This window comes from Hibiscus syriacus, unplaced genomic scaffold, assembly GCF_006381635.1.
Source record: "Hibiscus syriacus cultivar Baekdansim isolate YM2019G1 unplaced genomic scaffold, ASM638163v2 tig00110384_pilon, whole genome shotgun sequence".
Lineage (NCBI taxonomy): Eukaryota > Viridiplantae > Streptophyta > Magnoliopsida > Malvales > Malvaceae > Hibiscus > Hibiscus syriacus.
This window is the reverse complement of record NW_024062715.1, coordinates 2,557,984-2,630,072: the sequence shown is the minus strand read 5'-3', so window position 1 is coordinate 2,630,072 and position 72,089 is coordinate 2,557,984. Positions and strand designations below refer to the sequence as shown.

The 72,089-nt window shown below is 33.3% G+C and overlaps 1 protein-coding gene, 1 non-coding gene and 2 pseudogenes across 2 annotated transcripts; all 4 read left to right on the top strand.

Annotated features, from left to right (window-relative positions):
- Window positions 1-10,990: 10,990 nt before the first annotated feature.
- On the top strand, window positions 10,991-12,621 carry LOC120122089 (annotated as a pseudogene).
- Window positions 12,622-36,466: 23,845 nt separating this feature from the next.
- LOC120121943 lies at window positions 36,467-43,357 on the top strand (annotated as a pseudogene).
- On the top strand, window positions 36,946-37,080 carry LOC120122289. The gene has a single exon (XR_005516066.1). It is a non-coding gene; the product is annotated as a small nucleolar RNA snoR74 (small nucleolar RNA).
- Window positions 43,358-44,459: 1,102 nt separating the features above from the next.
- On the top strand, window positions 44,460-45,861 carry LOC120121942. The gene is made up of 2 exons (XM_039141203.1): window positions 44,460-44,543; window positions 45,265-45,861. The coding sequence occupies exon 2, from the start codon at window positions 45,265-45,267 to the stop codon at window positions 45,823-45,825; it is 561 nt and encodes a 186-aa protein (XP_038997134.1). The 5' UTR covers window positions 44,460-44,543; the 3' UTR covers window positions 45,826-45,861.
- The last annotated feature ends 26,228 nt before the right edge of the window (window positions 45,862-72,089 follow it).

Here is a 72,089-nt window from a genome sequence, read left to right as displayed (position 1 = left end):
ACATTCTTGTCTCTCCTTCACTCCACAACCTTGGATGAGTGAGAGGTTTGATGTATCTTTCTTCTACAGCATTCCATGCTCCCATGTCACTTGCTTGAATGAAGTACATCATTCTATTCTTCCAATAGACATAGTTAGCTCCATTGAAGAAAGGAGGCTTGTTGACAGGCCTCGAGTCGAGACCGGAGTCGAAGTTTGAAGCGGAGGCCATTGATGACTTTGATTATCGATATAACTCTTCCCGAATCGACTCAAGAGGCGATTAAACCTTCAAATGAGTTAGGCTCTGATGCCAATTGTTGAGTTAATCGATTGACTGAATCGACCAAGAGAGAGGTGAATTGGCAATAAAAATTTTTGTGGAAGCTTTTGCAGAAAATTGAAAGAAATTGCACGACGATTTAGAGTGGTTCGACTTTATCAACCAAAGTCTACGTCCACTACATCCACACTAAGGATTTTCTAACAAATTCACTAATTTGTTCTTTCTTTTGAGACCAAAGAGATAACCTTACAACTCCCTCAAGAATATACCCCAATTCTTGAGAACACTCTTTTCTCAAAGAGAAATACAAATTTGCAAACTTACAAGAAAAACCTCACAAGGAAAATATGTTTGCACAATTCTAGAACAAAGAAAGAACACTCAAGAATAAATAAAATTGAGCACAATAAGTGTTCTTGAAAGAAAAATGAATAATGAATGAAAAATAGGCTTGAAATGCTCAAACTTGAGGTTTGATGCTTTCTCTTTGATTCTCTCTTGATTCTAATTGCTTGATTTTTTGTTATTGATCAATGGCTTCTAAGCTTGCTTAAATACACCTTGAATCACTTCTGAACGTTGGGGATAATTAGAGAAAATAATATAGCTGTTTTAGTGTGAAAACAATTAATAAAACAGTTTGGAGCGTGGGGGGAATCAATACCCCCTATGGGGAATCGTTCCCTAAGTGTAAAATTCAAATATTTCGACCGTTATACAAGGGGGAATCGGTACCCCCTGGGGGGGAATCGATTCCCTCCGAGCATACTGGAATTCTCGGAGCCAAACCATTCAGGGGGAATCGGTACCCCCTTGGGGGGGAATCGGTTCCCTCTGAGCAATCTGGAATTTTTGGCTTTGAAATGGTTCGAAATACTTTGTAAAATTGTTTTGAAATTGTTTTAAGATTAAAACTTAATTTTACACTTTGAGTAAGGATTAAAAATGATCTTTGAAAGATTTGGAATAATGTTTTGATATTTGAATAATTCTATCGAATATACTTAGAAAAACATTTGGAAAATCTTAAAATTCATTTAACTTAATTTGTTATATCGATATATCAAAATGTTTTCAACAGGGAGCTCTCATTTTTCTTGGGACTCCAAATCAAGCAAAGAAAAGATGGCATCTTCATCAATCAAGCTAAGTACGTCAAAGATATGCTCAAGAAATTTGGACTGGAAAATGGCAAGCCTCATGACACTCCAATGAGCTCTTCAACAAAGCTTGACTTAGATGAAGAGGTAAATGTGTAGATGTTAAATTATATAGGTCAATGATTGGATCATTACTTTATCTAACTGCAAGTATATTGGAAATTATGTTTAGTGTCTACTTATGTGCTAGATTTCAATCATGCCCTAAGGAATCACATTTACTAGCTGTTAAGAGAATCTTTAGATACCTTAAGGACACTCCTAGTTTAGGACTTTGGTATCCTAGACTCTAGCTTTAGCTTGCATGCCTTTTCTGATGCGGATTATGGATGATGCAAATTAGATAGGAAAAGCACCTCCGGTACTTGCCAATTCCTTGGAAATATGCTGATTTCTTGGTTTTCAAAGAAACAAAATTGTGTTTCATTATCTACCACTGAAGCAGAATACATTTCAGTTGGTAGTTGTTGTGCACAAGTTTTATGAATGAAACAACAACTTTTTGATTATGGAATTGAAGTATGTACTATTCCTATTAAGTGTGACAATACTAGTGTTATTTGTCTCACTAAAAATCCCATCAACACTCTAGAACTAAGCACATTGAAATTAGACATCACTTCATTAGAGACCATGTCGCTAAGGAAGATGTAGTTCTAGAATTTGTTGATACTTTGCACCAATTAGCGGATATTTTTACAAAACCCTTAGATAAGGAAATATTTTGGACACTTAGGAGAGAATTAGGTTTAACTGACCTATCTTCACTTAGTGTTTAAAAATAATTTTTAGCACTTTTAAGAATAAATGAAAACTGCTTAAAATAATATTTTTGATTGCATTCTTTTTATTAGTTAGGGGGAGTTTATGATTATTAGTGAAAATTAATTGTTTGTTCAAATGATGTTTAATGACAAATTTGATTGTTTGAACATAGTTAATTTTCGAAATATGAGTTGCCAATACCACTAGGATTAATTAATTTAGCACTATTGGGTGTTTAAAATATAAATTTTTTAAATATTTGGCAGAGGGAATCGATACCCCCATAAGGGAACCGATTCCCCCTTTGAATGGGAACTGATTCCCCCTGTAGGGGAATCGATACCCCCCTGGGGTTATGGTTTTTACGGGCAGAACACCCTATTTTTCTCAAACCCTCTTTATCTTCGTCCATTGCCGCTGTGCTCTTCTCTTCTCTCTCTCTATCTCCTCTTTGCTTCATAACATCTATTTCTAGTCAGAATTTCATCATTTTTCAAATCCTAAACCTGCTAGCATCATTAAAATCGTGCAAACAACATCAAAATCCACTCAATCTCATCTTTCAAGGTAAATTTTTCTAAACTCTCTATTTTATTGATTTTGAACATAGGACTAGTTTCAATTAGTTCTAGATAGAAATAGTGATCGGGCATTGATTATTAGTGTTTAGAAACTAATTTTTTACAACTAATTTCATCAAAATCTCACAAATTTTCTATTAATTTTTAATTTTCGAAAAAAAAACAAAAATCTTTAATTAATTTTAAAATTGATGATTTTTGATTTAGTTATGTTATTTACATGTAAACTATACATACTATGGTTTTTCAAACATTATTTTCAATGGTTTTTCAAAACTTTGCCCATTAGTATTTTTTTAGAACCTTGAAATATTGAGAACTCAATTGAGTTTTGGGATTGATTGAATTGCATACATGTGTTTTCTAAATTGCAGGTTATTCATTCTATTCCGATTTTCTAAACCATGTCCAATCCTAAACGTGCTATTCATCATCTAATCGCTCAAACCGTCAATCAAACCCACTCCAAATCCTCCACCTATCCCTCCAATTCCTAATCCTAATCCCATTGATCCAAATTTGACTATCCAAAACTCGTGCTTCAATCATCTTGGTCCTAGAAATAATCGTTTTTGGTATTATCAATATTTTGACTCTTACAAAATTAGAGAAGAACGTATCCCTTCTCTTCAAGCTATGACAGATATCAATTTTAGATATTTTCCTCTTTTACAAGAGTGGAAATTTGATAAACTTTGTGACCTTGAACCTATAGTTTACCATCAACTTGTTCGCATATTCTATTCTAATGCCATTTGTATTAAAAACTGAGCTCAAACCAAAACCATAGGAGTTCGTTCCTATCTCCTAGGACAATTCTTCCATATTGACTCGGCTTACATAGCCAATGAATTAGGATTAGATAATGATGGTATATCAAATGAAAAACAGTTTTTAAGTTCTCGTTATAAAAGAAGGGATAGTGCGAGTGTCTTAGATCTTCATGATCGCTTTCTTCATCTAATGATTTCTTGGTGGTTTCGACCATCCGGAGGTCATTACTCAACTCTTAGAGCCTTGGATCTTTGGTGGTTACATTGTTTCCAAAACAATATTAAAATAAACCTACCTCAGATTATTTTTGCTAAAATTGTTGAAACCATAAATCTTGTTTAATAAGAAACTCTGTTTATCTCTAGTTTACGGTTGCATTCTGAGTAATCTATTTTCTAAAGCCAGGCTTAGAGTTGGTCTAGATGCCATTTTTCCTCTCAAAAAACAAATTAATCTTCTTTCCTTAACGAGAGCGGGATGGATAAAGAATAAGGAAACCGTGAATGAGTTTGATCTTCTGAGAATACACCGGGAGCTAGTTCTTCACAAGCTCCACCAGAAGGTGACGACGATCCCGAGCTTGAACAATTAATGCAAGATATTGACGAAGCCGACGATGAGCCGGAGCATCACGAGGAACAAGCTCAGCAAGAAGATCAAGTGCCTCCATATTTTCAATCATTTATGGAGACATTTGATTTCCGTTATGCATCCTTGGATTCTCGCTTCACTTCCATAGAATCTCACTTCTCGACTATGGAAGCTCAACAATTAGAAATTCTCCGGGAGATGCGTGCAAACAATGAAGCAACCAACGCTCGTATTAATGCACTCACTCATGAAATGGCAGCTATGCGAGCTCATTTCCCTCCTCTCGATCCTCCAACGAATGCTTGAACTTTGATCTTTGCTTTGCTTGTTTGGATTGAACTTTGATATTTGCATTATTGTTAAAACATTTTGAATGCTTTTGAATTGTTTATTTTTGGTTGTTCGAACTTATGTTTAATACATTTGATTTGGATTTCGTGTTTATTTTGCATCTTTAGACATATATGACCAATTATCCATTACATGTTTATGAATATTGATTATGAAACTAATGGCTAACCTCTCTTTTGATTATGATCTTAGCAGCTTAAGCTTTATATTACTAAATCAATTGGCTTACGTTTTTCAAAATTCTTGTTTAAAACATTTTTATAGGGTCTTTTTGATTTAACAAAAAGGGGGAAAAGTGTTAAAGTAAGGGGGAGTAGTATTTTTCAAAATCAAAATTCATTTTGAAATTAGAAAATCTTAAAATGTTTTGTTATATCAAAAAGGGGGAGATTGTTGAAAACATTTTGATGTTTCGTATAACAAATTAAATTAAAAGAATTTTAATTTTGAAAATGATTTTTCTAAGCATATTCGATATATTAAATCGAATATCAAAATATTACTCAAAGTATTTCAAAGTTCATTTTAAATCCATACTAAAGTGTAAAATTAAGTTTTAATCTTAAAATAATTTCAAAACAATTTTACAAAGTATTTCGAACCGTTTCAAAGCCAAAAATTACAGTTTGTCCAGAGGGAACCGATTCCCCCCCAAGGGGGTACCGATTCCCCCTGAATGGTTTTGCTCCGAGAAATTCCAGTATGCTCGGAGGGAACCGATCCCCCCAGGGGGTATCGATTCCCCCCACTGTTCAACGGTCAAATATTTGAATTTTACACTTAGGGAACCGATTCCCCATGAGGGGGTACCGATTCCCCCCACGCTCCAAGCAGAAATATTAGTTGTTTTCACACTTAAACGGCTCCAATAACTTCATTAATGATCCCCAACGTTCAGAAGTGATTCAAGGTGTATTTAAACAAGCTTAGAAGTCATTGATCAATAACAAGAAACAACAAGCAACTAGAATCAAGAGAGAATCAAAGAGAAAACATCAAACCTCAAGTTTGTGCATTTCAAGCCTATTTTTCATTCAATATTCATTTTGCTTTCAAGAACACTACTTGTACTCAATTGTATTCATTCTTGAGTGTTCTTTTCTTTGTTCTATAATTGTGCAAACAATCTACCTTGTGAGGATTTCCTTGTAAGTTTGCAAATTTGTAATCTTCTCTTTGGAAAAGAGTGTTCTCAAGAATTGGGGTATATTCTTGAGAATGTTGTAAGGTTATCTCTTTGGCCTCAAAAGAAAGAACAAATTAGTGAATTTGTTGGAAAATCCTTAGTGTGGATAGCTAAGGTAGTGGACGTAGACTTTGATTGAGAAAGTCGAACCACTCTAAATCGATGTGCAATTACTTTTAATTTTCTGCAAAAGCTTCCACAAAATTTTAATTGCCAATTCACCCCCCTCTTGGCCGATTCCGTCAATCGATTAACTCAACAATTTTTTTTTCCTTTTTATTTTTGTTTATTTTATCTTGATTTTATTTATTTATTTTTGTTTTTTTTTCTTAGTGTTTTGCTTTATTTTTATTTATGTTGACAATTTATTTATTTTGTTTTTTATTTATGTTTTACTTATTTTATTATTTTTCTTCTTGTTTTGTTATTATTTCCATGTTTGCATATGCTCTATCTTAATTCGATTCTGCATTTCACTACGTTTCTATCTTTTTGAGGGTACACTTTTTAAAACCGATCGGGAGTAAGTAATTTGGCTCATTATTTTACCTATTTATTTAAAGTTACCATTTTCTTAAATTAAGACAACTGGAAATTACGTAGTACTGAAAGGGCAGTTCAAGGGTGCTAACCCTTCCTTGACTGTAACTGACTCCCGAATCAGACACATCTTTGGTAAGACGTAGATCAGATAAGAAATAAGGTGTCTGATCAACCCATTTTTTAAATAAATGATCGGTGGAGACTTCTAACCCATTTTCCTAAGTCGAAACCCAATTATGGGGCCCAACCGAAAGACGGTCGCGACAATAAATATTATGTAACGATGGTTCGAGTTTAAACTTGACTCTACAATAACTAATGGTATGTTTGTTTGGCTGTAATTGGTTTTCTGAAAATTGAATTCTGTAAAATGAATTACTAGAAATTGAATTCTGGAAAATGAATTACATTTATGGACGTTTTTCGGAAAATATTTTCAGTAAAATGAATTATATTTTTTTGAAAAACATCTCGAAAACGTTTTATGATGTTCGGAAGATGTTGTTTAAACCTTTTTTCCACTAATTGATGAGTTTTTTAAAAATTATTTATTACAAATATTAAATACAATAAATAATATTATTTATCATAAAAATTAATATTATTATTTTTAAAATATTAAAATACTTTAGTATTATTAAATATTATTTTTATAATTTTATTAATAAAAAATTAATATTGGTATATTTTATTGAAATAAAAAATATTATTAATTATATTAATTATTTATTAAAGTAATAGTGTTATATTATATTTTAAAATATTAATTAGTATATTTTTAATATCTTTATTAAAATATTATTATATTATTATTAAATATATAAATAATATTATTCATTATTAATAATTTAATAATATTATTTCTATGAGATTAATAAATAATATAAATTGTATTAATAATTTATTATATATTATTAAAATAAAAATATAATATCTTATATTATTATAATATAATTGATTATTTTATTATAATATTAAAAATATTATATTATTAGAAATATTAATAAATATATTTTAAATATTTTAATAATTAATGTTTTGATTAAAATGATATTAAAATATTTTATTAATATTAAATTCATAAAATAAAATTATTTTGAGTACTTATTCTTTGAAGTGAAAATTTCGGAAAATGACTTACTGAAAATCAGACCGTAAGTCATTTCCAAAAAAACTCAAAGGAATATTTGTTGACCAGGAAAATGTTTTACGTTGACCAACCAGTTTTTCTCCAACCAAACACTGGAAAATATTTTCTGAAAAACTATTTACGTGAAACAAATACGAGAAAACATTTTCCGAAAAACGAATTACGTGAAATAAACACGGGATTTCGGGAAAAACCAATTCCGTAATTGGTTTTCCCCTAAACAAACATACCCTAATTAGATTTTTTAAAGCATATATTAGTGATTTGCAAAAACGAGTGTCTTATGGTTACGCGGTCCTTGTTGTTTCAAAGAAATTGGGTCCGATTTTAATTATGGTCGGTTTAAATGGACCGTGGTTGATTTTATTTTTCCTATATCCTAGTAAATGGGCAGAAATTAAACAAGAGAAATTGGCTTGAAACATACTCAACCACACATGGGTAAAAGCCCCATCACGTGGTCGCGCATGCATGCATGCAAAGCAAAGACTCACCCCTTTTAGGGTTTTTTTTTATTCACAGATCACAGCAGATACGAGGGATGATCCTAATGCGTCAAGTAACATCGTCTGCATTGTCTCCTTCAAATTCTCTGTCTTCGTCTCTGATTGTTTCAATATTAAGATAAACTGCACGTTTTCAAATGTTCCATTAAAGTTAAAAAGATTGATTATTAATTGGGATGGACCGAGAGATGTACACGTGCGATTACGTCTTTTGAAAATTCTAAATCTCTATATAATTTAGGTATTTTCTTTAACTTTATAGGGTAAAGTACATAAATGATCATCTAATTATGCGGTGCTATTTTATTAAATCTCCAAACTATTAAAAGTTTCAAAATAGTCATCCGACTATTCATATGATCCAAACTCATCATTTCTTATTAAAAAATTGACATTGGCCTGAACTAAACGTTAACATTACAATACATATTATTAAAAATATAATAGATTGTTGAACAAACAATATTTCACGAAAATTCCTTCAATGAGATTATGGGGGGGTGAGTGGCATTGATATATTTCTACGTTAACCGTCCCCAAGGACTTTAATCTTCAGTCCTAAAAAAATCTTATAGGTTTCATTTATATTTTAAACTGATATCTTTATTTGAGTAATACTGGTAGTTTTTGCATAAATTAAAAAAAAACTTTCGTTTTCATGGTTGCACATGGCGATATGATTACTGCCATGAATTTCCACCAAATGTTACTGATGGAGGTTCAGAAATGAAGATCTAGTAACAAATTTGTTTGTTAGTTACACATCTGAACTTATCAACTTCTTCAATGGATAAAGCCCCCACATTTCTCAACCACATCTCTTGGATTTTCATTTTCCACATGAAAAAAATATATAATAATACAAAATATGAAATCTACTTAATGCTAGCAGGGATGTGCATGTCACCCGAACCAAACGGATTTCGATCCGATCCGATTGGATCGGGTTTTTCTAAAACATTTAGGGACAGGTAGGGTTTTTTAGAGGTTGTGTTCAGGTTAGGTTTAGGGTGAAAAATATCAGATTCGTCCCTACCTAGAAAAAAATATTTTTACTTTATATATTTAGATATAATTACAATAATACCCTTTATATATTTTTTCCAATTAAATTCTTATTTTTATAGAATAAAAGTAATATTTTTTTAATAAACACGTTATTTAGGATCGGATGGAGGATGTAAAACTTTTAGGACAAATTGGATCGGATAGAGGATATAAAATTTTCGAATCGGATCGGCTTGATCAAAACCCGACCCCTGCCTAACGCGTCTACTTTCACAACAACAATTCATTGCAAGCTCTAGATTTCAATCCAGTTTATGTGGGTTTGCTTGATTGTTTTATACGGATATTACTCAAAAGTAATGATTTGCTTCATTGGCATTTATGGTAATGCGTTTCCAATTATTCAATTATTACTATTTTTTATTCAACATATTCCTCTTATAATTAGAAACTTCATTAAATTTTCTGTAAACATCTTTTCGTGTAATATATTTGATTTTAATTAATTTATTTACTAATTTGCATCATCTTGAAATTCCAATTGTAATCCATAAAACGGAATTCTATAAGGAAATTTGGTTTATAATGTTTCATTTGATAAAATATATTAATACAATTATCTTGTTGTGACAAAATACAATTTTTTAATAGTCCAGGGTTATTACAAGAAAGTATTTATTCAGAAGTTTTCTTAACTATTCGTAACAAGCTCACATAAGATACATATGCTTTAACCAATGACATCTAGTGATAACAATATTCATTATAACCAGTGGGGCCATTTAACTAGTCCACGACAATATATAAATAACGTAACAAGTTATTTTTAGAAGTATATAAAATTTTAAAAATTTAAAGATCGATTCTAATAATAAAAATGATGTGTTCTAGTTAAGTGATCAAAATTTTTAACATTATTATCTATATTATATGTGTAAGTTTTATCTAGCATAAAAAATGTGACAAATATTATTGTAAAATCATATTAAGACTGATAAAATTAATAGAAAACTTTATTTTTAATAAAAAAAAATGCGTGAGCATGAAAAAAATTGGAACTGAGAGGGTTGATAATGGCTCACAAGTATTCAAATTTTATAAAATCTTAAAATATCCACTTATGGTTAAGCAAAATCTCGTCATCCTTTGAATACTTGCTCATTTAAGTATCTGATACTGAAAAAAAAAACATTTGTTATTCTCTATCCTATTTTTCACAATCTGATTAATCAAAATGGATAATATATTTCATGAACATTTTTTTTAATTACAGCTATAGTTTTGGACTAGGGAAATATTGAGATATTAAAAATATAAACTGGAAATTAACTCGATTATATAATTTAACTCGTAATTTTTTAACATGTGAACAATCTATTTTGCTCAGATTCTTACAACAAAAATAATGATATGATCCAATTAAATTTTAGTTTAACTAATATAAATAAGAGTAACTGAAGTGGAACTGCAGCTGAGGCGGGGGACGAGTAACCCGAGTTTATTAACGACAAGGCAATTTCCAACACCCGCAAACAAAGAGCGTGTGAATCACTCCCAAAACAGTGGCCCAAAATGGCCGGCGGTGTTCACGCGCCGGAACGACGTTGATTCTCATATAAATAAACCTTTGAGCAAAACTGAATAACCGTAGTTAGTTTTTTTATTTTACTACAACAAATTTAACCGCTTTCAAAACAAACCCACAAACCAAGGAAAAACAGATGAGACGTTTTGTTTTTCACCTCTCTCTTCAACCTCATATAAAAACAAATGGTAAATTGGCTTTTTGAAAAAGAGTGCTCAAAGTTGTTGTTTTTGTCAGTAAAATCATTAAACCGTCGACGAGATAAAAGATCTGGGTCCGGTCAACTGCATTTGACCGTAGAAACAACTACTAAATAGGGTCAAGAACGTAATTCAGTGTGTTCCCCGTATATTTATTTACATTCTCCTAGTTTCTAATATTGTCACAAAACCAGGTTTATAAAAATTAGTATTCAATATCAGACATTAAATTTTATAGTAATATTATTTCATTTCCGTTTTGTCGCTGTTCTTGTTTCTTTTTGCTCCTCCTCGTTGTATATATATAAAAGGTCTTGGTTTGCCTTTTCCATTTCCTCTCGGTTTTTAGCCACTGAGATTGGAGATAAAGGGATAGAGAAATGAGAACCAGGAGAGGGGTTTGTTACCCCAGGGCCGATGTTGTGTTGAGAAGAAAACAATCGTTGAAACCCGGGGTTTCAACGGAGATTGCTTGGGTTGCCGGAAACGGAAAAGGTTGTCCCCGGAGACTGCCGGAAAGAGCGATTTATTCGATGTTTTACCTGATGATATCGTCGTTTCTATACTCTCTAAACTCAGCTCCACCGCCGGTTGCCCTTCCGATTTCCTCAACGTTTTAATCACGTACGGCCACGCTCACTGGTCTTTTTTCTTCTTTTTTTGTTGGTGCTTCTTACGTTTTCTTTCGGTGAAAACAGATGCAAGAGATTTAATAATTTAGCACTCAATTCTGTTGTGTTATCTGAGGCGTCACCGAAAACGTTTGCCGTCAAAGCCAAAAACTGGTCTGAGTCAGCTCACCGGTTCTTGAAGTCTTGCGCTGATGCCGGAAACGTTGAAGCTTGTTATACTCTCGGAATGGTGAGTTTACTCGGATTGTTGGAATCGATTTGATTTTATTTTACTTACTGAATATTATTATTTGTTTTGAGAATCGAAACATTCTCTAACGAGTTCACTGTTTTTATGATTTGCTATCAGATTCGGTTCTACTGTTTACAAAATCGAGGGAGTGGAGCCTCTCTTATGGCTAAGGCGGCGATTAGTTCCCACGCGCCGGCTCTTTATTCCTTAGCTGTGATTCAGTTCAACGGCAGCGGCGGCTCTAAAAACGATAAGGACCTAAGAGCCGGTGTTGCTTTATGCGCCCGTGCTGCTTTTCTCGGCCATATCGATGCCCTACGTGAGCTCGGCCACTGTCTGCAGGATGGGTATGGCGTACGGCAAAACATAGCCGAGGGACGGCGGTTTCTCGTCCAAGCAAACGCCCGGGAGCTAGGGGCAGTGCTATCATCAGCGGCCTCTTCTAACATAAACACGAACTCTTGGCTGAGCTGGAGTCCACACCCAATCCCTCACGTCAGCCTACGTCAGCCGGCCTTGCCGGGATGCCCATTGCTGAGTGATTTCGGATGCAATGTACCGGCGCCGGAGGCTCATCCGGCCAGCAGGTTCTTAGCAGAGTGGTTTGGCGCCCGGGGCAGGATGCCCGGGCCGTGTTTGAGACTATGCTCACACGTCGGTTGCGGGAGGCCGGAGACGAGGAAACAGGAGTTCCGGCGGTGTTCGGTTTGTGGGGCTGTGAATTACTGCTCACGCGCTTGCCAGGCTCTTGATTGGAAGCTCCGCCACAAATCCGAGTGCGCGCCGGTAGAACGGTGGCTCGATGAAGAAGCTGACGGTGGCGACGGTAACAGAGCCGTCGATGGAAACGAGGACGTGGTTGCCGGAAGTTAAGAAAAACGTAACGGTGATGTTTAACTAATGGTTTCAAGGCCCTAAAAAAATGAAAAAGAAGAATAATTAGTAATGGCCGTTGAAACATGAAACGGCGGAGTTTTCTTTCACTTATAAGTTGAGATATTTAATCTCAAAGTGAATTTTGAAATTCAGATTATTATTAAATGTTTTTGTATTTTATTTCGTAAAGAAATTAAATCTTTGTTTTGCTTGCAATGTGGGTTTGGGAATTGCATAATTTTGAAGGTTGGGTTGCTTTAACTCAAATCATCACTTACTTCCTTGAAAATGCCAATTCCCACTTCAGATCTTGCTGGACAGCTTTTTTTCCCTTGAGTTCTTTCTTGTTCAATTTAGTTACATTCAAAATCATCACCTTTTTTTTAGATTTCAAATTCGAATAAATGTTTATCTTATACTATTTAAAAATATTTATTCAAAATCAAATCTTTCAAATTGAATAAAAAAGACTAGCAAATGTAAAATATATACTTAAATCAAAGAAAAAAAAGAAGGTATGTGGATGGAATGAATTATCAAGTTGCTGTAAATCTTAGGTAAGTGAGAAGAAATATTAAATATTTGTAGTGAGAAAGAGAGAAATTGTATGGCAGACAATGGGCTTCCTTTTTCCAATTTTTGAACCCACTTTTCCCCCAGAACACACTGACCAGAAATAGTTTTTATATTCATTGAAAGAAAAAGAATACTATTAAAGTAGTGGGAGAGATGCATTTTGTATGTGGAGGATGTGGCTGTTTCTTCCCTTTTAAGATTATCTCCCTATATTCTATAATATCTCTATCTTTACTCTAAAATGAAATATTAATTCATCTCTAGCATTATTTCTATGCTACCATCAACTGTATTTTATTTATAATATTTAACTATTATAATATTAATTTTGTAAATATAAAATAAAACATATACATAAAAATAACATAAAGAAAAATAATAAAAGAAAAAGAAAAAAAAAACAAAAAAAAAATCAAAAAAATAACAATATACATATATATTATATAGTCCAGCTACAGTGCAACGTCAGTTATAGCGTGCAACTGTAGCTGTCGCCACAATCCAGCATTAAAGTGACGGGCTAGAGTTAAAATTTATCTCCAAAGTAGAGATTGCAGCCATTCAGTGATGCGATGGAGTTAGTCTAAGCTATAACATAATTTATGTGTTCATCCTAATCATATTTCAAATATATTTTACTTTTTATTGATTATTAAAATATTTTAGAGATTAAACTCATTTTAGGTGTTTAAATCTGGGATATCAAAGAACAACCATTATTTTTTTATCACTAGAGTTATTTAGTTCATATTTTTGTCAAAATAATCTAAATATTATACGAAATATATATTTTTATGTATACAAAAAGTGAATGATTATTTTAAGTTACATTGTGAATATAAATAAAGATTTACAAATAATATCTGAACAATAATTGTATTTTTTTTATAAAATTCATTGGTTGTATTAAAAAAGAGGAAATATCTCGAATTACATAAAAGATTTACAATCATATTCACAAATTAAGCACATAATTAATACATTTTTTTTATAATCATTGACACACAAACTAGCCACTTAACATCATGTAAAAACCATACAAGGAAAGATTAAAAATCTAACTAAAAATCTCAAACAAAGACAGACACAAATAGAACTGATCGTTTCGGCAAACGAATCACAAAGGGGATCAAGTTATTGAAAAACCATTGACAAATCACAAATCAGAGTCGAGTGACTTGAAAAACTATCCAGTAACGCAAATTAGGTATCCAAATCCAATTTAGAGTCTAAAGCATAGAAGATCAACATGATAACAAATAAACACCATCTTAATTAGTTGTGGCGGTGTCTAGGAGGTGAACGTTCGATCGAGTCAAGTCTAGTAAAAAAATTTCGAGTTTTTCAAGTTGACAAGTCCTATTTTACAACTTGGAGTTGACTTGAATTTTTTTAGTCGATTTTTTAGTTTTTGTTTAAATTTAATTGTATATATTTATAATATTATAATATTATTTGCCTCCAATTTAAGTGACTTTTCTATAACTATATATATGATATAGATATATATATATCTTCATATTTTTTTATATGTGATATACATATATCATACAAAGTCTAATGACTTAACTCAAACTTGAAAACAAATCCACTAATTACTAAAAAAATCGAGTTATTTGAGTTGCATTTTACAACTTTATTTGAACTTGAAATTTTTTCAAGTTGAGTCGAGTTTTTTCGAGTTGAAAAATTTGATTTTTGAAGTTGAGTCGAGTTTTGCTCATCCCAGTGATGTCAAATCAATCCTTAAAAACGATAAATGAGAACAATGACCAAACGACTGAAAATACACCCAAAAACAGAAGAAAACATATCGTAAAGACGATAAACTATTTGATGGACCTAACTCACTACATCATTTATGGTCCAATTAATAAAATTCATCCATTTCAAAATAACTTATAAATAACTACTTACTCTTCATTTACATGTAGAAAAGAGGTGAAGATTCTTATTGAAAAAAATGAGATGAATGAATTTTATTAGTTAGAACCACAAATGAAAACGTAGTGAGTAATACAAACTTATTAAAACTAAAAGAAAATGTGATAAACAATAAAATAACAATATAATATAATGATGATCGATAATAAATATTGAAATTGATATCACCGCTGATAAATAAAATGGGGAAAAAATAGTGAGCGGCGCACCACAAATAAGACAAACTAGGTTTTAACAAATCACATGTATTGTTAAGGTAATTGTGTTGCTTTCTTTCTTTATTTAGTGACTTTAAATATATTTTATGAAATGAGTGATATCGTTATATTTTTTTAGGGTAAACTACACGGGAGACCACCGAACTATGGTCATTAATCAATCTTGCAACCAAACTATATTTTGTTTCAATTCGACCACCAAATTTTTTAATTAATTCAATCAGACCACCGCACCGTTAATTTTAACAGAGTTGGTGACGTGTCCGTTAATAAAATTGGCATAATTATATATTTGATCCTTAATATTTACATATTCTATCAATTTAGTCATTATTTTAATTCAATTAAATAAATTTAACTATCCAATTAGAACATGACACGTGTCAATACATGATTAGAAGGTTTTATTTATGAATTTTAAATTATTTAATTAAATGATTTTTTATCCAATCAGTTGATGACACGTGTTACCACCCCGATTGAAATGGAAAATTGAAGAATAAAGAAGCAACCAAGGAGGATTGAACTTGTGCCTTTGGGGGGAGAGTAACTAGGCGCCCAAACCGTTGGGCCAAAACTCTCCAATGGTTCTAACTTATAACAATTTGTATTTTACTTGTAAACGTTTGTTAATGATAAAAAAATTAAACAAATTATTTGTTTAAATAAATTTTGGTTCGATTAATGGTTAAAGAAAAAAATTCGGTTAATTTGATTCGGATAATAATTTTCAAATAAATTTTGGTTGGATTAATGGTTAAAGAAAAAATAATTTATTTTACTCGGTTCGGTTAATAAATTTCAAATAAATTTTTCGATTAATGGTCAAATAATTTCGGTTCGATTAATGGTAAAAGAAAAAAATCGGTTGATTGGGTTCGGTTAATAATTTTCAAATAAATTTCGGTTAGATTAACGGTTAATGAAAAATAATTTATTTATTTCGTTAATTCGGTTAATAATTTTCAAATAAATTTGGGACGGTCAAATAATTTCGGTTCGATTAATGGTTAAATAAAAAATCGATTGATTTGGTTCGATTAATAATTTTCAAATAAATTTTGGTTCGATTAACGGTTAAAGAAAAATAGTTTATTTTATTCGGTTAATTCGGTTAATAATTTTGAAATAAATTTGGGTTCAATTAACGGTCAAATAATTTTGGTTTGATTAATGGTTAAAGAAAAAATCGGTTGATTTGGTTCGGTTAATAATTTTCAAATAAATTTCGGTTCAATTAGAGGTTAAAGAAAAATAATTTATTTTATTCAGTTAATTCGGTTAATATTTTTCAAATAAATTTGGGTTCGATTAATGGTAAAATAATTTTGGTTCGATTAATGGTTAAAGAAAAAATTTCGGTTAATAATTTTCAAATAAATTCCGGCTCTATTAATGGTCAAATAATTTTGGTTCGATTAATGTTAAAGAAAAAAATTGGTTAATTTGGTTCGGTTAATAATTTCCAAATAAATTTTGGTTCGATTAACGGTCAAATAATTTCGGTTCGATTAATGTTAAAGAAAAAAAATCTGTTGATTTGGTTCGATTAATAATTTTCATATAAATTTTGGTTCGATTAACGGTTAAAAAAATTAATTAATTTAAACAAATAATGTGTTTACTTTTTTTTATCATTAACAAACTTTTAGAAGTAAAATACAAAATGTTGTAATTAAGAATTCACATACTCTAACAACAGATTCGTTCGACTGTTCATCTTGTTTGTGAAACTTTTTTACAACATCTCTTAAATTAAGAGTTGAAATACTGTATTAACAAATCACATAATTATTTATTATGACATATTTTTGTATCATATCATATTCTATAATATTTCTTGACATATTAACTTTTATATTTTTTATAATATTTGTGTTGGTTAGTTCATGTTATGCAATATATATTACCAATTTTACTTTAGAAGTTCCCAAATCCAACCCTTGAAAAAGTTGGGGGATTAAACCTAACAAAATATGTCAGAAAATAAAGTATAGTGATGTGGTAGTGGTCAGCAATTCACTTATTTTCCACCTTTTTCATTTATGGTTATTATTATTTTTCTTTTAAATTTCATAATCGGATCATTATTTATTAATTAATACTTTTTTATATTAAAATAAATACTATTTTAGTTTAATCTAAAAAATATTGTTTAAGATTTGGTCGAAGCCCAACCCATTTAAAGGACACTGCTTTCGTTGGAATTTCCAGCTTTTCTCTTAAAACACAAATTTTATTGAAACAAAAGCCAATTTTAGAGGGAAAATTTTATGTTAGAAGAGTAATGTAGTAACGATCCTTAAGTTTTTTATAATTATTAGGTAGGAATTGATCCAACTTAATGTTAAAAGAATGAGCTTTTAAAAAATAAATAAATTTGGAGTTGTCATTGTAACACCCCAATTTTGGGTCAAGCTATAAGTTTTAGAAATTTATAATCAATTTTAGAAAGTTATATGAATTCGGGGACCCAACCCATAATTTGCCCATTTTTCTTTATAGGTGAAAAATAAACTTACCCTTCCCCGGTTAGTTAACCCAAAAAAATCCCCCAAATTTCATTCAAATCCCTAAATTATTTCTTTCCCCCAATCAAACCTCGTCGGTCTCCTTGAACCACACCATCCGACCACTGCAGCTCGCGCCGCCACCACTGTTTGGAGCGCCATCGACCAAGGATCAAAACCCCCATCACCCATTGCCGTGATACAGTGGCAATCGTCGTGAATAGACATTTGAACCGTTCGATGGAAACCAAGTCATCGCCTCAATTTACGTCGATTTCATCCCCGTTGAGTTACACCGCCCTCACCAACGAACTCCCCGTTCCGTCGCTGTCTGGACCCAGTCGTCGTCTTTTTCTCCGGTCGTTGCTGGTAATAAACTCCGATCCTTCATTTATTTATTTATTTTTAATTGGTTTTAGTTGATTATTGATTGTGTTTTGGAAAAATTATGGTAAGTGTTAAATCAGGGAGTGTCAACCGCCCAACCAGACCTTTATCGTCGCCGCACGCGCCTCCACGCGCCGCCGTATGCACGTGGGCCTTGTTTTGGGTCCAAGGAAAATTCCAAAATCGGGTTGACCCGACCAGACCTGTCTGGTTTGGTCTAGTCACCGAGTCAACCTGTCTGAGTCAACTCGTCCTTTTCACTGTGGTTTTAAAAGATTTATATCTTTTCACTAGTTTTGTTTGGAACACACTAGACATATTTTTCGATCTCCTGAAAACTTGATACTATGAATGTTTCCTATGAACTGAGATTTTCATGGCTTCTACTCGATGAACTATCAGTGAAATCCCAACTTATCCCGAAAACATGTATATGTCTGTTTAAATAAGGAAATTATATGACTTTCTATTTATCTGCTTGTCTTGTAGCAACAATAGGTAATTCTGTATTATTGAACTTCCCAAAGCTCACTCTGTTACTCACCATTTCAGGTTAAAGAATCGTACCAGTACAACTATCGACATCAGTAAGGGAGTTCCATCGGCGTTGCTTGCGGAGTACTGTGTATGTGATTAGGGGGCATGTAGGTTGTAATTTATTTCACATATGAGTCTGAAATTTGTTTTATTTCGGAATACTAGTAAAGTTTACTTTTGTATTTATAAATGATTTTATGACTTTACATGCTTTAATAAAAAAAATTAATTTTTCTGAAATTTTTACGGTGGGTCGTTCCGGTGACCCTAATGCGACACTTAGATTGAATCGGATCACGGCATCAGTCTGAGAGGGTTACATTTAAAAACCTTTAAGTTAAATAGGTCCAATACCTTAAAAAAACGCCTCTTTAATATTTTTTAGAAAAAAAAAACATTTAAAAGAGAACGAGATTCGCACTTCAACAATTTACAAGTCTATCTCATAAATTTTTCAAATAAGACAATGTTGTCTTCCTATTCACGAAGACAAAAATGTGCACGATGCGAATATAAATATATTAAAATGCCAAATGATAGTTAAGTTATTAAAACATTCAAACCAAGAGTTATTGCACATTATTATTAATATTATTAAAAGAAACTTCATTTATAAAATAATTACATACCAATTCAATCGAATAGCGATTAAGAAGGCTTTTGATGACCCACTCTACGATAAATGTCCTTAAAGATAGACTATTAAAAATATTGAAAATTATTATTAAATATAAAGACATTTTATAATATATATATATATATATATAATATATATATATATATATATATAATTAGCTGACCCTATTTCCATATGTAATGGGGTAAGTGGATGTAGGATAGTAGGCTACCTCCAACGCTAGGTTAAGAACAACTTCTGTGGAAGACCTCCGACAATTATGAATTGTCCACCATGAGACTCAATCCCACGACCACAAGGTTAAGAGCCTTGCGCTCTACCATCTGAACTGGACGGACAATTCAATATATACATATATACAATACTATATTATATATATTTAATACATAGTATTCATAAATTTTTTAAAATATAGAACATACAAATTTATTTAAAAATATAGGGACTAAAATAATTAAATAATTAAAGATTGGGACGAGGTCGACGGTGAGAAAGAGGAGGTCGACGATGGCAGTGGTTGCTGGGGGCATTAAATGTCTAAATTAATGCCCTCGATTTTGTGGGATAATGCTAGCTTGTCATCGACAGCAACGACGTTGGCTCGACATCAGCAACGATGAGAAGTTGAGCGGATACGTGGGAGCTGAGTAAACATCAGCATGTATCACATGCACTCAAATTGATTGGTCCATCTTCTCCAAGTGATTAGGGCCGTTGGATCGTTGATCAGATCTAACGATTAAGGTGAGGGCGACAACTGATGATAATACTAGGGTTTTTACCCTAATTGCGTTGTGAGATCTGCAGCGTCCGAAGCAGATCTAAGGGCTGGGGTGTTAGGCGACACTGAAGAATGATGAGAACCCTAGCTGCTGGTCTTCATACACGGGCCTGGTTGTTGGGCTTTAGTCATTGGGACTGTTTTGTAATTATTTGGATCTAATGTAGGCTTGTCCGTGTAATCCACTTGGACCTACATTTTATAATATCTATTAGTATTTTTCCTTTTTGTTTATTATTATCATTAATAATATTTAATGTTAAAAAAATACTAAGCTTAAAACCGAAGCGAACATAATTAATACTTAAAAACATACTTAACACACACATAATAAAATATTAGTGAAAATATTAATTAATTAACACCATAACTAAAGAATAAAATTAAACTTATTTAATGTAATCTAAATTCGAAAGGAAAAAAATCAAATTAAACCCCGAGAACGAGTGTCTACATAATCAAATTACAAATGTATTAGGCTATGTAAATCGGGCTTAGGGTTAGAAATGTATTTGGGTTCCTGTTGGGTTTGAGGGTTTAATGGGCAGTTGTTAATTTGGATTTTAAGGGTGTAGGCTACTTGGTATGTAATGGTAAAGGTTAAACAAATGGGTACGTAAATGTACTTGTATTTGGATTTGGATATTTTAATATATTTTGGTATTTGAGTTTTAAGAAGGCTCGAGTTAAACCTTTGTCGTAACCGTCTTTCGGGTGGGATCAGAATTGGGCTTCGACCTAAATAAAACATGTTAGAGCCGCCACCGATCATTTTTAAGAAAAATTATGTTGATCGGACACCTTACTTACCATCTTACATGATCTGTGTTTTACCAGAAACATGTCAGATTTGAGAGTCGGTTACAGTCAAGGAATGATTAACACCCTTTTACCGCCCTTCTGGTACCTTTTTAATTTCCCGGCTATCTTAATTGCGAAAATTAAACTTTAAATTGAAATTTAAAAGATTCGACTCGAATTCATTACCTTTGATCGATTGAAATTACCTCAAAAAAATATTAGATTGTGAAATAAAACATTAAGGAAATAAAGAAGAAGAACAAAAAGGGTTAAATTAAGAAATAAAGGTAAAATTAAAAAAACATAATAAAAGGAAAAAAATTAAAGAAAGAGAAAAAAAGGAAAAATTCTAAAGTGAAAAAATGTTTTTGAAAAAAAAGAAATTTAAAACAGTTAAACCAAAAAACAAATAAATAAAAAGAATCAAAATAAAATAAATTGAAATTTATGGATTGATTTAATATTAAAAATGAGCTGCAAGAGAAAAAATGTTAAGGGGCTAAACCGCGAAATATAATAAATATAATGAAGGATTAAATTGAAATAATTTAAAATTCAAAGGCAAAATTGAAATAGGTAACCAAAATGAATTACACATCAAAGTTAGAGGGACTACGAAAATAATTTAAAAATTTGCTAATTTCACAAAGGCCCTTCTTATAAATGGCCCCTAAAACCCAAAAATATCATTCATTTCTCACATTCAAAAACCTCTCACATATCTCTACATTCTCTCCACATTCCCAACCGGTCTATGGCCGATCGTCCTCCGGTGGAGACCTACCGCCGCACCGGCCGCTGGAAAAAACCCCCCAAAAATACTCGCGGCGGCAAAAGAAACAAACCCCTCTAACATACTCCTCTCAACCTCCTACACATCATTTCGTTGCCTGATTAATCAACAAAGCACCAAATTGGCGTAGATCTACAAAGAAACGTTCGGTTTTTTTACCTTTCCGGCGAGACTCTTTGCTTTTCCGACAACCTTTGGTTTTCTCCACTGTGCTTCCTTCTGTGCGATTCTGACACCGAATATATTTTTGTGATTTTTATTTTCGAATGCTTTGCTTTGCTTGCCTTGTTTGCTTTGTATGCTTCGTGGTTTTTCGTTGTTTCCGTCTTTTGGTTGCTCTCCGTTTGTTGGCTTTTTTCGATTGTTCACCTCTTTTAGTGTGCCTCACCGGAGGTATTTATATGGCTTATTCGAGGGTCTGTTACTGATCTTGAAGGGGTTGTTCCCCTCGTTTTTGACTTATTTGTCATTCATGTGGCCAGGAATCCCGAGATAGTGCAATCCTGGTTTTCTCGGTTGGATGATTCTCTTTGACTGGGACTTTGGCTGTGGTTGTTGCGTAACCGTTGGATTGGGTAAGATCCAATGGTCCAGATATGATTGCATAGCCATGCACCCTTTTAGGGTTTCACAACCCTTGATTTACTTTAATCTTGGCATTTTGTTTGTGCTTTGATCGTGTGGCTCCTGTATGTGCGGCGCTGTAACTAAACGTGAAACCCTAATCGAGTTAGGGCTAGGTCAGGCTCTTCAACCGATTGGGCTTATGCTAGACCCGGGTTTATTAGACCCTAAAAAAGAAAAAATAGAATAAAAATAAAGAAATAAACAAAATGAATAATTAAATAAAAAATAAATATAATGTAAATAAGACTATATTTTTTAAAAACTAATATTATATATTTTCAAAAATGTTTTCCAAAACTATATATTATATACGTTTTCGAAAAATGTTTTCCAAAACTATATATTATATATATTTTCAAAAATGTTTTCAAAACTATATATTATATATATTTTCAAAAAATGTTTCAAAAACTATATATTATATATATTTTTAAAAAAAATGTTTCCAAAACTATATTATATATATATATATATATATATATATATATATATATATATATATATATATATATATATATATATATATATATATATATATATATATATATATATATATTAAAAATGTTTCAAAAATAAAACTCCGGACAAAAATGAGTTACTACAACTGCCCCTCTTTGCCCATCATCATGTAACGAAAATAGGGCAAAGACAAAAAGACACATTTTCGTTTGGTGCATATGGGCTTGGAAACAAGTATGTTCTTGTGAGGGTTATTGACTTCTGAAATCCAACTTAATGATGCCGTCGAATCTTTTATCAACTATTCTCTGCTGCGGAGTTAAGATTCGAAAAAATAGTGGACGGCTCCCTGTTGGTGACTCATTCGTCGTAAAGTTGAATCGTTTTTGGATGCTTCGAGCATGATATCATTCTCTGTGAAGTTGAAATCAAGTCTGAAATCTGAACTGAAAAATGGCTTCTTGTTACCAAATCGTAGTCAACCTTGGTATTTTCCTTGGCTTAAAGACCTCAATTTGAAAATTTGACCGGAAAACAGTTCCTCGCTGCTACCATGCGGTTGATATACCTTCGAGCTTAATAGAATCGAACTCAAAAGTTTTCGTTGACATATAGCCCTTCTCGGCTTGAGCTATTTTGTAGATTAGGTTAGGAGATAGTTCATTGTTACTAAATCACAGCCAACTTAGGTCTTCTTCTTGAGTTAAAGACTTCAACCGGAAAGTAGTTCATCGCTACTACCATGCGGTTAATACGCCCTCGAGCTGAACAAAATCAAACTCGAAAGTTTCGTTGATAGATAACCCTTCTCACCTTGAGCTACGCTGTTAATTAGGCTGAGATATAGTTCATTGTTGCTAAATCACAACCAACATAGGTCTTCTTCTTGACTTAAAGACCTTAATTTAAACCTAAACCGAAAAATAGTTCCTCGCTGCTACCATGCGATTAATATGCCCTTGAGCTGAATGGAATCGAACACGAAAGTTTTCATTGATAGATAGCCTTTCTTGCCTTGAGCTATATTGTAAATGGTTCCTCTAAATGAAGGATGGCTGCCCTTCGCGGGTCTAAGCTAGTAATAATTCTTTAAATGACTCCCCTTCACGGGAAAGTCAAGTGAGACGACTCCCCTTCACGGTTTAAGTCGACCTTGATTCTTCAGATGACTTCCTTCGCTGGAAAGCCAAGTGGTATATTCTGTCAGCCGGATATCATCTGTCGTGGAGTTGAAATCTGGCTTGAAAACTTTAACTAGAAACTAGCCACTCGTCTTTGAATTAAGCTGAACTGAATTTGTTCTGAATTGGCTCTCGAACCCATATGAATTGGCTCTCAAACCTTATTTGAAGTTGATTTTAAGTTCTGTCGATCTTTCTATAGGTTAAGTTGGTTTAGATGTAGCTTCTCGCCACTGAGTTAAGCAACCACCATCGATTTTTTGAAGACGCTTTTGAATTGAGTATCTTTCACCGTGAAGTTGAAACTTGACTCTAAAGCTAAAAAAATTATGTATGCGGAAAATGATAAATGTGATGCTCTTAAATATGTCTAAGTTGTATGAAAAATGAATTAGTTCTTGTTTTATTTCTTGGATGGAGTCTCATTCTTTGTCTGCTGGTCTTATCCTTGGAATCGATCATGCTCCAACACTGATGACCTCATGGAAAATATCTGACACTTGCTCATTTGTTAGCTCAATCCAGTGATCTTTCCCTCTTGATTAAATGGATCAATTTTAATCAATAGATTCTTAAGTGTTCTTTTAGCCTTTGTTTACTCGAAGGAGTAAGACTCTTTTGTATTTTGGTTAATGATCAACTACTAGAACTAGTTGAATCATCATCGTAGTTGACACATCAATATTCAGTGAAAGGCTTCCTTACGTGGCTTGAAAGCTTAAATGAAAATTTCTTCAGCCAAGGCTACCTCTTCCAGTGTCCGTAAAATTATTCTGATTGTCATGAAAAAGGACTGGCGAACAAGAAGACATGCTGTCTTGAAATTATATCAAGCAACCTCAGTGTTTCTTGTGAGTTCTATGCTTCTTGTACTTGTAGAGTACTTTGAATTTCATGCGTGAGAATCTTGACAACAAATCTTGTCTTTATTCTAAACGTTGTTGAGTTATAAGCATCTCGATCTCTTTCTTTCACGCTTATTTGGGCTGTCATTATCATCAGAGCTTGTATTCCTGTTGTTTTTCTTTGATATGGCATCCTCAAGTACAACAGTAAACTCATGTTTCAGGAGGGACCCGATAGTGAACAAATTTCTCGTCATCACGAGTTAGACTATTTCTGACCAACTCATTATTGTAGGTATCTTGCACCTTACTGGATGGCCATCTTCATAGTAAATAGAGACACTGTGCTGGATAAAGCAACCATCTGTTTTGCTCATACTTACTTTGAAATGATTGGTTAGAATGATTATTTTTTGTCCTTTTGATCTAGTATCACGTCTGGCCATGGATTGTAACACTAGCTTCCTCTTCGCAAGGTTAAACTCTTTTTTGATAGGAGGCATGGGTGGTGGAAAGAGAAGAGATTGGAAACCTGGAGATGCCCTACATCGTTTCAGGTTCTTCACCCGATTTTTCAAGAAATCCCCTTTTAAAAGGGTTGGTATAAAAATGATGCCAGAACAATTGAAGCAAAGTATCAATTCACTGAATATCAAATAAATGAATCAAACAAGTTGTTTTCAAAAGTTATATCCCTTTGACAAATATCAAAATCCATGGGTGATATGAGAAAGCAATGCGATTTGGTTTTGATTTTCATTAATTTCAAATAGAATGTAAACAAAATAGAGCAACTGATGCATTCCACTGTAATACCCTTTAGAGAGCATTTCTATTTCAGTTCTCAGGAATCTTCCATTTGTTCAATTTTCAAAGACTCCTTAAGCAGAGATAGCGCTGAAATATCGATCTAAAAACAAAACCTCTTAGTGTTTTTGTGTTGTCAACTATAACATATGTTTTTTTGACTCTCTTAGTCCATATGATATCGAAATTTAATTTCAAATCCACGTTTATTTCACGCCTTATCGTCTTTATTTGAATTATACTTTTTTACACTTGATGTCCTCACTTTAGATTTTGCTGGGAGATTCATCTTGACACATAGTGACTAGTGTCATGATCTGAATGTACTCGTATTCATAAAGTTTGAGAACTTAACATTGCTCATTACTTTAGCGAAATACCCTTAGTTAACGGTTCAAGTTTCAGAAAGTCTTCGACCTGAAAAACTCAAACGAAACTCACTTCATAAAGCTCGAACATTACCACCATAGGTGCTTCAAACATTACCTCCAAAGATTAACAACCTACTATTTTCAGCGGAGTGCCCCTAGCATTGTTAGAATTATCGTTCATTAATATCACATTAATTCTTCGATTTCAAGATTTCCTAAGTTTGTCAGGAAGAATCTGTTATAGTCTGAGTGTTAGTGAAAATCAGAAAATTTCATTTTTATAGCTCAATTTCTAAGCAACTAATCTAAGTAAAATTTGTTTATTCCACCATTTCACTTGTGAGAATTGTATATCGTCATGGTACGTCCTTAACAGACATGGAAACTAAACTGGTCTTGCAATGTCATGCATCGGAGATGCCCCATTTTGTCTACTTTCATGAGTGAGATAACATTTTTCTTTTTCGGGTAAAAGATATGGATCTTGTTTTTTTAAAGGAATATTATCTCAGCATATTTCAAAAGGCTATAACCTCATTTCTCAAAATGTGTATTTCATTATACTTGATATTCACTGAATTTCAAACAATTATCTATTACACAAAGAAATGCCATTTTTTTTAAAAAAAGTTCAAGTATATAATAGATAAGTTCAAACAAGACATCATTTCATAGGTAACACAACTCTGTGGTAAAAGTGATGACCTCCTATTGTCTCATCCCAAGATGATTACGACATTCACTTTTCAGTCCCATTTTCAGTTGCACAAGCATCTGCTTTAGGAGTGTCCTTGCTTTCATCATAAAATTCCAGATCTTTTATGTCCATCATTAACTGGATCAAGGCTCTAAATTTGACACATTCTTATACATCATGTCCATCCTCATTGTGATAACAACAATGACTGCCACCTCTGCAATTTGATGTGTTAGGATGCGGCGCAAGAAACACCACATTTATCATTTGCCCCCATACCCAAGCTAGAGGTGATTTCACTTCGGAGACTTTGGTTTTGACCTTCTTACCCTTCTCCTTGTTGATTGCATTATCCCCATTCTCTAGGTGATTAGATAGAGGGTTATGTGCAACGTTGGGTGACTCTGAATTATTGAAATGAATCCAGTTCCTGTTGCACATTCTTTGGACAATTCTCTTAAAGATAAGGAAGTTTTCAATATCATGCCCCGGAACACCGCCATGATATTTACAATGTGAATTTTTGTCATACCACCTGGGTTATGGGGGGTTTTAGAGGTTTCTCTAGATATGGTGAAACCACATGTGTATAAAAAAACTATTGATAAAGCTCCTTATATGTCATGGGAATGGGGTCAAAATGCTTTTTTCCTTTTTCTCTCCTTGATTCCCTCGAATCCTGTCCAGAAGCACCCCGACGATACATCCATTTTTATCTTTCCTTACTTAATGGTTGTTTCCACCATCTTTATTTTGACCTCATCATCAAACTTCGAAATATGGTATTAATCTGGATTATTTTGAGGGTTGGTTACAACGACATGTGCTTTCGTGGAAGATGAATTCCCTTGAAGTCCTGGTAAGATTCCAAGTGAAATAACCAACTGTGGAGTATGTGGTACAATATCCCCTCATATGCCCCTGCCCCAGGTGCACTTGCTTGATTCAAGCCAGATAACTTTGCAATAATTTGGTCAACCAAAGACTATTGGCTTTTGGTGATCGACTCCAGAGTATTTTGATTATTCTAACTTATTTTCTCCTCCAGCTCTTTTTGCAACCTTAACATGTTCTCCTCGAGTTGAGCTATATTTCCTTCCATTTTCTTCTTCTTTGAACAAGTGTTATGTGGATGAGGTGTGTCAAATGCTTGGGGTGGTATGTCCAGTGTTTGCTCCTTTTTTTGATGAGACATTTTCTGTTAGTTAATATGAATGTAATGAAAAGAAAAAAGAAAAATAATGCAAAATATGCAAGAATGCATGATGCATGAAGTTTCGAGGAACTGATCCAAAAAACGTGTCTGTTATTATAAATAATATTTATTGGAACAAAAGTGTTATTCCTAATAGGTCAAAAACAACTCAAATGTACATTTCGACTAAGTCCTATAGACCCCGAACATATTCTCTCGCCAAACCGTGCAAGTGATGTGCCACTTTTTGTACTTGTTCTAGGAAGTCTCGAATAACTGCATCTCTTGCCTTTATTCTTTGTTGAGCCTGTTCCCTAATGGAAATGCCATTGGATCCCTCCATCGAAAGGAACTATCTGAAGTTCATTTGCTTGTTTCTTGAATTTGTCAACAATGGCCTCCAATTCAGCTATCGTTTTGCCATTATGTTCTTGTTGTCTTTGAAGGGACCTCTCCAAGTCAGTAACATTTTCCTCATCTACCCCTGCAACCTTTGCCAACCCATTTTTGAAAAGTTGACTTTTGATGTGCTTGGTGTAAACCTGGTCCATTCTGATTCTTTCACAATATATCTAAGTGGTATACTCTTTGATTGTGGGTACCATGTCTTCTTGATTAAATGTGAAACAACCATACCCGGATTCCAGAATTACACTAAGGCTCAAATTAGGGAATCATCTATCTTAACATAGACTAGAAGTGCGATATCACTATATCACTGACATAATTTCCGTTTCTGGTTGCTTTTCCAGTTGTCCCAAATGCTCAGCAATTCTTGAACATTGTTTTACTTAAGTTTGATAGAAGCATAACTAACCAGATCTAACACATAGTTGCCTTGCAGACTGTCTCCCTTTTCCTTCTAAGTTTTTTCTGACCATAGTCGGACCTCTGCATTTTTCATCTCTTGCATTACAACCTCTTTGTCCATTAATGCAAACTATTTATGTTTAACGAACACGTTTTTGTGGATCAACCCCTATTTTGAATGATGTAAATGATAAAAAAATAAAATAAAAGAAAACAAAAATGAAAGGAAAAAAGTTAGTGAGATAAAGATAATAATCAAAATAATAATGAAATAAAAAGTCCTACCCCACATTATATGTACTCCACATACTTATTATTCCTACCCGAACATGATCTCTATCGCGCATGTTAATTTTGAACAAGTCCTAACCACATAAACTTCTAGTTCACATGCTATGAACAGAAAATAAAGCAGAAAATAACTCAAAACAACCTAGGTTTTGAAATGAAATTTGGGGTGGGCTCTAATTCCTTGTCTCCCGATTTAGGTTCTAAAAAGGTACCCAAGTTCTCCTTGCTGGTGCCCCCTTGGGCTTGCCAGTCCCTCAGTCCTAAGCACATTACAAGCTTATGTGGACCAAGTTAAACTCGAAAGGACACATTCCCTTATGTCTATACGGAGAATAAATTCACACGAAGACATAAGGTATATGAATCCCGAAGGTTACTTGCTAGGCCTATACGGAGAATAAATTCCCACGAAGGCGTCGCTTTCACCTCCACTTATAAAAGGGTTTGGAGCTCGAGTATAGAGCCTGAGATGAATTTTAAAAAGTTGACATCATTGAAAAAAGCGTCAGTACAACTATTTACTTTTTAAAAAACAATCAAAGATAAATGATAAGGATCGAATAAATTACAATTTAAATTTATAGTTTTAGCTTGAGAAGACAACTGGAAATTAATTTTAGCCTGAATCACTTACCTGCCCCTAACAGAGTCGCCACGCTGTCGTAACCGTCCTTCGGGTGAGACTGAAATTTGGCTTCGACTTAAATAAAACATGTTAGAGCCGCCACCGATCCTTTTTTAAGAAAAATTAGGTTGACCGGACACCTTAATTTACAATCTTACTTGATCTGCGTTTTACTAGAAATATGTAGGATTCGGGAATTGGTTACAGTCAATGAAGGATTAGCACCCTTGTACTGCCCTTTCGATACCATTTTAATTTCTCGGTTGTCTTAATTGAGAAAATTAAACTTTAAGTTGAAATTTAAAAGATTTAACTCGAATTCCTTACCTTTGATCGATTGAAATTACATCAAAAAAAATGTTAGATTGTGAAATAAAACATTAAGGAAATAAAGGAGAAGAACAAAAAGGGTGAAATTAAGAAATCAAAGAAAAATTTTAAAATATTAAAAAAAGGAAAAAATACATAATAAAGGGGAAAAAATTTAAAGAAAGATAAAAAATAAGAAAAATGCTAAAGGGAAAAAATGTTTTTGAAAAAAAGAAATTAAAAAAATTAAACCAAAAAAATAAATAAAAAAGATCAAATTAAAATAAATTAAAATTTATGGATTGAATTAATATTAAAAATGAGCTGCAAGAGAGGAAAAAAGTTAGAGGCTAAACCGCGAAATATAATAAATATAATGAAGGATTAAATTGAATTAATTGAAAATTCAAAGGCAAAATTGAAATAGGTGACAAAAATAAATTACATATCAAAATTAGAGGGACTGCGAAAATAATTTAAAATTTTGCCAATTACACAAAGGCCCTCCTTATAAATAGCCCCTAAAACCCAAAAATATCATTCATTTCTCACATTCAAAAACCTCTCCTCTCTCTCTACACTCTCTCAATATTCCCAACTGACCTATGGCCGATCATCCTTAGGTGGAGCCTTACCGTCGCTTCGACGGCCCGAAAAACCCCCCCCCCCTAAAATACTCCTCCCAACCTCCTAAACATCATTTCGTAGCCCGATTAATCAACTAAGCACCAAATCGGCGTAGATCTACAAAGAAACGTTCGGTTTTATTTACCTTTCCGGTGAGACTCTTCGCTTTTCTAACGATCTTTGCCTTTCCCCACCATGCTTCCTTTCGTACGATTCCGACATCAAATATATTTTTGTGATTTTTATTTTCGAATGCTTTGTTTTGCTTGCCTTGTTTGCTTTGTATGCTTCGTGGTTTTTCGTTGTTTCCGTTGTTTGGTTGCTCTCCGATTGTAGGGTTTTTCGATTGTTCACCTTCTTTGGTGTGCCTCACTGGAGGTATTTATAGGCTCCTTCGGGGGGTCTCTTATCGACCTTGAAGGGGTTGTTCCCCTCGTTTCTGACTTATTCGTCGTTCACGTGGTCGGGAATTTCGGGATGGTGCAATTCTAGTTTTCTCGGCCATCCGATTCTCTTTGACTGGGACTTTGGTTGTGAATTTTGCATGACCGTTGGATTGGGTTAGATCAAACAGTCCAGATATGGCTGCGCAGCCATACACCCTTTTAGGGTTTCACAACCCTTGATTTGCTTCAATCTTGGCCATTCGTTCGTGCTTTGATCGTGTAGCTCATGTCTGTGTGGCGCTGTAGCTAAACATAAAACCCTAATAGGGTTAGAGCTAGGTCAGACTCTTCACCCGATTGGACTTCTGCTGGACCCGGACTTATTAGACCCTAAAAAAGAAAAAATAGAATAAAAATAAAGAAATATACAAAATGAATAAATAAATAAAAAATAAATATAATGTAAATAAAACTATATTTTTTAAAAACTAATATTATATATTTTTTTGAAAAATGTTTTCAAAATCATATATTATATATATTTTCAAAAATGTTTTCTAAATTATATATTATATATTTTCAAAACTATATATTATGTATGTTTTCAAAAATGTTTTCTAAACTATATATTATATATATTTTCAAAGCGTTTTCAAAACTATATATTATATATATTTTTAAAAAATGTTTTCTAAAACTATATATTATTTACGTTTTCGAAAAATATTTTTTGAAACTATATATTATATATATTTTCAAAAATATATATTATATATATTTTCAAAAAATATTTCAAAAACTATATATTATATATATTTTTAAAAAATGTTTCAAAAATTATATATTATATATTTTTTTGAAAAATGTTTTAAAAATAAAACTCTGGAAAAAAATAAGTGACTACAACCCTAAATTTCAAAATGAACATGTAGTTACAAACCCAGTAAAGCACATTTTAGCAACGATACGCCACTAATGCTACTCGAATGAACTTGTCTTCGATGCACGAACATCTTTAAATTGGTCTTCGATCATCTTCAACCTAACTTGAATTGTCTGGACAAAATTAGGGTGCCACAAGTAAATTTATAAAATTTTAAGGATGATAAACTTATAAAATTTTAGACGGTGTAATAATAGATTATCAATAAAAACATATAAAATTTTAAATTTTTCAGGAGACAATTGTATTCACTAACCCCTTCGGTCCATCTAAAGTTGAACTGAAAAACATATAAAAGATTTCACCTCATGATGGTTGGTAAAATAATCGAATATTTAAAAAATCTATTTTGTAAATTTTAGTAACCGCGATTATTAATAGAATGGTAGAAAATGTATACATGAATTTTATTGAACATGAGTTTAATCTTTTAAAATAAAATTTTAAATTACATATTTAAAAATATATAAAAATATAAATAGATAAAAAATATTGTTATAAAAATATTAATAATAATTCAAAGTATTGGTAATATAACCATTTCAATATTAATATAAAAAATATATCAAAATTAATATAAAAAATATATCAACAAACACATAAAAATACAAACGGATCAAAATTCAAATGATGCAGATCATTAATATGTTAAAAGTTATATAAATACAAAATAAATTATATTTACTTTTTTATTTTAAATTTGAAATTCTTTAACTTAACAATATATTGGACGATTTAGTGGTAAAAGAGAATGTTATGCTTCTTAGAGGACTTGAATCATGCAATCGTGTCTGTAATTGTTAATGATTATTTTTTAAATATATATTTTATGATCACTCTAGATTATTTTAAAAAGTTCATGAACTTATAGACGATATATATATATATATATATATATATATATATATATAACCTAAGCATACGATGTTAAAATATATCATGAGAAAATTGTAATTCAATAAAATATCCAAATCATGAAAATAAATACATAGATTTTCTTATATCAACTTAATTAATTAAATGCTATGCCCATTCAATAATATTCCTATAATTTATGTGGCTTCGTTTTCATCTTCACATGTTCTGGTTGCCAAGCTTTAGGGTTGTGCTTTTCTCCAATGACAGATTCCCTTGCTTCCTTATTTTTCCCTTTTCATTTTGGGTAAGTGTCGAATTTCTTCTAGCAGCTTTCTCCCTTTTCTTTTCTTTTCCCCCCTTTGAAGTCTGTGTTGTTTTCTATAAATTAGGTCCATTCTTTTTACTCTATCTAACTAATAACGGTACTAATTTTGATTCTAGTTGTCGACCATCAGTTCCTTTATTCTTTGTTTCTTTTTTGTTTTTTAATAACAATAATTCTATCTTTTTGTTACTTTTTTCTCTACCTTTGTCGTACATTTTTTATTTTTTTCTCGGTCGTTTGGTTATTTTTTATTTTATGTTTTCTCAAGGTTAGATTTGATGATGTCATAATTGATCAAGATGACGCTTATTTGAAATCATTTTGATCTTCTCTGTTATGAACCCTCAGGTTGAATTTGGATATACGATTTTGCATTCGTGAATCGTGAATAGTTTCTCACTTGGCTTTGATTTGTGATTCTCAGTGGTCTTTCGATAGCTTAAACCACTCTTGTGATTCGTTTTTTATGCAGCCAGATTTGTTCATATGTCTATTTTTCGTTCGAGTCTTTTGGTTGAATTTGTACTCATTTTCATGTATGATCCTTATATGATCTAAAGCGATTAGTTTTAATATTATGAAAATGTCCAAATTATGTATTTAATTTACGATGATAATTGTAAACCCTTATTATAATTTTGGATATTTTTACTTTTTAATAAGACTAACAACTTCTATTAAAAAAATGTCGAATTTCTTCTCTTTTCGCCCTATGGTGCGGCGCTGCCCCCATCCTAGAGTACAAAAAATCTAGATCATTAGCTCAAATTAAATTATATTAATGATCATTATTTTGTGGTATACATGCGTTCAGGAATAAGTATGATTTTATATTAAAGAACAAACTTTTAAAATTTTAGAAATTGATAAAATTATAAAATGTTAAAACAAAAAATAAATTTTCAATAAAAATATTAATTTTTTTTAAATATAATAATTTAAATTTTTTACAGGAACAACTCCCCTACCCACTCCTTTGTCCATTCTAATGGTGTTTTCATTGGTTTTGCTGTTTGAGAGCAATCTTGCTCTAGTCACGGGTGGTATTATGACTCCAAGATTTGAACATAGTTCGACCTGCATGGAAAAAATCCACCTCCATTTTCTCGAGCTATTATTAATTTTAGAAATATCAACTTTATTATTAAATAATGATACTTTTTCTAAAAATAAAATTTAAATAACGTAAAATTTGATATTATTTGTCACATAGAATTTATAAGTTTCTCATTTTGGCTCATGACCACCAATAATCATGATTTCATTTAACATAAGAAATTAGAATTGATATTAATTCCAACAATAAATCGAAAAATAAATTCTGGTTTATTTTGTCAACAAAATTTAGTTAGAAACTAGTCAGTACCAAAGCCGTTACTTTCATACGATTTCTATTATAAATAGTAATCAAATAATTTTGTTAAGCAAGAGAATTAAAATCTCAATTGATTTCAAATACGAAACCAAAAATTCTAATAAGCATAAAATTAATTCTCGTTTATTTTTTATTTTGTTATCGAACAGAATCAATGTTCTGAAACAAAATCAGTAACCAAAGTTACTTTCAAGATAATTTCTGTTAAACATATTTGTCCATTTTAAGATCTTAGTAAACCCATTAAAACGACAGGATAAATCCCGAAATAATTTTATTTACTATCTCATTTTTTCCACGATATTCGAATTGTATCGAATTAAAGAAAGGTAGAAGAAAGAGTTTTAAATCATCTCGGATTAAAGGGAAATAATAAAATTTTGCCTACCTGATCGATTTCCTTATCATATTTATTAACTTCACCATCTTTAATAGAAAAACTTAAACCGTCAAGATTCAATGTGTGCCCCACAAAGAATGCAACAACAAAGATCTTGCTAAAATTTTGGAATCTAATTATTTAAATCCATGCAGAGAAACTAGTAGAACCATGTCTCATATTAAAATTAAACTCAAAATTATTTTCACAAAGAATTTGAAATTCATAAATTCAAAATTGAAGAATACTTATCGTTGGCATAATTCCTCTTAATTTTCATTCAATATTTGTTTTACCGAATTTTTGGTGCTTCCTCTTGTACACAAAAAAGATTAAACTCAAACGAATTTCATATCATCTCGGAAAAATAAGAATAAAATATGTTTTAAGATTGTTAGAAAAATCATGTTAATCCGAGAATAATATAGAAAATCAATAATGATTGAAATATCATTATAAAATCAAAGAGAAAGAACGAGTTTACTCTATCTTAATATTGTTAACCAAAAAAACAATCCAAGACAAAATCGAACCTGAGAAAATAGAATAGAAGAAATTAAAACTTCTTAAAAAATAACAAAAATAAATGGAAATAAAAATACTCCTTTTATTGATCTATCGATCTAAAATAACTGAGGTATGTCGCTACACAGTTTTCTTAAGACATATTTTTGGCCACTCCCTTGGTGCTCGAGTTTGTTGATCGTCTGTTTCCAAGGATACAACAACTATATGATCAGCTACAGTAACACAACTACAGAGATCACGAACTATCATTGCCTTCGCCTATCATCGGAAAACTAATAGAGAAAACTTCTAAACTTATTGAAACTTGTGTTTAGCCTGACATGTTAACTCAATATTTATTATTTATAGGGCATTTCCAATATAGATTTACTCTAATAAGATATCTTTTAATATTCAAATTTAAACATATAATAATATCTTTTATTGAAATATTTAAAAGATACAAATACCTTTACTATTCAAAATTAAAAAGATATTATTTTAATTTAAAATATTTAAAAGTATATAATTATCTTTAATATTCAAAGTTAAATAGATAATAAATACCTTTTAATTTGTCATATTCAAAGAGTGATTATCTTCCTATATTCAAATTAAAATATTTTTTAATAATAATTAAAAGTAATATGAATTTAGTTTAAATATTAAATTCATTATGAAATTCACTCTTTTTTTAACAAGTTTAACTAGTCAAATTTATTAATATTTTATTAAATTAAACTCTTTGTATATTATTATTATTATTATTATTAGTAGTAGTAGTAGTTTTGAGTAAAACACGAAGAATAAGAATTAAGAAGGATTCATAAAAAATATATTATTTTAAGGGTATTAAAGTGCTGAAATTGTTCATCAGCTAAGAATTTAGAGGTAATGATATTCTCACCATCTTAATAAAAAATGTTACATTGATGATATGTTATTACCTGATAATAATTTTTTTCGTAAACCAAACGTGAGAATGTAATTTTAGAAAAAATTATTCTCCTATGACGATCTTTCCTAAACCACTAAATTGCATAAAAAGGACGCCCCTTAAAACCCTAAAAACAGGAAACTTCATATGTAGACAGATCCCAAAAGAAATGAGGTAGCAAAAACAACCACCAAACCCGGCACAATGGTACTCATTTTACTTCAATCGCTTTTTTCATTCAATTCATAGTTTAAAGTAGGACCCTTCTTTGGAAATGATATTTACTAGAATAGAATCAAATTTAGTTTGTTTGAATTATTTTTCATGTAAAGTATTCGAAGGAGTCTGATAATCCCACCAAGTGTAAGCACCCACTTGTTACTTTCATCTTGATAATTTCCCTTTATTTTTTGAATCCCAATCTTTTGGTTAACCGGTGGTGTTAATTGTTGGTTACGTGCAGCCTGCAAGGCAAGGGGATCTGATCTTAGGGTTCATTTTAAGGTATTAAAAATCCAACCATTATTTAATTCTTGATGTGAACTTTTGGGTATAGACTATATTGATTTTAAGATCCAGTAGATCATAATCTGACACTAATAAATGGCTGTTTAATAAATGTGAATAGCTTTATGGAAACATGTATATAAGTACTTTTATCATAATTTAATAATTGAAGGCTGTTGTGAAACTTCTTTGTTAAATTTTTTAATGTTCATCTTTGCTTTGGGAAAAAAATTGGTTTGATGTCATTTATCGCTATAGGCTTTTTAGCTCAATCTTTTGCTTCTTAAACCTGAACTCAAAAGAATAGTCTTGTTACCCTTTCGAATGAGACTCTTGAACTTTAGGGAAATTACCTGCATCATTATTAGGTGAACCTTTGGACTCTCTTGATAAATGAATGGCTGAAAGTTCAATAAATGAGGCCACATCTTCTAATATTTTGAAAGGAACATAGTTTTGGGATTAGTTGTGTAAGAAAGCATCTTCTTAAATTTGGAAGATTGTGTGAAATTAACTAAAAGATACTATAAATATCTTAGTATCTATAATCCCTAACTTTAAGGGAATGTTTTCCCTAGAAAAGTTTCTATGAAATATACAATTGAATTCAACCCACTTTAACATGGTATCAAAGATTTTTTAACTCATTTATAGGACCTTATTATTCCTTTTTTAACAATCTCTTATTGTTCTCAATCCCTTCTCAAGTGTGTAATGTTAATTCGAGAAGAATATGGTTGAAGTCATTGAAATCAACAACAGTGAGACTACTCCAGAAGTTTTAGTGAATGAAGGGAATCACTCAAACCCAACAAGAAACTTGCAGAATATACAAGCAGCCTACAGATTAAATGGAAAGAATTACCTAAAGTGGTTTCAACTGGTTCGTACATTCTTAAAGGGGAGACGAAAGTTGAGTCACCTACTCGAAAGTGGACCTAAAGAGGGGGATCCTATGTTTGATGCTTGTGATGAACAAGACTCAATGGTAATGTCTTGGTTATGGAACTCCCTGATGCTAGAAATTAGTCATGCATGCATGTTTCTTAACACAATCTAAAAAATATGGGAGGCTATGAAACATACTTATTCAAAGGTTTGAGAGGTTGCCTAGATCTATGAAATCAAGACTAGGATTTCAATTACCAAGAAGGAAGCAAATCGGTCATAGCATATTCCAATCTGCTGCAGAGCCTTTGGCAAGAGATGGATCACTACCAATGCATTCAGATGAGATGCAGTGAAGATGTAACACTTCTGAAAAGGTTTGTCGAAAAAGATCAAATATATGACTTTCTTGCTAGACTAAACGTTGAATTTGATGTAGTAAGAGTCCAAATTCTTAGAAAAGAGGATCATTCATCACTAAATAAAATGATTGCAATTATTCGTGCTGAGGAAGGAAGAAGAGGGGCTATGATTGAGAATAATGAAGTTTATCGCCACTAATTTGGGCATATAACGACTCAGATAAAGGAAGTCATACTCATACTCTATCATTGATAGGCCCCCTAGACGAGATTGGTGAACTAATCCCTCAAATTATCTGCATACGGCTCCCCAATATGTTTCTGTCGGAACTCTTCTAGGAAAAGCTCCCAAGTCAGCCTCTCAGGCTCTAAAGCTAGCTCGACTGTCTCCCACCCGTCGATGGCATCACCCTTCAGCAGAGTGGTGAAGTACTCGAGCTTACCCTTCGGGGTAAAGTACAGCTGTCTCAAGGTGCGAAGAGTCTCACGGAGCCACTGATTGGTGGCTATCGGATCATTATCTCTCAAACCATAAAAGTCTATGGTATTGTAGCTTTGGAGTCGCTCTACAGGGGACTCCTAAGGTGCTGTGGGTGGGGTAGGTACAACGGGTGCTCTCGGAATAGCTCGAACAATATTCTTAAATGCTTAAGTGAGATCCCTGAAGAAGATAACCCCATCTATCCCTGTGCCTTATGAAACATCCCTGTCATAGATGTTCGGGACGTACTCTCATCAATATCTCCGGCGAGTGAATCAGGACTCTTATTATGTCATCCTGGCTGGGAGCTGAGTCGTCGATCATAACCTACAAGGTTTAAAGAAGGGAGTTATTATCGCCATTTTCAGATAACCAAGTACACTAACACTCAAGAGGCATGTAAATCACTGACTCTTATTGACTATAACCCATGGGTCCTAGGAACGAATGAACATGACACTCTGATACCAGTAAATATAATACCCAAATCCGATTAAAACAAAACTCGATGGGTTTGGGCATTACACGAGACCAACGAAGTGACTAACCCAAAAAATTTTCTTCAAAACATTCTATTTTTAATTCATAAATCATTAAGTTTAAACAAACGAGATAATAATAGTTAAGTTTACAAAATCGGGTAGCTCCCAAAATACAATAATCCAAAGTTATGATTCGAATACAAAAGGGTCTATAAAATACATGCCCATTAAAATAATCAAAGCATACTCTGTCACTGTTGATATCTGGAATTTGACTGTCTGGCGATAGGGTCCCGATATTCGATACCTACTAACCTGCGAACAGAAATAATTATGAACGCTGAGCTACGAGCTCAGTGCCACATAAACAACTTCACTATACTACATACATCCAACCATTATGAATCCTTAACAAGTTAAGTCATGTCGTAGTGAAATGCATTACGTATAGATCATAACATAAGGATGTGTACAATACATCATATAAATCATAATGGGGTTTTCCATTAAATCATGGAAGTGCCTTAACACTAATACTAAAGTTTTTGGTACAAAAGTGAATTCGCACTGGTACAAAAGTTTCGTAACACTAGGGAAGAGAATTCAAATATCTTTATTTACATTTTCTAATAATACATGCATACGCTCAAGTAACCCAGTTGTCCTCATTTTTTCCCAATTATTAAACAAAGGAAAATTTTATGCCACATAATTTAATGTTTTTGTTCATAAAGATTTTGAGTATTATTCTCACTTGTAGCCTAATTTAAGAAGCCTCGATGCCCTCATAACCCCCTTATTAAGCTTACAAAATTTGCAAAGGTTTATACCCAAAATAGGACATTAGTACCGATACTGAGCCTGTCAATATCAATATTTCCCTTAGTATTGATACCAGTTTTAGCTTCGATGTTTCAATTAAATTCCCCAGTATCAATACCCTAATGGAGAGTATCGATACTCACTCATTGGTATTGATACTCTAATGAGTATCGATACCAAAATTGTATTTTGGAATCCTTAAATCATCACTAGTATCGATACCATCCTCCGAGTTTCGATATCGAACCCCAAGTATCGATACTCCTTAAAGGGGTATCGATACTCACCCTCAAATTTGCTCTATTTTTACCTTATACGAAGAACAATATTGGTACTGTTCTTACAATACCGATGTTAATGGACCTGGGTGCCATGTTTAGGCACGTATATGGCATCTTAAGGCTCTTCACAAGCCCTTTAAAGAATACTAAGTGTTTGTTAAGCTTTATGGAGTGTTTTAACATCATAAAGGGCATTTTAACACAACAAAAGCATCAATCGAACATGCTACCATTAAAACCCACTATGCATACAATGAATACAACAAGCAATAAAAATATGGTTTCATGGTCTAGAAGCAATAGAGAGAAGTTATTTGTGTGTTACCTTAGCTCTAGATGATGAAAGAAGGCTCCAAAGATCACCCCAGCACCAACTTGTCTTTGTTCTTTTCCTTTGAGCACTCTCTCTCTTCTCTCACTAACCAAACAAAACAAAGGAATTACAAACTCGTTATACCTCGAAAAGGTTGTAAACACACTTCTAAACTCTTGGAAACAACTTAGAATCATTTTCAAGCCTTAGAGCTTAAACCTCTCAAAATCACGTATCATGTCACCATACCCAAACCTTATGATTCTTAGCTAGAAATGGGGCTCTAGAGATGAGGATTGACTTTCTTACCTTATTAAGTCTGGATTAGTTGTGTAGGACTACAAGGTTCTCACCTTTGATGTTCAAGTGAGGAGGAAAAAAGCAATGGTTAGGAGTAGAAGAAGACAAAAGGTGAAGAAAATGAGGATAAGAGTTTCACCTTTCTCTTCCCATTTACATCATCCTTCTTAATTGTTATTCAGCCTTGTTTTCAAACCATGGTAAAATTGCTTCCTTAGTCTTTCTTCTTTTAAGCCCAAATAAAAAATGTCATTTTTATCACATTGTGGGCTTCTTATAAGCCCAATCCTCTCATCTTTAACTCAATTGATTTAATTTAGCCTTAAGTAATTACTCGAAACCAAACAATAAGACCCGAAACTATTAACTTGGTTTTTAGGGTGTTACATAGATAATTTAGAGAAGTGTTTAGTAAAGGAGTTTAAAGTCAAAGAGCTCGACAGACTAAAATACTTCCTTGGTATTGAAGTGATATATTCTCGGTAAGGGATCTTTATTTCTCAACAAAAACATATCATAGATTTGTTGACAGAGATTGGCAAATTGGGATGCAAACCAACAAAGACGCCTATAGAGGTTAATTACAGACTTGGACATACAACATAGGATGCAACAATTGACAGAAGCTCCTATCAAAGGCTTGTGGAAAAACTTATCTACTTATCACATACCAAATCGGATATTACCTATGCAGTTGGTGTTGTAAGTCAATTCATCCACAACCCTAAAGAATCACATCTAAGGGATATAACACAAATCTTATAGTACTTAAAGGGAACCAGGTAAAGTAATTTTACCTAAAAAGAGGGAAAAACTAAATTTAGGAGCATATACTGATGCATACTATACAGGGTCCATAGTTGATAGAAGGTCAACCCCGGGTTACTACACTTTCTTGAGTGGAAACCTTGTGACTTGGATGAGGAAAAAACAAAATGTTATGGCTAGATCCAATGTATAAGTTAAATTTAGGGCAATGGCTATTGGAGTTTGTGAGTTGTTATGGATGAAAATCATTTTGGAAGATTTGAAGGTCAAGTGGGATGGTCCAATGAAGTTGTATTGTGATAAGAAATCTGTAATCAACACCACACATAATCTGGTTCAACATGACAGAACGAAGCACATTGAATTGGGCTTACATTTCATAAAAGAAAAACTTGACAGTGGCCTAATTTGTACTCTTTATGTATCCACTGGTGATCAACTAGCATATATACTTACCAAGGGATTACCTGAGAAGTATTTTTCAGAAACTAGCAAGCAAGCTGAGAACGAATGAGATCTACTTCCCAGCTTGAGGGAGAGTGTCAAGAAGCCGCTTCCTAAATTAGGAAGATTGTGTGAAACTAACTAGGAGATACGATCTTAGTATCTATAATCCTTAACTTTAAAGGATTAGTTTTCCCTAGAATTAGTTAGTTTCCTAGTTTAGAAGTTTCCTGGGTTAAGTCTACTGCTTGTATAGATATCAATGTAACTTTTCTATGAAAAATACAATTGAATTCAACCCATTTCAACATTATGACACGGGAATGAGTTTTTCATTTGATCTTTGGTGTTAGGTATGTCTCACAAATATATCGGTAAAGAGGACAGGGGATGGAGCGGAGGGGTACGGTACAAGGTTAATTATGTAATTATGTACCAGGTTTTTTATTATAAATAGAGATGTAACCTAAACCTATGAGACATTGAATAAAACTTCTAGCGCTGCCTAGGCACCAAGGACGTAAGCACATTGTCGAATCTCGTTAAAATTCTTGTGTTTTTCGTTTTCTTTTTTGATTCTTCAACATTTGGGGAGTCTAAATACTAGTTGGTTTTGTGAACTCTTATGCTCTTGGTTTCATGATGTGTTCCCCATCTTATTTTGGTTTTCTTATGTTGTGTTTTTTCTCTTGTTTGTGGTCAATAATGAGTATCATTTGGTTTTATTGTTCTATAGAACATGAGGGAGACAACATTTTCCATAAGAAAGTTACCTTTGGTTAAGGCTATGAGGTATTGGAGGATGTTAGGGCCCACAAGCAGGCCATACCCTTTCGATGCTTTACCGTGGTGTTGGACATAAAACTCAGGCAAAGAACAGACAAGGTTGCTGGCCTGTAAAATCTGCCAAGTTCATTCTGGATTTTCTGAAGAATGCCGAGAGTAATGCTGAGGTATGCCTACTTTGGGGATTAAGCTTCTGGCAGCTTTGTTCTCGTTTCCTAACAACATGAAATTAATTTCACTGGTTAAAGGGTTTGGATGTCGATGCACTCTATATTTCTCACATCTAAGTAAACCAGGCTCAGATGCAGAGGAGTCGTACATACCGTGCTCATGGAAGAATCAACCGTATGTTTTTGAATCATGCACTTAATGGTTGCACATATTGTTTTCTTATATTTTAATGGTATTATTCTTTTTTCCAGCTTACGTGTCTTCTCCATGCCACATTGAGTTGCTTACGTCGCTGAGAAGGAAGAGCCTGTCAAGAAAAAGGTAATTTAATTAAACCACCTGGTTCTTTCAGTTGTTTCAAAGGATTTGTGTTCGACATCCATATTCGAGGTATATTAAAACTTTGCAGCTATATTTGACATTCACTAGAGTTTGAATAACGAAGATCAAATATAAATTTCTTTAATGAATGGAAACCATACTTTTGCTTTTGTAATTAAGCTGACAAAATCTTTGTTTCCTTTGAGCCTGAACTCAGTTGGCAGATAAAAAGTCCTGAAAGTCCAGTGGTGTTTCCTCCTTGAGTCAAAGTTTTAATATTTTAGCGAGAGGAGGGTTAATAACATATATCATGTAATTTTTTTTATTAATATAAGGTAAGTATAATGTAATATATGTTCTAAGATAACTCTCAACCTCTTAACACTGAACTCTCAAACCCTAACATTTTCGATGCTAGAACTCGAGTCTCAAGGAATGATAACTGTTCTTTTACCATTAATACCACTTGGTTCGTGATGATTAATTTTTTAGGTTGAAATATTTGTGTTCCATATATTTATAGATGCAAATAAAGATGTTAAAAGAATAATCATTAAATTAATTCATGATCTCTCGTATATATTAAATAAATAATGATTGAACCAAATCATGTCACTTTATTCAATTTCATTTTAAATTTTATTTATCTTTAACCTTTTAGTAATATTCATTCCGCTTATTTTTGTCATATTTTTCTTTTCTCTGTAATTCATAACATAAAATATGAATCATTAACTAATGTAGTTGGTTTAAGTGGTAAGTAGTTTGATATTGTCTAAGTAAAGTCTCATGTTTGAGTCATTGTGTATGTAGAAAATCACTGCTGAGAGACTCACATACTAAAACTAGATGTATAACCCGAGTCGGTTAAAATTAATCAAATCAAAACCTTAAAATTAAAGGACAACATAAAAAAATATACGAATCAATTGATTAATGGCTAATGTTGTAGTTTATCATCCAACATACAAGACAAGAAAAAAAAAACCAGCTATAATTAAATTAAGATGCAAGTACGTTATGGATCAAACGGCTACAACATCCGTTCTTGCTTTGGATCATGGGCCCACGAATTATCGGTTTGTAACTCAGAGATAAGTATTCAATCAAGTCCAATCCAAAAAAAATTCAAGTTAATGAGTTGTATTTTATAATTTTAATTAAATTTGAATTTTTTTAAATTGATTATAAGAAATTTGAATCTAAATATTTAAATTTTTATGTTATTTTTATTATAATTATTTATAGTATTACAGTAAAGATCGATTTTAGTTTTTTTCTAGTGATTCGAATAAATCAATTTAAATAATTCAAAATTAAAAAATATTTTAAATTTTCGAGTCAAATGAGTTTTGTTCGCACCTTTCCCAATATATTTAAGAATCTGTAATTTCCTCTCTCGTTTATTCTCTTCTTTCTTCCTCGTTACTGACCAACTTTCAGACATCTCTTCGCTCCCACACTGCACTTCCCGGTAAGTTTTTACCTTTTTTTTTGCTCGCTCATTCGATTGTAAAATTGAAATTCTAAAGTTTATATTTTGTAATTGATTCGTCCTTTTACCCCTCGTCTTTAATTTTTTTGAATTGATTTTGTTTTTTGCTTGTGGATCGAAATTTTAGAATTGCTAGGAAAATGAAAGGAATGGGCATTCCTGGTATGAAGTATAGGATGATTAAAAATTTATTTTCTCTGAGACCAAATATGGCCTTAATATTTTGGCCATCCATTTTTATTTCTTGATTTCCTATCTTCTGATAACAATTGATTTTGATTATTACATTGAACAATTAACTTCGATAGCTTTAAGGTTTTTTTATTCCTTTCTAATTTCACGCTAGCGAACATCTTCTAGGGTTTTGATTCAGCGATCTTTGCTCCCAAGTCACAGTCAATGTTCTCTAGGGTTTATCAAAAATGGAACTTAGAGGAACCGATTTGGGGGATTAAGATTCATTTGCAAGGAAAATTTTGCATATAATAGTGATGGATGCCTGCTGTAGTAGCAGAATCGGAAATAAAATAAGTAACAATTAGTGTTTTTACCGACAAAGCTAAAAAACTTATATCATTTTACTGGTGGGTGGCAGTTATAAGGATGGATGGGCTTATATTCATAGTTTTTCTAAGCGTTTTAGGGATTGCTGTTGTGGTTACTTAAGAGTTTGGTTTATGGTTGTTGAATTGTATTGCAGATGGATTGGCAAGGACAAAAGTTAGTGGAACAGATAATGCAGATAATGCTGTTGGTGTTTGCGGTGATTGCATTTGTTGCAGGTTATGTATTGGGATCGTTTCGGATGATGATGATCGTTTATGCTGGTGGTGTTGCTCTCACGGCATTGATTACGGTTCCAAATTGGCCTTTGTTCAACCGCCACCCACTCAATTGGTTGGATCCAAGTGAAGCTGAGAAGCATCCCAAGCCACAGGTGGCTGTGAGTTCGAAAAAAGAAAGGCACCAAAAAGTAAGGTCATTTAATTTGATCTTAGCACCATTAGGGTTTTCTAGGAGACTGAATGGGTGTTTTCTTCATTTATGTGCTTTGAGTGATACAATTGTCTACTTGATTTCCCCAAATTTTTTGAACTATGAAACAATTAATGGAAGAGTATTCTTTTTATGCACTGCTTTCTCCTCCTTGACAATACTAATATATTTCATTCTTGTTTTTCTGATATGGTATAATGGAAATGAAGACAGGAATTTCTTTTTATTCTTGGTTTTGGATTTAGTTTTCATTGATTTTGTGTAGTGTTGGGTTGTGCTTTGTTAACTTTGGCAGTGGCCTAGGACAAAGAATCAAAGTCAACAAGAAAATATTTGTAGTAGAGATTGGTTTTAAGGAAAAAGCTTGTGTTATGGAATGCAGAAACACTGATTAGTTTTTGTTAGGACAAGTTATGTCCATGTAAGTATAGTATGCTGTGCATCATATTCTTTAAACCTGCTGCGATTTTCGTAAGTTTTAAGTGGCCATGAAATTTTAGTGACCATCTTTGTCATTTGGGCTTGGGTGAGTGTTGGGTATGGTATGTTTTTTATATGGATTAATTTATTTTTGAACTTTTCTTTTTATCTTCACATATACATAGAATCATACTCATATTTAGATCTGAATATGTAGTGTTGGAACTTGGATGTGAATATTTAAGAAGCATGTAACTAGGGGTTAGCGTTCGACCGAGTTGAGTCAAAAAATTTAAAGTTATTCGAGTTGGTGAGTCCTATTCTATTAGTCAATTTTTTTTTTGAATTTTTTGAGTCGAGTTGATTGTTCGTGTTTCTGTTTAAATTTAATTGTAAATATTTATAATATTATTGTATTATTTGATTCTAATTTAAATGGTTTTCTATAATCAATTAACCATTTACAATTCATATATATATATATATATATATATATATCTTCATATTTTCTCATATATGATATGCATGTATCATACAAAGTTGATGAACTCAACTCAAACTTGAAAACAAATCCACTAATTACTAAAAATTTCGAGTTATTATTCGAGTTCTATTTTGTAACTCGACTCAAATTTAATTTTTTTTCGAGTCGAGTTGAATTTATAAAATTTTGAGTCGAGTTTTATCGAGTCGAATCGAGTCAAAATATCGGTTTTATGAGTCGAATCAAATTTTGCTCACCTAATAAAAACATAAGACATTTCCTTGCTACCTGAAATGGTAATCGTAAAACGATGGGATAAATTGGCAGGTAAATGTTGTTCTAGCGGCTGAGTAAAGCCTTGATCATGCTATCTTAGAAGACGTGTGTTATATGCTGTGCGTGCCATGGTACCGAAGCAGATAACACCTTCCAGTTTAGCAAATAATACCTTCCAGGTTGCTTTTGGACAAATGATGCATTTGGACTAATGTCCTTTACATTTTTCTTAGTGTAAGGTCTAAACCTTTTAATAAGCTTGTGATGATTCTTTGAGAAATGATTATGTGGATTACGTAAACATAGTATGCTGTGCATGGTGTATGTTGTTGGAGGGTACGGATTTGATGGCAAAAGACACTCCACCGCAGAGGTGTATGATTCCGATACAGGTAAATGAATTTTGATTGAAAGCCTGTCAACCGTGATGGGGTTGCTTTATGCGTGGACTGAATGCACGACTTAACGTCTTAGGTTGACGGTCGAGCTTCACAATAGGAGACTGAAGGTTCTTTGGTATGTAAAACCCTAAGTGTCGTAATCGATTTTCGTCCGGGCACGAATTTTTACTTGGCGGGAGAAATGATGTGAATAAATTAATGATTTTGATTTTTTAAAAAATATTTTGGGAGTCGCCATCGGTCTTTTGGGTTAGGTAGGTCGAATACCTAAAAAATCATCTTTTAAAAGAGTTTTTAAGAAAACATCATTTAAAAGATAAACTAGTCTGCGTTTTAATTAAAAATTCGTTCTTTTTAATAATAAAAAAAGATTCGTGGTCGGTTACGTTTAGGGAAGGATTAGCACCCCTACAACGCTCAAAATTGGTACTTTTTAATTATAAATTGTCTCTATTATTAAAAATTTTAAAAATTCAAAAATATATTTAATTCATAATCATGTTATTTCAATTTTATTAATGTAATTTTAAGAAGATATATTAATATATACATATCTTTATTTTTATAAATAAGATATTTATTTACTTAGAAATATCAGAAAAGGACTTTTAGTTGCCTTAAGACAGTTCTTTTCTTTGATATAAATAAATAACTAAAAAAATATTTTTCTAAAAATAATTAATATATAATTTATAAAAACAGGGTATTTATTTATTTTAAGAATATCAGAAAAGGACTTCTAGGTGCTTTAAGATAGCTCTTTTTTTCGATATTAATAAATAAAATAAATATTAAAAATGTAATAATTTTTCATAAAAATGATTTAAATAAAAATAAATTATAATTTTTATAATATTTAATTTAAACAAATATATATAAATATATTTATAAGACTCACTAAGATAATAATAAAATAATCATTAAAGCCATAATTAAAATATAAAAGTCATAACAAAATAATATTGTAATTAAATAATGATCAAAATAAAAGAAATTAAAATTATAAAACTAAATATAAAGTATTAAAAATAAAGATAATAATTCGAAATATTATGAAAGATAATGGTTAATAGTATAATTTAACCTAATTAATTAATCAGTGATTAAAATAATAATTATTAAAACCTAAGGGACTAAATTTATTATTTACCCTAAAGATATATATACTGATATGGACTGAAACATAATAAAATAAGATTAGAAGACTAAACTAAAATAATCAGAAATCAATTTCAGTGACTAAATTGCAATGATTATAAACTGGGATAACTGCAGAAAGGATTTTTCACACGCGAAATTACACAGGTACCCCTCATCAAAACGGCGTCGTTTTGATGAGGGTATTAATACCCAAACGGCCGGCCCTCATTGGGCTATTATTTCATTTTTCTGGTTTAGAAGCTCTCATTTTCCTTCACCGGAGAAGAAAACCAGTCTCCGTTTCCGGCGAAGATTTTCCTAATAACACTCTGATAACCCTAGATCTAAAATAAACCGAGGGTTTTTTTTACCTTCGATTAAACGGCGGTTTGACGACGTTTGGTTTCCGACGCCGCTTGGTAAGTCTCTTCACACTTCTCTCGGTTATTTTTCGTTGCTTTCTGTCTGTGTGTCTTTCTTGTCTCCTCCTTTCTAGTTTCTGTCTCCTCTCTTCCTCTCTTTCTTTCTTTTTTTTGCAGGTGAGTCGAGGCTTTTATAGCCTCGACGAAACGCTCCTCGGACCGGTCACAGAAAGGTTTCTCGGTGAGTCACCATAGCTATGGTGGTGACTCACCATAGAGCTCGACGTGGGGCGATGATGAGGCGCTTCTGGAGGCTTCGATGGGACGTGGCAGAAGCTGGAACGTCGGCTTGGAAATAACAGAGGCGACCGTAGTTCCTTTGGTCCAAGGCGGCGGTTGGAACGTCGTTGGGCGGCTGGAATTTACTGGAAGCGGCGGCTGGGAGCTAGGGTTTGAAAACCCTAATTGCATCATGTTGGACCTCCTATGAACCATTGGATCTGAGAGATCCAACGGCTGTGATGTTGAGGCGGCTAGAGATGATACAAACCCTAAATTAGGTTTAGGGTTTAGCTGGGCCAGTCGGCTGATCGGGCCTCCATGTTTGGGCTTGTAAACCGGGCCTGAGTTGGGTCTTGTAATGTAATTATTTAATAATAATAATAAGATATAATGTATAATATTAATAATAATGATAATTTTAATAATAATAATAAAATGAAAAAAATTGATGTTTACAGCTGCCCCTCTTTGCTCATTCTTGTGTTAACAAGAATAGAGCAAAGACGAAAAAATAATAATTTTTTCATTTGGCTTCTTTTGAATAGGATAGAAATATTGAAAACATCATGCACTGTAGGACTTATAGATGGCCCTGAGGTTTTGAAAACATCAAAAAGCTTCTGAAGGCTTTTTGGAAACATCGTGCACTGTAGGACTTACAGATATGGGAAATAGTTTACTAAGTAAGAAACTATGGAAATCGTTTTCTTACTATTCAACAATTTCATTTTCAGAAAAGATTGAATGAGAAACTATGGAAAATCGTTTTCTCATTCTTTTTCAAAATAACTTGTTGATTGGGTAACATGCCCCATTTCAAAATAACTCGAAATAACTGTCTTAAGCGAGACAAATCTTTGTTTTAAGAAAAACAATCTCAAGTGAGATAAATTTTTGTTTCAAGTGAAACTGTCTCAAGCGAGACAAAATTTGTTTTAAGAAAAACAATCTCAAGTGAGATAAAGTTCTGTTTCGAGTGAAACTGTCTCAAGCGAGACAAATTTTGTTTTAAGAAAAACAATCTCAAGTGAGATAAAGTTCTGTTTCGAGTGAAACTGTCTCAAGCGAGACAATTTTTTTTTAAGAAAAACAATCTCAAGTGAGATAAAGTTATGTTTCGAGTGAAACTGTCTCAAGCGAGACAAATTTTGTTTTAAGAAAAACAATCTCAAGTGAGATAAAGTTCTGTTTCGAGTGAAACTGTCTCAAGCGAGACAAATTATGTTTTAAGAAAAACAATCTCAAGTGAGATAAAGTTCTGTTTCGAGTGAAACTGTCTCAAGCGAGACAAATTTTGTTTTAAGAAAAACAATCTCAAGTGAGATAAAGTTCTGTTTCGAGTGAAACTGTCTCAAGCGAGACAAATTTTGTTTTAAGAAAAACAATCTCAAGTGAGATAAAGTTCTGTTTCGAGTGAAACTGTCTCAAGCGAGATAAATTTTGTTTTAAGAAAAACAATCTCAAGTGAGATAAAGTTCTATTTGAAAACATCCTGCACTGTAGGTCTTATGGATGTGGGAAATAGTTTACTAAGTAAGATACTATGGAAATCGTTTTCTTACTTTTCAACAATTTCATTTTCAGAAAAGATTGAATGAGAAACTATGGAAAATCGTTTTCTCATTATTTTTCAAAATAACATGTTGATTGGGTAACATGCCCCAATCTCAAGATAATGCTGTTTGGAAATAGTTTACTAAGTAAAAAAAAACTAAGAAAATCGTTTTCTTACTTTTCAATAATTTCATTTTAGAAAAGATAAAATGAGAAACTATGGAAATCGTTTTCTCATTATTTTTCAAAATATCATGTTGATTAGGTAACATGACCCAATCTCAAGATAATGCTCATTCTTGTGGATTACGTCCATATATTCTTCAGGTGTTTGCATGATTCCTGTATTTGCGGTTTTGACTTCTACCTTCTTCTTGTAAGGTATTTTCATCATGAATCTTCTTGTTCTTACGAAGATCTGTAAAACTTTATGTTTGAATGCACTCAGATGTATCAATGTAATGCATTATCTATTTTGCAAATGATATTCTTATGAATGCATGAATGTTGATGCAATCTTTATTTGACTTCAAAGTGGTGAACTTGGTCTTCCTTCACTTGATCATTTATTTCCAGGGTTACCTTTGGATATCAGTGTAGCAACCTATACCATCAAGCTTGCATTTCTGCAGAATCATATGATCAACTTGTATCTTGGTGCCTTATTTGCTTCATTTAAGTCTCAGAAGAAATGTTTCATTTGTGAAACTCTTGCTGTAATCAGAACTAGGATTTTGATGCCCTATTTTGTCTTTGGTAACACCAGTTTTCTTTGTCTGGACTTGTGTAGAAATCCAATAAAGCTTTCATCTTTGAAAAGAGAATCTATCATCTTTTGAAAAGAGAATCTATCATATTTGAAAAGATAATATATCATCTTTGAAGAGTGTAGATGTAGATATGTCTGACTCAACAGGGATTATTAGGAGAGTAGAGTCTGTTCTAATTTAACTCTTGAAACACATCACAACGAAGATTTATTCCAATTCCTTTCATGTCTCTGCATATAATCAGATCTCGAATAAGGCAACTTGGACCATATCATGTCGAGATGCTTAACAACAACCTGTCGTTCAACCTTAGTTGGCTCCACTAGTTTCTTGTTGTTAATTTCAGCTCTTCTTCTGTGGAAAGAAATCTTCATCATATCTCACTTCTAATCTTGGGGTTGAAGAAGACAGACTTCATCTTGTATTAATAAAGAAAAACCATATGATAACAACATTGGTTCAACACCATAATCACTGGTTCATAAAACATTTGACAACACATTCTTCATCTCCTGTAGCTTCTGCTCGAATTACTGGTCAATGAAGCTCTTTGCATGGTGTTCAAAGTTTTTGTATGATGCCACAAGACCACTTGAGAACAAAACTCAATGGGAATACAAGTGAAATACTGGTATGACCAAAAGGTTGGTCAAATTCACCAAATGTGCTGGTGTCGAATTGAATAGGAGACACTAATTGATCTCGATATCATCTCGGGCAAGGGCAAGTGTAATACTGATCACGTTTTCTTCTGTAATGAGCATTGTAGAAAGTAGAAACACTTCAGCTATATGATACATGCATAGAAAGATATCCGTGGAATTCTTGCTGTTGGGGATGAAACACACATGATAAAGCCCAAAATAGATGAAAACTCAATTCCTCCTGGCTGGCAATGATAACCCCAATAACAACGGGAATAACAGTAATATAAGTGAGTTGAGTCTCCCTTTCCAATGTCATCGATTAAACAAAAACTGATGTGAAAAACAGTTTCATAATCCCAATAGTATGGTTGAAACTAACTGCCAGGAATCTCAAAGAAATATTTTCAATCATCACTGATACAGAGAATGCAAAATTCAAAGCTGAGATTTTGAAGAATTGAACCTTGGATCGAATGGTCTACATGGGGACCATCTTTATCCATGCAACCATGCTGTAGCTTAATAAAGAACACACTGTCATGTGACACATGGTTAAGAAGATTAGGTATTTGAAACCATACTTGTTGAGTAGATATTTGTTCAACAACAGGACCCTAATGCAACTGCCTGATGAACGAAGCAATTATGTATGGTTAGCTCGACTGTTACTGTTTCACCATTTTCATTCTTCATATCTTTATGTCTCATTGGAAATATTTGTTCAAGTCAATGATCTTGACACATGATGATATGGGCCTTCAACATTGGCTAATACAAGTGTCCAAAATGCATCAACAGTCCTGATTCTGATTGAAATGGGCTTCCAGCATGCCCCAGCATTTTGCTGATATAAATATTCATAATACTTCAATATTCCTGATTCTGATTGAAAGGGGTTTTCAGCATGCCACAACATTCGCTTCTTGTTAATTTGAGCCTTCAAAATGCCCCACATGGATCTGTCTGAAAGAACCTTTAAAATGCCTCAACATTTGCTGATACAGATTTTAAAAGTGTGCTCAACATTACTTCTTTTTGAGATGAGCCTCCAAGAATGCCCAAATATTCATATTGGTGTGAGCCTTCAAAATGCCCCAATATTCTATTTCTGGTTGAAATGGGCCCTCAAGATATCCCTCTAGATCTGTCTGATTCACTCTCAATGTCTGTTTGATTGGAATGTCATGATCCCCACGAGGTCCAATTTTGACAATGAACTGTTGTAGGTACTTGTAGCTTTATTCGTGCCCCAAATCTATTTATCTTTAATACTCTCATTCTGGTTTCACTAAACAGTAATGTTATCAAGTAACAAGAATTCTCTTCATGTTGTCACAAATTTAAGAAGTACTCAATCATTCTGACAGAAACGTCTGAGATATGTGTCTTCTGAATGAGGTGACCATTTTCTGTATCTGGAGGGATTTAGTCAGACAGAGCAGTAAAAATAGCTTGGTAATCCGTTCCAGGCTGACACAGTGGCTTATCATCTTTCAGTGAAGGCCATCTCTGAAATATACTTTTCCATAGGAGAGAAACCAATTTATGCAAACAGTAATATGATGCACTGGCAAGACTACATATACAATGGTACATGCTCTTGAAAAATCCACACCCATGCAACATGTTGATTCTGATAACAACTCATCTGATTATGAAGCGATATTTCAGGATGATTTCACAGATATTGATAGTTCTTTCTGATACCGAGGAAATCCTGAATTCTGATTCTGATGAGGAGAATAAACTGTTATTCTTGACGAAAATGGGATTCTCAAAGGCTGAGGCTTCAATAGCCATGGAGAGATGTGGTCCGGATTCATCAATTGCAAAGTTGACAGATTTTATATGTGCTGCTCAAATGGCTAAGGCTGCTGACGCACTTCTTTCAATAGAAGATAGGAATTCATTATGCAATGATCCCAATTACAAGAAAAGGCGAAACTTGGGCTATGATTTTCTTAAAAAAGAAGAAGCATAGGTAGCTTGGAAAGAAGCTTCTTAATGAAGATGATCATGCAGTTCATCTTTCAATTCCAATGATTGGTTCTGGGGTTCCTACCGAACCAGATCAGATAACTCAAAGAACACTTCCAGAAGATGCTATTAGGTCTCCTTATTTCTACTATGAGCAAATTCATCTTTCAAATCTAATGATTGGTTTTGGGGTTCATACCAAACCATATCAGATAACTCAAAGAACACTTCCAGAAGATACTATTGGGTCTCTTTATTTCTACTATGAGAACGTGGCACTTGCTCCAATTGGTTTGGACTGAAATATCACAGTACTTATTCGATGTAGAGCCAGAATTTGTAGTTTCGAAGCATTTTCATACTGCTACACTAAAAAGGGGCTATATTCATAATCTGCCAATTGAGAACAGATTTACTCTTATCATGTTTTCTCCACGGACTATACATGATATTTTTCTATTGACAAAGAAATGATGGCCTTCCTGGGATCCAAGAACAAAGTTGAACTGTTTATAAACATGTACAGGAAGTGTCAGATTGACAGAAATGATCTGTAAGGCTCTTGAAGCTTATGACGATGAACCACCTTCGAGTGTCCAGAAGTATGTTCTTGATGAGTGCTGAAAATGAAATCTGGTATGGGTTGGAAGGAATAAAGTTACTCCACTTGAACCTGATGAGGTGGAAATGCTTCTAGGTTTCCCTAAAAACTATACATGAGGAGCTGCTAGAGACATGTTCCCTGGTAGTATCAATGTCCTGTCTCTTTTCTCTATGATCAGTGATGCAGAGGCAATCTTCTACTGTCTTGGCATATCTTTGAAAACAGATGTGCAAGAACTGAATGATGATCGGTTGGAGTAATTGATGGGTAGATTTGTCAAATTTGACCTTGTTGTCGGTGGCATCCAGCGTAACAACCTTACTGGAAGAAATAAACATCATCAGGATGAACTAGAAGATTTTTGTTGGTGCATTTTCTTGCAATGACTGCTATGACAACTGTATCTTCTGCTGCTCCAATATATCCCACTTTTTTCAAATCATGGAACGGTTTAGTTGACGGTAAAACTGGTCATCTTCAACTTTTGGAATCTTGTAACCAATGTTACCCTATATAAAAGGCCTATAAGGGTAGATTCTGTTCCAATGTCTTATTTTGTGACATAAGTCCTCAAATTCAAATTCAGCAATCTTCTGAAGGACATAATGGATATAATCTTATCAAGGAAATTGATCAGCATGGAAAAGGCAGCAATGCTGTATCAAGACTTGAGCCAGCATCACAGTATAACCAGAGTGTAGGTAGTGACTTGTTCATGGCTCTATGATGTAATCTTCTAGAGAACATGAATTGATGGTTGGGGAGAATAATCTGTCTGGTGATTCTTATCACCCTCAGCATGAGATAAACGATAATCTTTCTTGATGAGCTACTAATAATGTCATAGGAGAGTGTCACAAGTTCAATTCTCCAGACTTTCTGGCTTCTTGGACCACTTGCCTTCAAAAATGTGAAGTGCTTCATTATTCTGGCCCCGTTCATTCTTTTTCTACAACAGAGGTAGAATAAGCAATAATTGCTTTAAGGACCTTCTCCATTTGAGACTGTCCTGTTTGAAAATGTTTTTCCTCCTTTCCTTATCGAAGAATGAAAGAATTTTGTAAAGTATTGCTCCACAGGTTCACAATAAAATCAAATCATAAGCATGAATTCAAAGAATATCAAAAGAATCAACAACTCTGTAATGTTTGAGAATTATAATTCTTTGACAAATATCAAGATTTGGTTTAGTTTCAGGATGACCTTCCTATTTTTTTATGGTTACATCTATTTAAGATGTCACTCATCTCTCGCTCTTTGTGAATTTTGTTACATGCCTCACTTTGAGGACTTGGTATTTTAACCGGATACGTACAAAATGACGCAACTAGGATTGCCAATCACTAGACCTTCTAGAGTCCTTCCATTTCAATTCTCTGGAATCTTTCATTTAGACTCATCTAATCAAAGTAGTGCGAAAATATCGGTCTAAAAATGAAATTTCTGAGTGCTTGTGTGAAGTTGACTATAACAGGTGTTTCGCAACTCCCTTAGTCCATTTGTTAACACATTTGCCACTTTGGCTAGCTGAATTCAGCTTTATTGTATATAATAATATAATCACCTTTATCAAGTTAATTGAAACTTATCCATAAAGCCATGGCTATTAACCAATTGCTCTAGAGGGACAGTTTTATTGCATATAATAGTATAATAGGCTAGCTGAATATTATCCATAAAGCCAGGGCGATTAACCAATTGCTCTAGAGGGACAACTCAAGCTTTATTGTAAATAATAATATAACATGTGTGTTCAAATCCAATTTCTTAAGTTTGTTAAGAAGAACCTGTTATAGTCTAGGTGTTTTGGTGGAATTCAGAAAATCTCTTTGTTAGAATTCAATTCTCAAGCAACTGACTTAAACTAGATTTACCTATTTATGAAGATTACGTTCATCATCGAACGTCATTAATAGAAAAATATTCTAATCGGTTTTGTAATGTAATACACCAACGGTGCCCCATGTTGTACGCTCCTATATATAAATACCAAGCCTTTTTGTAATTCCTTTCAATAGGAGAAGGTTATCTCATATTTGTTATAGGATAGTGTTTGGGTGTATTTCTTCTGAGGTAAGGTCAATGGTCCTTGTTTTTCTTGTTTTCAATCCTTATATTCTGTCAAAGATTATAACTCTAATCATGAAGAGCTTTTTAATCCAGTTGATATTCAAAGAACTGCAAGATTGCAAAATTGACTCAATGCTCATAACCATAAAAGCAACACAAATTTATTTATTGCACAAAAGGCGGAGAAAGGAACAAAAAACAAATTCAAGCAAGATGCTAAAAATGAAAGGTACTAAAGTGGTAGGTAACACTTCCACTTATTTATCATGCTTCATCATTCCTTAAAGGTCCATCCCCCTAATTCAATTAAATTCTGAACCTTGCGTTTTAATGCCCCACAATTCTCAGTAGTATGCCCCGTACTTCCCTTGTGGTAGATACATATTGCATTAACTTCATACCCTTCAGGAAATGGGGGCTTTTTTGGTTTAGACTGAACTGGAGTCACAATATTATGCTGAACTAGTAATGGGAGCAGTTCTTCATATGTCATTGGAATTTCATCAATATGGGCTTTCTCTCTAGTCATTCTATAAGGTTTGGTCCCATGATTAGTTGAATAAGACCTCACTGTATTGATCTCAGATTTTCTCTCGACGTCAGTACTATCAAAGCCTCTTATCCTGCCATTATTGATAGTTGTTTCGATCATTTCTCCACACATGACGATGTTAGAGAAATTATTAGTGGCAACCCCTATCATGTGATTAATATAGGGAGATTTTAATGTATTGATGAACAAAGTAGTGAATTCCCTTTCCGTCAATGGTGGATGCACTTGAGAAGCAACGTCTCTCCATCGTTGCGAATATTGTCGAAAGTTCTCGTTGCACTTCATATTCATGTTTTGTAACGTTGTTCGATCAAGGGCCATATCACTAATGTGCTTGTATTGACCCAAAAAAGATTGAGCTAAGTCTTTCCAAGAATGTATTTGAGTATGTTTTAGCTGATTATACCATTTGGAAGCAGGCCCAGATAAACTGTCTTGAAAATAATAAATCAACAACTTTTCATTCTTCACATAGCTAGTCATGCGAATATCATGTGATTATACCTTAGTTCTTTGGCTTCAAACCCATAAAATGAATCAGTCGTCTCTCTAGATTTTATTACATCTTCTACATTTTTTCAATCTTTGGATAAGTTTTTTCTTTTCAATTAATTCATTTGAGTCAGGGACCTTATTACAAAATTTATCTGGCTTCAACTCAGAAGCAATAGGACAATCAGCGGGGAACGAAGCTCCAGCCTGATATTGTGGGTCTTTAACAGTGAAGTGAACTGGTGGTTGGATTTCCTGATGCGCAGAAGTGTGCCCCGGAATGTAAACAGATGTAACACCAAGAGGATATGTGGGGTTTTCAACAAGACTTTTCCCAGTGGTCAAATATTTCCCAATCATTTCTTCCAACTTGTTCAGTAGATTGATATGAGAATTTGCGATATTAGTTTCAACTTGTACCAACTTGCTCCTTAATTCTTCTTGCGTCTCTTTCTGCTCTATCTCAAATTTGGCTAGCCTATCTTCAGTTTCTTTATACATTTTCCTTGTGTCGTGCTAAGCGTTTTTGCTACAAGTAAGAACCAAGATCACTTCGGTTGAAATCCTTCTTTTAATGAATGAATGATCTCGATTTTAATTTTATAAATTATTTATATGCATATAACAATATTTAAATAAAACTGAAATGTAAATGTGAAAAATGTAAAAAAATGGGAATGTAAATTGTGTAATGTAAAAGTATAATTGCAAAATAAAAAATGCAAAGATGCAAAATGCAAAGATGCAAAATGCAAATGCATGTATGAAAAGGTGTTACTCAAGAGTGATCATCTTAGAACAGATTTCATTAAATACAAAAGTTTCGGTACATCAAAAAAAACTTTACATGCAGGGGATAGCTTTCACTCCTAACTTCTCTATTTCCTTTAAAAGCCAAATTAACTTCCACTCATGCTCAGGTGTGGAGTTATCAATCTGCTTTAATTCTCTTGTGAAGCCAGCTAAGTCCACCAACTTATGAGCCACATTGTTTGCTTGAATAGCAGCTTCCTTCATGATATTGTCATTTTCCTTCATCTTCTGTGTCAATTCTCGGAGTTGTGAACAATGTTGCTTATTTTTTTTTGTGAGAAAATCTTTATGTTCAAGAAGTTCTCGTACAAGATTCCCATAATCATCTAAAAATTTCTTCAATGTCTTGTTCTTAGCTCTAATGGCTTTTAATTCAGTATCAATATCAAGCTGATGAATATGATATAATGCTTCCATGTTGGTCCTAACACTATTCAACATTTGATTTTTGGCTTGACATTTTCCCAATTCAATGACAATTGTATTGCGTCTTTCTTCTGCAACTTGTAAATCATGAGAAAACTTCTTGGCTCGTCCTTCATTTATGTTGGAGTTCTTTTTCAGTTTGGTGACCCCTGCTATCCATTCTTCTGGAGTGTTTCCCATGCCCACATTTTGAAATGCTTGACTGATCTTTTGGAAATCTTCATGCATGGTTTCCATTTTGGTGCTCAATTTCTTATTTTGATCATTCAAATGACGTATTTGAGCTTCGAACCTCAGCAGATCTTCTTCATTCTGGACGTCCCTACTGATGCTATTACCTTTGAATACATTTGGTGTTGATCTAGAAGGATCTTCAATTACCAAACTAGGTTGATCATTTATCATAAACTGCAAGATTCCCTGATCCAAAAGACTTTGGACTCGACGTTTGAAGGCAAGACAATTCTCAATGGTATGTCCTTGAGCTTCGGCATGATATTTACAATAAACGTTGATGTCATACCAATTTGGATACGGAGGTTGGAATGGTTTTATGTAATATGGAGCTACTTCTCGTGCTTCAAGTAACTTTTTATACAACTCTTTATATGATATAGGTATAGCATCAACATGAGAACCGCCTTTTGTCTTGGATTGAACCTGAGTTTTAGATGCCGGGAGCAGACTAAACTTCGATGATTTCAGGTTACATGATTTCTTCTCTTCTCTGGGAGCTTTTACAGTTGTCATCATTTCTTTGGTATCTCCAGATGGCTTGTGAATACGAATGATGATTGTCTATAACTTTTCCAATTGATTAGGATCAGAAGTCTTTTGCATATCTGAAATTGCAAGATTACGTTTATTGATCTCTATATCTTTTTGTGCATGAATCTCTTTTCCTTTGGTTAAAACAGATATTCTTTCCATCATCTTAGACATATGCTCTCTTATTTCTCGTATCTCCTCTTTCTCCTTAATGGACACATGATCTTTAGGTGCATAGCTCTCCTCTATCTTTGGAGTTCCCTCAGGATGCCATCCCATGATTGCGCCATATTTTGTTCGATCATAAAACTTTTTGTCCATTTATGATTTCTTTCCAATTTGATGAACAGTCTTTTAAGTCAACACCTTTTGGTTATGCTATGATCATGCAATACAAACGAAAGAAATCAATATAAACAAGTTAGAGCAAAACAAAATGTATGAAAAATAAAAATGGGAAGGAAAAAATAAATTGGTTTGTACCAAGAAAGATTATATCTATCAAGGTATATAATATATCCTAACCTCATGCTTTTCAATTTCATGCTTTGTTTAAAAAAAAAAATAACCTAACCGCATGATTTCTAGTTCACATGCATTTATTCAGGAAAAAGAAAAGGAAATAAAATAAATTAAAAGCTAGAGCTTATTTCTCCTTTGTGTATACCTACTAACAAAATTTCGGCATGGTTTCAGATCGAGAGAGTTTCTAGGATTTATTATATGCAGGTTTTTAGTTCTAGGAGTAAAGGTACTCGAACTATCCTTGTTGATGCTCCCTTGGGCTGTCAAACCCTCAATCCTAGTCCATTACAGACTTTAGTGGATCGAGTTCAATTTGAGGGGAAACATTTCTTTATGCCTGACACAGAGAATAAATTCTCACGAAGACATAGAGCATATGAACCCCGAAAGTTACTTGCTAGGTCTAACACGGAGAATAAATTCTCACGAAGACGTCGCTTTCACTCCCACTTAAAATGGACAAGCTTGATTAGAAAGCTTATGTTATGCAATGCAAGTGTTGTGTGTGAGGAGAAATGTTCAAACCTCTAACAGAAAAATAAATAATGAAATAAAATACTTGCAAATAAAATGAAATATTTATTAATAATATATATAAATACTATGAAAATAATATGTATATATAAAAAAGAATTATAAATTAAATATAAGAATTTTTAATTTATGATTAATAGAGACAATTTATAATTGATTTTAAAGTTTGACCAGTCCCCAGCGGAGTCGCCAAGCTGTCGTAACCGGTTTTCGTCCGGGCACGAATTTTTACTTGGCGGGAAAAGTGATGTGAATAAATTAATGATTTTGATTTTTAAAAAAATATTTTGGGAGTCGCCATCGGCCTTTTGGGTCAGGTAGGTCGAATACCTAAAAAATCATCTTTTAAAAGAGTTTTTAAGAAAACATCATTTAAAAGATAAACTAGTATGCGTTTTAACCAAAAATTCGTTCTTTTTAATAATAAAAAGGGATTCGTGGTCGGTTACGTTTAGGGAAGGATTAGCACCCCTACAACGCCCAAAATTGGTACTTTTTAATTATAAATTGTCTCTATTATTAGAAATTTTAAAAGTTCAAAAATATATTTAATTCATAATCCTGTTATTTCAATTTTATTAATGTAATTTTAAGAAGATATATTAATATATACATATCTTTATTTTTATAAATAAGATATTTATTTACTTAGAAATATCAGAAAATGACTTCTAGTTGCCTTAAGACAGCTCTTTTCTTTGATATAAATAAATAACTAAAAAAACATTTTTCTAAAAATAATTAATATATAATTTATAAAAAACAGGATATTTATTTATTTTAAGAATATCAGAAAAGGACTTCTAGGTACTTTAAGACAGCTCTTTTCTTCGATATTAATAAATAAAATAAATATTAAAAATGTAATAATTTTTCATAAAAATGATTTAAATAAAACTAAATTATAATTTTTATAATATTTAATTTAAACAAATATATATAAATATATTTATAAGACTGACTAAGATAATAATAAAATAATCATTAAAGCCATAATTAAAATATAAAAGTAATAAAAAAATAATATTGTAATTAAATAATGATCAAAATAAAAGAAATTAAAATTATAAAACTAAATATAAAGTATTAAAAATAAAGATAATAATTCGAAATATTATGAAAGATAATGGTTAATAGTATAATTTAACCTAATTAATTAATCAGTGATTAAAATAATAATTATTAAAACCTAAGGGACTAAATTTATTATTTACCCTAAAGATATATATACTGATATGGACTGAAACATAATAAAATAAGATTAGAAGACTAAACTAAAATAATCAGAAATCAATTTCAGTGACTAAATTGCAATGATTATAAATTGGGATGACTGCGGAAAGGATTTTTCACTCGCAAAATTACACAGGTACCCCTCATCAAAATGGCATCGTTTTGATGAGGGTATTAATACCCAAACGGCCGGCCCTCCTTGGGCTATTATTTCATTTTTCTGGTTTTGCTTCTCTCTCTAAAGAGAGAGAAGCTCTCATTTTCCTTCACCGGAGAAGAAAACCAGTCTCCGTTTCCGTCGACGATCGCCGCCGCCGGCCATCGTGAACGGTGGCCGGAAATTACAAAATCCACCCCAAATCGAAGCCCGATTTTCCCTTGTCCTAAATCCAAGCCCAGTTTTTCCTAATAACCCTCTCATAACCCTAGATCTAAAATAAACCGAGGGTTTTTTTTTACCTTCGATTAAACGGCGGTTTGACGACGTTTGGTTTCCGACGCCACTTGGTAAGTCTCTTCACTCTTCTCTCGGTTATTTTTCGTTGCTTTCTGCCTGTGTGTCTTGCTTGTCTCCTCCTTTCTGGTTTCTGTCTACTCTCTTCCTCTCTGTCTTTCTTTTTTTTGCAGGTGAGTCGAGGCTTTTATAGCCTCGACGAAACGCTCCTCGGACCGGTCACAGAAGGGTTTCTCGGTGAGTCACCATAGCTATGGTGGTGACTCACCATAGAGCTCGACGTGGGGCGATGACGAGGTGCTTCTGGAGGCTTCGATGGGACGTGGCAGAACCTGGAACGTCGGCTTGGAAATAACAGAGGCGACCGTAGTTCCTTTGGTCCAAGGCGGCGGCTGGAACGTCGTTGGGCGGCTGGAATTTACTGGAAGCGGCGGCTGGGAGCTAGGGTTTGAAAACCCTAACTGCATCATGTTGGACCTCCTGTGAACCGTTGGATCTCTCAAATCCAACGACTGTGATGCTGAGGCGGCTAGAGATGATATAAACCCTAAGTTAGGTTTAGGGTTTAGTTGAGCCAGTTGGCTGATCGGGCCTCCATGTTTGGGCTTGTAAACCGGGCCTGAGTTGGGTCTTGTAATGTAATTATTTAATAATAATAATAAGATATAATGTATAATATTAATAATAATGATAATTTTAATAATAATAATAAAATGAAAAAATTGATGTTTACACTAAGAACTGGAACTTGTGTGAGATGAAGAACGGCGATCGTGTCATGGTCACCACCCATGCCGTGGTGGAGAAGAATCTTTTTTGAATAGGGGCAGACCCAGTGGAAGCTGCTGATATTCGACCCAGAAAACAGTTCCTGGAAGAGGGTTCAGGTTCCATTGACAGGAAGCAGAAATATAGGCTTTTGATTTAGAACTCTTCTCGGTCGAGGCTGACTACAATTAACAAACTTGTTTGTAAGATCCGAATGCAGCACCCGATCCGGAATATGGACGTGGAATATAAAGCCATCGGGTGGAGTGTGACACTCAAAGCTTGAGCGTACAGAATGTCTTTGTACGCTATTGAATAGCATAAAATTTAGATAACAACCTAAAACACAGAAAAATGACTTGAATACATTAGTTAGGCACAATATTTCCTTTTAGTTGGCCATCCAAACATGAGCTTAAATTACTGAAGAAGAAAATGAATGGTTCAATAAATTAAGGACAAGTCATGCATCATCATCTTCATTGGAGCTCTCTCGAAATAACTCGATTAGTTGCTTCTTTGTATCAGTGGGAGAATTTGCCTTCAAGCTTTTATAGTTTTTGGGGCTGCTTCCTCGCGAGAGAGAGGAATCTGTATGAAATTCAAGCTTTGATCTGATGAACTAAGCAATGCTGCTATTATAATGGGGGAAATGAAGAAAAAAAATGAACTCTCACCACCATTGACGCTGAAGAAATCTTCACTATCAGATTCTAACCATGGGTTCGAATCAAAAAAATTCTCCTCTGTTTTACCAGAATCTGAGTATATGAAAGAACTGTCAAACAAGCCGTTTTGTAAATCTATACGAACAAAACAGAAAATAGGAGCAAACAAATATATTTTCAAACTTTCTCATTGAGATGAAATTAACATAAACCCAAGAGCAATACTCAATCTCCCCATAAAGAACAAAATTTAAAGAAAAGAGAACAAACATCAGAAGACAAGATCAATCTGATATCTTGAGATCGAACAATCCAAAAGATGATAAATAAATCAAGAAAGGTAGGTTGGAGAACATACTCAAGTCTCCTAAATTTGTTTGTTGGTCCATTAATGAAGGCTCAGCAATGGAGTGCTCCCTTTTAGCAAAGTGATCCTTGGTGGCGGGGGGTTGAATTTGGGCACTTAGATTCACGTCTGCGCCATCTCTGGTCTTGCAATCTGTAACACAATTGCCCATATCTTTTATTCTGACAATAACACTGCCTGTCTCCTACACGCTACAGATTCATGAGACTGGACCTTAACCAGCCTGTTGGGAAGTGAATGGGGGAGCTGTTTGTCTTGAAAGCAAAGAAATATTGGTGCTCTGCAAGCATGGGGCCATTTTCAATGATCTTTTTAATTCGTTTCTTTATACCATGCATTATCTTTTTTTGATTGATAACTTTTTTTTCCTCTTACCGGAACTATTGTTTTCATGGCTGCTGCAGGAAAAAGAAATAAAGCATTGCTTTTGTGGTGGCTTCATCATTTCCTCTTTTGGATTTGTTTTACTTAGCTTTGCCCAACATTGACCACTTCTCAAACTTGGTATGGTAAGGCATAGGCAGTGTGTAAACATCTCTTTACGTTTCTTTGCTTTGAATATATGTTGGAGATCCCATTTTTGGTATAATCATCGGTATCCGATTTATTGATCGACTAATCCGGATCGAGTACTGCGAAGGCAAGGGCGACCCTCTCAACCCAGTTTACTCCACTCGCAATCGTCAGGATTCGAACCTCTAACCTTGCTTAAGAGATCTAGTGTCTCATCTCACTAGACCAATCTGTTGTTAGAGATCTCATTTTAGGGATCACCAACACTTATGCCTTTTAACATTTGCTTTATTATAACAAAATTAGATGAAAAGAAAGAAAAAGCCTACCCTACTTGCTACAACCATTGCTTTGTTTATTTGCCCCGTTAGACTAACAAAATAGTTGTTGGGTGAGTAAAATTCCATTCAACTCGAAAAATCAATTCTTTTTCAATTATGATAAGAAAATTAAAAGAATTTAACTTTTAAATTTTGTAATGGTACGTCACTGTCTAAATCACTAATGGTGTATACAACTAAATGCACTCAGTGCATTAAATATAAATTCAAAGAAAAATGATAAACCATGAAGAGCTATGAAAGTTTTTTTTGGGTACAATGAAAACATATCTAATTTTGTTTTACGGTTTATGAAGATTAATCATTGGAGGTGTGGCTACCTATTCTAGCAACTTCATATTTAAGGTTTAAACATGAATGTTGTCTCTACAAATGGAATATGTCTTACCATTCCACCTAATATTTCTCAGGTGACACTTACATGAGTTAATGATACTCCAATACAACAAGTACGGTCCCAATCGCTAATTTCATGATTCATACTTTAAAGTGGGAGGTAAGTTGCATTTAATGTCGGTACTAAAATGAAATAAAAAATAAACTTTAGATATAATTTAAAAAAAATTAAAAGTGTATGTATTAAAACAAACTAAAGCTCATAGTTTAGGTACTAAATACATAGTTTACCCTGTTAAAATACTCATGAGTACTTTAGAAAGGAGATCCAATACGTCTAAAACGATACTGTAAAAGGGAGATAGCAATTAATATCTTAAAAATGTGTTGGTTGACATTCCCTTATACATAGGCATCAATCATGATATGAACGATGATCCCTCGCTTTCTACATCAACTGTTCAACAAGTCATCGGTGCCTATTATTGATACATACCATCCGTTCTTCTTCTTATTGTTTTATAAAAAAAAAATTGTCGTTAAACTTAATTATCAATAACACTGTGTCACGAAAATATCGATAAGGTTAATAAAGAAATAATAATTGTAAATAGTGAGTTTCAAATATAAAATATATTAGATTTCAGCTTTCTTTTTATGAAGTAATTATACAGCACAGGGATCGACTGTCTTTATACCGTTGGCTATATATATGGGGAATAGGAAATAGGACCATCTCCTCTTTATAAGATGCTGGGTCCTTCCTTACCCACCCAAAGTTATTGGTGTCTTTACAAAATGCCGTTGGTTTATTTTTATTTTTTTGGTAACAAAAGACAAAACAGGCCTACAACTTGAGCCGAAACAGAAGCAATCAAATCTCCATGCAACAAAGGTCGCTCCTCCGGGGGGAGGATCCGAAAATAATACGCAGTCGTAGTGCCTCCGATTCACCAACTTGGACAAACAGTCCGCAACACGATTTCCTTGCCGAGGAACCTGATTAAACCGCACAGACCACTCTCCTTCCAAAAGCTTTGCAATATAATGAACCGTCGATAATCGACTCGAATTCAACACCTCCTTCAACGCCTCTAAACTGTCAACCTCCACTATGACTTGTGCAAAGCCACCGTCCTTGGCATATCAAAGACCCTGATACATACCCTAGAGCTCTGCCTCTAGCACTGAACAAATGTCGATGAACTTGGCAAAATCGAGCAACCACCGGCCTTTATGACTCCGGATAACACCCCAACACGAAGCCGTACCCAACTCCCTATGATGAGCACCATCTGAATTTATCTTCACCCAACCGATTGGAGGTTGAATATGAGCCGCTACAACTGGAATCGATTACCGTTAAATCACCGAACAATTATCATCCCGGGGAGAATCAAACGCAATAGTGTTACGTTGTAACCAAATATTCCAAACAAGAGCACCAAAGAAAATATCCCAATGATCCCTATCACCAACAAAATCAACAGCACCTCCCAAATTTAAAATCATTCACTCATGCAAGTTCATCTCCAAAAATTCGGTAAGCTTGTTACCCCTTACGAACGCAGACCATATGAAAATTACCGAAGAACATCGGCGCAGCAAATGATCAACATCCTCCACAGGCGCAGCACAAATCGGACAGCTACTACTCGTGGTTAAGTGCCGACGAAACCTCTCCGTATTTGTTAAAATATGCTCAGTACAACATAGCCATAAGAAGAGTTTAATTTTTTTGCAGGCCTTGATACTCACTAACCTTCACCCAAACATTATTACTAAGGCTATACGGATCAGCAGAACGGAGCTCATATGCGACTTAACCAAGAAACGGCGATCGGCAGTAAGACTCCACCCAACCGAGTCATCCGCAAGGTGAACCAGAGGACCCTTCTTTGCAGAGATTCGCAACAAGATATCTAGCGGAAGTAAATGCTCAAAATTTGACCACCGCCATCCGTCATATCAGCAACAGTAATCTGATTCATGCCGATAGCTCTAACCGCCGTCACATGATTTATCAAAGGACCACAATCATCGAGCCAGGTATCAAACTAGAAATTCACTAATTTACCGTTACTGATGCACCAAGAAACGTTATTCCTAAAATCCGCCCAAATAGCTCCAAGACCCTTCCAAAAAGCAGAATAACTAGTGGACCGAATCACATCAGGAATACCATCCAAGATTTTGTACTTTGCCCGAACCATTCGCACCCAAAGATGATCCTTCTTAGCCAGAATGTTGAATGCAATCTTCATGAGAAATGCCTCGTTCTGTTTAACTAAACTCCGGAAACCCAAGCCACCTTGGTTAATTGGCCGACAAACCTCTTGTCATTTAACAAGATGCAAGCCACACTTACCTTGCTCGACACCCCAGATAAAACGACGAATATGACTTTCAATTTCCTTACAGATATTATGCGAGAGCACCGCTGATTGCATCGTATACACAGGAATGGCTGCCAAGACTGATGACTTCGCAAGTGTAACCCGACCAGCAAAAGACAACGATCTCATTTTCCAGCCAGACAACCTTTTCGGGACCATCCGGGTTAAATATCAATAAGAAGCCACCATGTCATAACCATTTTCTTAAAAACAATTAAATATTATACTAAAAAAATAATTATGACTTTATTTTGAAAAATTAACGATTTGAATTTATTTGAGTTAAATTAAAAGGGATTTGCTATCGACCTTTGGATTAGGTAAGTCGAATACCTAAAAACGTATTTTAAAACAATTTTAAGAAAAAATCATTTTTTAAGACAAAAATTTGTCTGTGTTTACCAAAAACTCAATTTTATGAGTCCGGGAGTCGATTACGCGTGGGGAATGATTAATATCCCACAACGCCCAAAATTAGTAGTTAGTCGCTTACACGTTGTCGTAATGGTAGAAATTATAAATCAAATATAAAGTTAAATATGATCCATTTATTAAAGTTTGATTAATTTACTTCGAATTAATTATTTAAAGAAAATCATTTTACTCGATAAAAAATCTTGAAATTTTACAATATTCCGTCGGGAAAGATATCTGAACTATTTCTCATTAGTAAAAGAATATTCTATCTTCAAATAAAAATGCACATCAAATATAAATTGCATATTGGCATTTTACATAAAATAAAATAAATTACTATTTAGAGAAATACACATTGTATTGTTTAACTAAAAATAAAAATGAATTAAATAGTACTAAAACATTGATTTATTTCATGCTCTCATTTTGTTTGAATGTCGTGCCGGAGCACACTACTTCAATCAAACAATGCTTTCCACGCCCATTCTACAAATTGATGTTCTTGAAAATATTCATGTAGATTATGAAAAATATCGATATCATTGATAAGATTCACATATCATTGATAAAAAAACATCCCATGAATCCAAATAAAACAAGTAATATAATATAAAATAAATAAAGGTGAACATCTTACAAATATACTATATTTGCATATATAATAAAATAACAAAACCATAATAACATATGATGTAAGGCGAATCTACACGCTTTGGGAGAAGAGAGTAGATAGCCTTATTGTGTCCCGATCTAGGATTGACAAGTACTGATGTCCTTGAATTATAAGCTTGGCTGCAATAAATATAAGAAAGAAATGATATTAATAATGGTCATAAGAAATGAATATATAATAAAGGAAATGAAATAGAAAGAAATGAAAGAGATAGCTGCGGAATTGATGGTCTTGATGGATGTTGATGATGGTGTTGTTGATGAAATGGAAATGGTAGTGATTTGTATCTCAAACACGCCAAAGATGAAACAATGCTAAAGAGCACAATCCCGATCTTCACAAACTTGCTTGAGGGGTGGTGATAGTGTATTCAACCCACTAGATATTAATCTAGGAATTTAGGAATCAATTTGGAAGGAATGACGCCACAAGTATAGGAAATTATACTTGCTTAATCGATAAAGTTCACAAAGAACTTTGAAGAGAAATTAACTCACAAGAGTAATTTTTTAATATATGAGATGAGATGATTACAAATGAAATGACAAAGCCTATTTATAGTTTTCAAAGGGTTTAGGCCGAATAGGTACATGATGGTTCGGCTATGGATGAAACCCCTTTGAAAATACATGACTTTTAAATGAAAATACATGATTTTAATGAAGATACATGATTTTAATGAAGATACATGCTCTTGGCCGAATAGTAAGGTGTTGGTTCGGCCTAAGGATGTTTTGAATGCTTTTGGAAGTCATTTGGGCACCAAAATGGAGAGGAATAAGTCTTTGGCCGAATAGGAAGCATCCCTTGGTGTTTTGGCGCCTATTTGATGTCAGATGGAGTGCACATGCTTGAATGATGCACATGGCAGCCTACTTGAATGCACATGGGTCTTCTTGCAAGGATTTGGTGAGGTTGCAACCATAGGATAATGTTTTGAAGTATATGGAATGAAGATGGCAGCAACTAGGCGTGACTTGGCTTCCAACATGCATCTAGGTGTCATGGTCTTCAATGGGCAGCAACTTGTCATGAAAGGTCACATTTGTGGAAGGTAACCTTTCATCATTTGAGCTACTTCCCATGTGTATGAGCTGAAGATGAATTGGTCATAGGTGAATTATATGAAGATGAGTCTTTGGCCAGCTCCTTGTGAAAAGGCACCTCTTGGAATGGCAGCTCTTTGCGAAAAGGTACGAATCCACAAAAATTGACATAGAACATATTTTGAAGTACTCTGTGCGGTGGTGATGATGGTGCAACTCTCCAGCTGAAATGAGGTCTCTAGCTAGCTCAAAAGTCCAGCTCAAGTGAGCTATGAGCTCGGGGGTCAGCTGATAACTTTTCACCATTTGTTCTTTATGATCTCTTGAGTCATCCTATGTAAGTTTTCCAAGCTGCTTATCCTTAGTTAAGCTCAAATATAGCTCCCAAGTGTTGGCCGAATATTCCTACATGCATAACATAAAGAAATAAACTAAGTATATAAACTATATAATGCATATAATATAATGATGTGCATATTATAAAGATGTGAACTATAGGTTATAATAACTCATGCATCATATGATATGAATGAATATTAATATTATAACTATAGATTATATACATGAATATCAATCAATGATACAAACCATAGGATATAATGAATGAATACACATACTATTATAATTCAAGTATAGTCTAATGTGCAAATGTATGCTCATAATAATATATAGTGCATAAATGAGTAAATATAATATAAAGTAAGGTATAACTCCCTTATATTGAGCATGATGAATCTTCAATGATGTGAGTGTGTCATGGAGAAAGTTGGTGCTAGAATGATCACATCATCCTCTCATTCTTTTAGGCGATTTGTCCTCAAATCGTAAGGTGACTTCTCCTTAGTGTCTTTCCATTCAAATGTTGCTGATTTGACTTCAAAATATATCCATTCAATAGTAAATTGTTCAAGACATTTCCTTTTGAAAAGATCTATGAAAGGATCCTCATGAAAGGTCATGAATCTTGAATAAGTACTTTGGACCTCCTTGTCCTGAAAAGAAAGAAGACTTTTATAAGTAAGGGAAATATTAATCATTAGAAAGTTAAAGGTATACTCCATGTTCACATCTTTTGGATGGCCAAAAGTGATGTCTTTTGAATCACAAGATATGTTGCTTTGAACGATCATGTCCCCAAAAGTCATGTTCCTTGGTCCTCCAATAGGTGTATTCATTGAATCATGAAAGGTTATAACTCTTGGAATGGAAGTGTTCATAGAATCCTCATAAGACACGTCCTTTGGAAGATAAAATGTCTCCCTTTGCCTCGCATCTCTTGGCTCTTTGAAGGTCACGTCCCCTAGCCTACCAATTTGACAAGTTGTGTCGCTTGGAACATTTAAAAAATCAAAGAAAAAATCTGCAATTACATGGTTAGAATAATCGTCCTTGATCTTTTGTTTCATCCATAGGCATTCTCGAATGACCTTGCCATCACCAAGTGATAAGATAATACCATAGATATGAATCGAATTGATGTAAAGGAAAAACTATTGACAAGATGAAAGGAAATATCAAACCAGGGTGGATGTTTAATGGAGTTGGTTGCTGAATTATTTTCTGGATTGGCAATGTACTTGGAATGTCAACGAACACAACTCTTGGCACTTCAAGTGATGCTTCTTCAAATGGCATAACCTTTGAAATATCAAGAGACATGTTTTGTGAATCACCAAAAGTCATGACTATTGGTTCTTCAAAAGTCACATCTTTTGGTTTTCCAAAAGCCATGATTTTTGAATCATCTCATTGAAAAGATATGTCTCTTGAATTATCCTGCAAAACAAAAGAGAGAATAGGAGAAGAAGTAAGGTTAGATAAAAATTGTTCTTCACTCTCCTCTTTTCCTCCAAATTCATTCTTTTCAACTCCAACGTTTCTGTATCCACTCTATGTTCATCATTTTCAACTCCAACATTTTGTTCAACTTCAAAATGCTTTTGTTCATCTGAATTTGTCTCCAAACATTCTTCAGTTGCATTGTCTTTAAGTTGTTCTTTCATTTCTTCAATGTTCTTCTTCAAGGTGTTTTGATCTTCATTTACTCGGCTAGGAGATAGTGGAGTCAAGATGATTTTCCTTTCATTGTGAAAGAAAGAGTATCGGTTTGTGAAACCATCATGGATAGCCCACTTGTCAAATTGCCATGGCCTCCCTAAGAGCAAATGACTCGTATTCATAGGCACCACGTCACATAGAATCTCGTCTTTGTAACTTCC

What these genes read in the sequence shown, in the direction of transcription:
- LOC120121942 (XM_039141203.1), top strand. Translation starts at nt 45,265, where the DNA reads ATGGATTGGCAAGGACAAAAGTTAGTGGAACAGATAATGCAGATAATG.